At 45.8% G+C, this 59,909-nt stretch overlaps 2 protein-coding genes across 6 annotated transcripts; one reads left to right on the top strand and one right to left on the bottom strand.

The window, feature by feature from the left end:
- Positions 1-23,854: 23,854 nt before the first annotated feature.
- On the bottom strand, positions 23,855-46,102 carry LOC142499444 (uncharacterized). Of its 3 annotated transcripts, XM_075608800.1 has the most exons (10): positions 45,739-46,102; positions 42,427-42,475; positions 35,851-35,988; positions 35,298-35,365; positions 32,755-32,832; positions 32,363-32,412; positions 28,478-28,613; positions 28,302-28,388; positions 25,430-25,769; positions 23,855-24,370 (listed from the first exon to the last, which is right to left on the bottom strand). In XM_075608800.1, the coding sequence occupies exons 3-9, from the start codon at positions 35,972-35,974 to the stop codon at positions 25,455-25,457; spliced, it is 858 nt and encodes a 285-aa protein (XP_075464915.1). In that variant the 5' UTR covers positions 35,975-35,988; positions 42,427-42,475; positions 45,739-46,102; the 3' UTR covers positions 23,855-24,370; positions 25,430-25,454. The 3 variants fall into 3 exon arrangements, with proteins under 3 accessions (XP_075464915.1, XP_075464913.1, XP_075464914.1); XM_075608798.1 differs by lacking the exons at positions 42,427-42,475; positions 45,739-46,102 and adding an exon at positions 36,304-36,912; XM_075608799.1 differs by lacking the exons at positions 28,302-28,388; positions 42,427-42,475; positions 45,739-46,102 and adding an exon at positions 36,304-36,912.
- RTN2 (reticulon 2) lies at positions 38,009-58,358 on the top strand. 3 transcript variants are annotated; one of them, XM_075608801.1, is made up of 9 exons: positions 38,012-38,724; positions 40,578-40,628; positions 41,130-41,441; positions 51,616-51,823; positions 51,949-52,087; positions 54,792-54,861; positions 54,985-55,031; positions 55,589-55,647; positions 57,971-58,358. In XM_075608801.1, the coding sequence occupies exons 1-9, from the start codon at positions 38,694-38,696 to the stop codon at positions 58,002-58,004; spliced, it is 951 nt and encodes a 316-aa protein (XP_075464916.1). In that variant the 5' UTR covers positions 38,012-38,693; the 3' UTR covers positions 58,005-58,358. The 3 variants fall into 3 exon arrangements, with proteins under 3 accessions (XP_075464917.1, XP_075464918.1, XP_075464916.1); XM_075608802.1 differs by lacking the exons at positions 55,589-55,647; positions 57,971-58,358 and adding an exon at positions 55,459-55,582 and having other exon boundaries at positions 38,009-38,724; XM_075608803.1 differs by lacking the exon at positions 55,589-55,647 and having other exon boundaries at positions 38,010-38,724.
- Positions 58,359-59,909: the final 1,551 nt, after the last annotated feature.

Raw genomic sequence — 59,909 nt, 5'->3', positions numbered from 1 at the left:
TCAGTGTCAGTCACCCCCCCACCCCCAGTCAGTGTCAGTCACCCCCCCACCCCCAGTCAGTGTCAGTCACCCCCCACCCCCAGTCAGTGTCAGTCACCCCCCACCCCCAGTCAGTGTCAGTCACCCCCCACCCCCAGTCAGTGTCAGTCACCCCCCACCCCCAGTCAGTGTCAGTCACTCACCCACCAGTCACCCCTGCCCCACCCAGCAAACCACTCAACCAGCCAGTCACTCACCCAGCCTCTCTCTCTGTGTATCACCCACCCTCTGTGTGTGTCACCCACCGTTTCTCTCCTCTGTCTCCCCCACACTCTCTCTCCCCCCCACACACTCTCTCTCCCCCCCACACACTCTCTCTCCCCCCCACACTCTCTCTCTCCCCCCCACACTCTCTCTCTCCCCCCACACGCTCTCTCTCCCCCCCACATGCTCTCTCTCCCCCCCACACTCTCTCTCTCCCACACTCTCTCTCTCCCACACTCTCTCTCTCTCCCCACACTCTCTCTCTCTCTCCCCCACACTCTCTCTCTCTCTCCCCCACACTCTCTCTCCCTCTCTCCCCCACACTCTCTCTCCCTCTCTCCCCCACACTCTCTCCCTCTCTCCCCCACACTCTCTCTCCCTCTCTCCCCCACACACTCTCTCTCTCTCTCCCCCACACACTCTCTCTCTCTCCCCCACACTCTCTCTCTCCCCCACACTCTCTCTCTCCCCCCCACTCTCTCTCTCCCCCCCACACTCTCTCTCCCCCCCCCACACTCTCTCTCTCTCCCCCACACTCTCTCTCCCTCTCTCCCCCACACTCTCTCTCTCTCTCCCCCACACTCTCTCTCCCCCACACTCTCTCTCCCTCTCTCCCCCACACTCTCTCTCCCTCTCTCCCCCACACTCTCTCTCCCTCTCTCCCCCACACTCTCTCTCCCTCTCCCCAACACTCTCTCTCCCTCTCCCCAACACTCCCTCTCCCCCACACGCTCTCTCCCTCTTCCCCACACTCTCTCTCTCTCTCTCTCTCTCTCCCCCACACTCTCTCTCTCTCTCTCCCCCACACTCTCTCTCTCTGTCACTCCCACACTCTCTCTCTCTGTCACTCACACTCTGGATCTCTTATTTACCCTATATATCTTAACTGCCCTATACTACACCGAAATCTTAACTACCCTATACTGCTTTCTTCCAGATCTGGCTCAAGCTTCACACGGAAGACATCGGAACCCCCCCCCTAACCCAGAAGACAGGTAATGAACACCTCCCCAATGTATAACATTGCAGGAATGAGCGTACCTGGACATTGAAGGACTGCGGATCAGGTAAGATCCCAGGTGGGATTGCTGCTTTAGATATTGTGAAGCGGGGACATCCAGACACTGGTTAAGGGGTTCAGGAAACTAGTCATTCACACCTGGCTTTTATTTCTAGATCCGACATTTACACACACACATGTAACAAGGACTAATTGTAGTATAATGTAATACAATAAATACATTTATGTCAAAAACGAATGTTGTTCTGACTAGGAATTTATTAAATGTATTTTATTTATATATTTTATTTTAAAGCGGGGTTGGGGGCGGGACTAGGGGCGGGGGTTGGGGGCGGGGTTGGGGGCGGGACTAGGTGGCGAGTAGATTTTTTGGTTGGGCGAGTAGATTTTTGGGTGATTTGTCGAACACTGTGTATATATATATATATATATATATATATATATTACAGTGTTCGACAAACCTATACATTTGCTCGCCCCGGGCGAGTGGATTTAACCCCCGGGCGAGTAAATATTGGCCCAAGCAGCACACGTTTGGTACTAGGTGGCGAGTAGATTTTTTTGTGTGGCGAGTAGATTTTTGGGTGATTTGTCAACCACTATATATATATATATATATATATATATATATATATATATATACAAATGTAAATACAACTGTATGCTCATCTGCATGTCTTAGGCAGGTCTGCAACCCCGCCTTTCCCCATTATCACCCAGCACACAGCACTTCCACTACAGCAAGGGATTCTGGGAAATGACATGCAAATGAGCACATTATATATATATAGTTATACGTTACCGTTCCAAGGATTGGTAAACAAGAGACAGCACTCAATGTTGAAAATCAAAGTGTATTAGTGATAGCAAAAATACATTCAGAAACCCAACGTTTCGGTCCTACAGAATGGGACCTTCGTCAGGGGGATACAAAGGGAGAATGACACAGTTCACCACATATATATACATCAAACACTGAAAGTCAATTAACCAATCACTATCACCCAATTAAATTAACACAAGAAACCTGCAGCTCTGATGTCATGTGTTGATTAAGCTTACATAAGATACCTCCATACTGCTAATCACCCAGCTGTGTATTGCATCCATTGTCATGGTTACCAATGGGTCTGAGCTCTGATTGATATGTCAGGGGCAACTATATGACTATATATATATATATATATATATATATATATAACCCACATTTACATATAATAGAGACAATTAGATACACCTCAATATACTAATAGTATGTACTGTATACAGTAGTATGTGTTGGCGTGAGCACGTAACAAAGGAATGTGTAAGCATATGTTTATGTGGACTTTAATGCATTTCTTTTATTCATTCTTATCTGACTCATAAACACTTGGACTTTACCTGCATTTTAGACCAGCGGTGCACAAACTGGGGGGGCCCTGGATTTGTCTGGGGGGGGATGTGGGTGGTTGCAGAGGACCCGCGCTCTTCCACGAGGCATTTAAATTAAATGCCGGGCGATCATGTGAGGCCCTGCAACTCTAAAACTTACCTGGACTCTGCCGGCATCACTCGTGTCCATGGCAACGCAGCATCAAATGACACCGTGGGGTCAAATGGTCAAATGACGCTGTGAGTCACGTCACGTCACGTGATGTGACCCCGCGCCAGGTAAGGAGGGGGGGGGCTCAGAACAGAGAGGAGCAGACGGGGGGGGGGGGGGCGCAGCAAAAAAAAGTTTGCACTCCCCTGTTTTTGACATTTTGGATTTCTGTTTTCCATTTTAATTTTTGTCTTCATTTTTATTTGCTTTATTTTCTGTGTGCAACATATTTCTTCATTGTCCTTTTTGTTCTTAGTTTTATAGTCACAATATCTGTTATTCTTACAGCGGTATGCCATTCATTGTCATCTCTCCTTATTGAATTCAAACTCATTTGCGAGTTCTCCAATTCCATTTTCTACAGTATGTTTACTATTGCCTACCTGGAATTTATAACCTGGTAACACTTAAACCTCTAGTGTGTATCATACCGAATGTTGTGTCCTCACCTGTTTCCATAGCGCCCCATCCGAGCGCCCGGTGAACAGTATACTCACTATACCAGATTTGTTCTCGATTTCCTCTAAGCAGTGGGCTGCACATGAGAGGAGATGGCAAATAAGTAACTTGGAAATGGAACCTTCAGTATTCGACACAAGGAATTACATCTCCCAGATACAAAGCAGTGAAATATCAGCTACAGATATGTATGATGAATATCCAGAAGTTCTATTTTTTACATTGGAGAAGGTATTAAGAACGGAAATAAAACCCTGTTGTGACATGGTCTCATTGGACAATTATGTAACACACAATTGAATAGAAAAGGTCTGAGAGTCATCAAAAACCCTACTTTTGAGATTCAGGAGGTAGACTTTCAGACTAAGTGGGAGAATATTTTAAGCTAATTGCTCCATGAGCCTTATGAGATGAATTATTAAATATAGAGAAGAGAAGGCATGGACAATGGAAAAGGAAATTGAAGGAATACAAATTTAAATAGATCAAGTGGAAGTTAAAAGTAGCATTAGAGATCTAGATTGTAATATACAAACGAAGCTGGATAGACTAGAAGAACAAATCATTTTAAACAAACAAACAAAAAAATGCTATGGGATAAATCAGACTATGAAAATAAAAGACGGAGAGATTGGTCTAGATTAAAAACCATATATACTCTGTCTAGAAGACCACCAATAGCTCGCCCTACGCAACACTAAAGAATCTATACCAATACTGAGGATGACATCAATAAAGGGGAAGGATTCTATAAAAGGAACAAAGATGAATCTCATTTTAATCGTAATAATAATAATAATAATAAAATCAATTAAAATACTAGGTCTGAATATACAAACTACAAAAGGAGATAGCTGATTTTAACCAGTAATTCAGAACAATAACATAATGCTTAAGGAAACAGATCAAAGAAGCGAGCAAAGAAAAATAGTGTAAATAAACCAGTCAAGACACCTTTTTTAGAGAAGACACACAATTGGCAAGAAAGGTGACAAATCAGACTTTACCCCAGTGGAACAGAAAAAACCCCTGGAACCCCAATCGGAGGGAAAAAGGGAAGAATAGAACATGCAGAACACTAAAGCGCTTATTGCCATTGTGTTATAATATATCACATGTATTGTAAAACGCTATGTACCTGGATGGTGCTATATAAATAAAGATATTATTTATTTATAAATTGTTTTATCAGGAAGTAATACATTGAGAGTTACCTCTCGTTTTCAAGTATGTCCTGGGCATAGAGTTAAGATGACAAATAAAACATTGTTACAAATATATAGTTACATTAAGTGAACAGGGTATACATTATATACAAGACATTGCATGCACAGTTAGAGTTAATATATATTATAGATGTATGTAGCAGTTACAGACCAGATTAAAATGTGAGACATCCTTAGTTTTGAAAGAACTTAGGGTGGTGGTGGCTGTGAGAGTCTCCGGTAGATTGTTCCAATTTTGGGGCGCACGGTAAGAGGAGGAGCGGCCGGATACTTTGCTGAACCTTGAGACCATGAACAGTCTTTTGGAGTCAGATCTCAGATGATAAGTGCTGCATGTGGTAGGGGTAAGGAGCTTGTTCAGATAGGCGGGTAGCTTGCCCAGAATGTATTTGAAGGCAAGACAGGAGATAAACTTTGCGCCTAGACTCGAGTGATGACCAATCTAGTTCTTTGAGCATTTTGCAGTGATGTGTGTTGTAGTTGCATTGGAGAACAAAACGGCATATTGAATTGTAGAGGGTATCAAGTTTGCTAAGGTGGGTTTGAGGTGCCGTGCCATATACTATGTCCCCATAGTCGATAATTGGCATTAGCATCTGCTGTGCGATACGCTTTCTGACCAGGAGACTTAGGGAGGATTTGTTCCTGTAAAGTACACCTAGCTTGCCATAGTTTTTGGATGTCCGGGTATCTATGTGCATCCCAAATGTTAAGTGGGAGTCAAACCATATTCCCAAGTATTTAAAACTGGTAACAGGAGTTAGGGTGGTATTGGTTCTGATCTGGAGCTCAGTCATTGGAAGATTTAAAAATTTAGCCTGGGTCCGAAATACCATTGTTACAATCTTGTCAGTGTTTAAAAACAGTTTGTTTTGGGAAATCCAATTTTCAAGTCGCAAAAAGTCAGATTGAAGTATGTGTTCAAGGTCGGAGAGGCTAGGGCTGTGTGCATATAAGAATGTGTTATCTGCATACATGTGTACTGAAGCTCCCTTACAAGCTGTAGGAAGATCATTGATGAACACTGAGAAGAGTAGGGGCCCCAGAACAGAGTCTTGCGGGACACCACAGATGCTATCCAAGGGGTTGGAGTTAGAGCCTGAGATAGACACATGTTGGGATTTACCTGATAGGTAGAAATGAAACCAGTTTAAAGCATGTTCCCTATTCCAGAGCACTGGAGTTTGTTAAGCAAGATAACATGATCAACAGAATGAAAAGCCTTTGAAAAATCTAGGAATATTGCACCAGTGAGTTGTCCCAGTTCCATTCACCACTGGATTTCTTTGCAAACTTTTAGCAGGGTAGTTACCATGGAGTGTTTGGGGTGAAAGCCAGATTGGAATTGGCTAGAGAAATTTGTCTTGGTATAGTAATCGCTTAATTGGGAGTGAACAAATTTTTTCCATGACTTTGGATAGTATTTGAGAGATTGGAATGTAGTTTGTAGTGAGTTTGTAGTGAGGCGCTGATTCCCCTCGCCCAATTGGAAAACGGCAGCTCACGCATGCGCCTGTGACTAGGACACAGGCAAGTCCTGAACAGCAACACCGACTCCCTAACTGTACCGAAGTGGAAAAAAGGTAGTGCTTCACTTAAAGTACATTTTCGCTTTACATGCATGCTCTGGACCCATTGCGTACATTAATGCGGGTTATGCCTGTATTGATTGCATCAAGCTCCCATCCTTCCTCTTTGAAAAGAGGTCTACCATAGTTGCAGTTTCTTAGAGTGGTTAGAATTGTCAGTGACTGTGATGAAAGGAAAATGAAACGTAATACAGTAATATGGTTCAGAAAGTTTTAAAGAGGGGATACTCCAAAACAAAAATTGAGACGAGCATGCCCAAAGCTCTCACACAAGATAGATTGACACTTCTTAAGTTTAAAATCTCTGGAAAAAACTTAGACAGACTTCCCGTCTCAATCAAGTTCTCTAGCGTTACAAATGACTTTAGAAAAGCAATTAACAAACATTGGCCTATCATTGGAACCGACATAAGTCTAAGTAGCCATGTTACAAAAAGGCAATTGTTGCACCGCGACGCAATGCAAATTCGAGACCAAATCCAAATGAAAAAATATATCCAACAAGGTCTACCAACCACATCAAAGAAGGAATGTTATGGCTGCCATGGCTGCATTACTTGCCGCTCAGCACTGATAAAGGGGGACAGCTTCAGTATCCCCCCATTCAGGCAAAAGATACTATATAAAACATTACTTGACTTGTACTTCCCAATCTATTATTTATCTGCTCAAATGGCAGTGTGTACTACATCGGCACAACAGACCGTACGTGACGCCAAAGGATCAGAGCGCAAACCATAAGAAAAGCTTTTGAATGCAAAGAGGGTCCCGCCCAGGACGCAAAACATTTTTGAGAACCTGATCACTAACTCTGCACTTTACAGTACATGATTTCTAAACCTCTATCGTATATTGTATTCATTGAGTACTGGGACCTCACACCTTTTTAGTGAAATTAGATGGTCCCCATTGTCCCCTTGTGCCTGTACTGTATCGTTGTGCTTATATATATTGTATGATTTTACAGTTAGCTTCGGCTAAATAAACTCTGATATGTTAAACCTCTGTGTTCTGTCTGGCGATTCAAAGATTCTCGGTAGTTCGATCAACCCCGATCGTGACAATGGAGATAAACCAGGTAAAACGCCCACATAGATTTGGAGGTACCACAAAACTCCTCCTTCAAAGAGAAGCCACATGGATGTGTGAACTTGGCACATTGTCTCCAAGAGGTCTTAACAAGGACTTTTCATGTATGTGCTTTCTCTAAACACAGCATTGACACCGATACATGCTTTCCGGCTGGTACCCGGTGGCTTTCTCATTCTTGGTGAGTTATTCTAAGCGGTTTAGTGCAAAATAGCACCAAATCCCTGATGAAGGAAATCCCTGATGAAGTATCTTTTATGATACGAAACGCGTTGGATAGGAAATAGATTGTGTGCCTTTTTATCCATTTTTATTCTATGTTCATATTTTGCTATTTAGTAATAAATTGCCATTGATACTCCTTTTTGGTGCTATTTTGCACTTAACCACTTAGAAGACGAGGGGGAGCGCTGCAATACTCTATGCCCGCAGTCCTATTGTGAGTTTGTGAACCTTCCAATGTGAGACCACGTGACCGCCGAGAACCTCATACCGGGAGCAGGTGCTTTCCCTACCAATCGAGAGCGAATAACCGGGAGCGGGTGCATTCCCTATCCAGTACCACGTGGAATCAGATGTGGAGTGAACAAGCTGGTCTAAGTCACCTACTGCTGAGACGTGAGCTGCCTGCATTGAGGAGCTGAGAGCGGGTGCTTTCCCTATCAGCATTGCCTCTATCTACGACTACTACATTGTTGCCCTTTCAATGGCAACAGAACATTTACAGCATATAAGGAGCTTCTGGTAACTTTGTATCATTCTAATTGTATTGCTTAGTATTCTCAAGTGTATTTTCTCTACATGGCACTTATTTGTGCATTCTTTATCTCATTGATATTATAAATCTTTTATTATTGGAACATGTTCTTTGCGCTTGTAGTTTATCTTTAATCCAGGCATACATAATACCCGTACCTTCCTGGGGAGCAACTGGAGGGGCTCAATAGCTTCCATGATATTACGCTACCTTTCTACCAGTGCCAGGGAGGGTTTCCCGTTTATTACCACAACATGTGGAAAATACGTGTATATTTTTCCCATACACCATACCACAAAAATCTGTGTCAACTGAACTATAATGAGTGAGTGGAAAGAAAGAATCCCTTTAGTGTGGCACTAAGGAAAGTGCATCCTAATTAAAACTTCAATTTTATTGTAAACTGATTAAAATAGACTGTTTGGAGAAACCACATACATAGAACAAACAAACAAATAATAATTTAAAAGACGGAGAGGTGTGGTAGGGTATTTGATGGAGGTGTTATTATATATATATACCTCTTAAATCAAATCTTAATAAACCCTAAAGTATGGATGGTCTCTATACCAAAGGTAAGTATGAGTACTCACAGTGATAAGATATCTCTAAACCCCTGTGACCATTATAGTTGAATGGGGTAAAGGCAGTTGAATGTATTTGTCTGCTGGGTGAAAGGTAAGGCTGTATGCCGTAATGGCTGAAGTGAAGCAGCTACAAAACACCTTGAACAACAATATAAATTCGACCAGTCTATTGTAAGACCAGCACCACTCACTGCAGAGATAAGAGAGATCAACCCTGAGGTCTGAGTGCTTTTGCTGCCCACGGACGCAGTCTACGAAGCACTCAGACAGTGTAAAGCCCACACCTCATCGATGAGCCAGTTACGGTGAAACGTACGTAAGGTACGTCTGACATCACCATCACGTGACGTCGGCTCATCGGTGATGTGTGGGCCATTCACTGTCTGAGTGCTTCGTAGACAAATACATTCAACTGCCTTTACCCCATTCAACTATAATGGTCACAGGGGTTTAGAGATATCTTATCACTGTGAGTACTCATACTTACCTTTGGTATAGAGACCATCCATACTTTAGTGTTTATTAAGATTTGATTTAAGAGGTATATATATATAATAACACCTCCATCAAATACCCTACCACACCTCTCCGTCTTTTAAATTATTATTTGTTTGTTTGTTCTATGTATGTGGTTTCTCCAAGCAGTCTATTTTAACCAGTTTACAATAAAATTTAAGTTTTAATTAGGGTGCACTTTCCTTAGTGCCACACTAAAGGGATTCTTTCTTTCCACTCACTCATTATCAATCCATATCCTGTGAGCACCACCCTCCCAGTAACTGTTTGGATAATTTTCCCTCCCTTTGCTTGAGCAGAGTAATTTCTGCTACCTTCACCTGTATGCAGATCCCTTTATCTGTTATCAACTGAACTATACCCACATTCTGTTGTTTCATGCAACATAGGACAGTGGGCCCTAATATGTCCCTCCTCCCCACACTTTAAACATATAGGTGGACCGTTTCGGTCTTGAAATCCCCGCAGAATTTTGGGGTTTTTATCCTTATCCCAACCTTCTTCATTGTTCCAAACTTGGCTTTTTAAATTTGAGGTGGGCCGTGGGTTTTGTTTGTGCGAGGGACTGTGGAGTGTGACAACTCTCCGGTAGCCACAAATCATTCCACTGTGCCTACCATTGCATCGTAAGTGTCTCCTTGTCTCCTTGTCCCCCTCAATGTTATAGGTCTTGGGGCAGAGTGCAAATGAAGTGATCCAATAACAGTCCTATGATCCGGTTTAGGGAATAGGAGATCATAATATGCTTTTTGGGCTTCACCTAGTAGAAAGGCGTTATAATGCCAGCCCATTAGATGCGATACCTATGTTTGCGATCCCAGTGTTCACGGGTAGCTGTACGCGCAAAGGCCAGGCCTCAACATCATCTTGCGGTGTCATCTTGGTTGGCCCCGGACCAATCATAATTCTGCTGTACCCTTTGTGACCATAGTAGCCTGGGCCAGGTGTTGAACCACTTCCCTTGGCGCCTCTGTGATAATCCCAAACGGTGTTATCTCCTGCTGAATGGCATTACTTTGCAGGAGGGCCTGTATTACGTCCTCCATGCTGGTAGTAGCACCCCACACAGGATCCACTACTCGCAATTGGGAGTTCTGTCCATTTCAGAGGTTGTCCTAATCCCACTTCTTAAACCACTTGTGGCAGGAAGATCGTGGTCAGTGAGGAGGCAACACAATTCTTGCGCTATAATAATACTTTAAGGCAAAACAAATCATAAACCCAATAGACTACTCCGCGTTAGGGAGACTAACTAAAACTTATATAGTGCCTGACTAACCGACTGGTTAGCTCGGCTAATTTCTATTCCCAAAACAGGATTCAGAAGTAGGAGTTAGCTCCTTACCTTGAATCTCTATTACTTTCTGTTCAATGTGTGCGGTAACCTGTCTGCCTGTGTCTGCTCTCCTCTCCCCTCTCTCTCTCTGAGACAGTGAAAATGCTCTGCCTCTTCCCTTTTAACCAGGTCAGTCTGCTAAATAAGAGCACCTGCAGATTGCGTAGATAGAGGAGTTAACCCCCTCATAATGAAACGCATGCATACTGCAACTTTCTGATAACATACACATACTGTAGTGTGTGTGTGTGTGTGTGTGTGTGTGTGTGTGTGTGTGTGTGTGTGTGTGTGTGTGTGTGTGTGTGTGTGTGTGTCTGTGTGTGTGTGTGTGTGTGTGTCTGTGTGTGTCTGTGTGTGTGTGATAATAGGAAAACGCAGTCACTACTTACCTTCATGGGGTAGGGCAGCCGAACCAGGGATACCACCACAAAAAATTGCATCCATGCCAACACAAAGGTCCACTGCACTCTCCAGGTGTAAATGTAAAAATTATTTATTACATCCAACAGAATAACAAAAGTTACTATGTGCGATGTTTAGAACCACTCAGGGTCTTTGTCCAGCACCTACTGTAGTATCAACCCCACTATTTATAGTGAGTACAATCGTTTCATTGGCCAGAGAGTCACTAACTGTAAGTGGAATCAGGTGTATCAACTCTCACTGCTCTCTAATTCAATCTGCGATTAATGACTAACACCAGGAGCTGCAGCAGCAGCAGCCAACGGGAATATTTTTAAACCCCTGAGAATGTTCAAATACCACACAATAAGGGGACATATTGATCAGTGGAGAGCAGGCAAAATAGCCCAGAATAACTCATTTCCTTTTCATGTCACATTTTGCTAAATCAGCATTATACTGATCAAATAAAGTCAATATATACAAGGCTACATCATAAATCTAAACAATATATAACTCAAAGATGTTCTATCCTGACCGCATCCATTCATTGTTTATCATAGCTGGACTAAATATATCCGCAATTACAGGGTATAAATCCATTTTTCTGTTGTTACCTCATTCTCCTCGTACTCAATATCCACTTGTACATTATTGACAACATCAATTGACAAAAAATAGTGCTGTCACTGCACAATCTCCTCTGTATAATACTTCATCCCAGTCCTATACTTTCTATTACACTAGTATCTATCGGTAGCCCTGGTAAGAAATTGGGCTATAGTTCTTTCCTCCTTCTGGTATAAGCCCTGGTAAGGGCAGGCTGTCAGAAGTTATCATGGGTTTCCCCCACTTCAAGCACTGCTCTGAGTGGTGGAGGTAGGTCCCCTGACCCTGTGTCTAAGGCAAGAGACACAGGGGAGGGGGCCTGCTGAAATCATAAAGAGCAGTGCACATCCTATTTAGTGTGAGTCTGTTCAGAGAAGTCCAAGTCTTCAGTGTGAGTTTAGAGGGTGACACTGGCTGGTCCAGTGTGCCTGTTTTAGTGTACAGTTGGAGAAGGAGAAGCCAGCAGCCTCTGAGTAGAGCTGCTGGAATTATAGTAGTGAGGTGGACCAATGCCTCTCACCCTGTTTAGGGGGTGAGGGAAGAGCTAGCCCCACCCTGGGTGCCCTTGGCCTGGGGTGGTGGCAGGGGAAGATACCATCCTGAAGGAGAGCAGTCTGGGTGGAGTATACAACCTGTACCTGACTGGTGATCTTGCTGCTGTGAGAATAAAGAGCTGCTGCTGCTATTTAAAGAGACATTCGTGTGAGACTGGAATCTCTCATCCCTGTGTGGGAATACTCTCTATAAGGATTCCACCCCGCATTCCTGGGGCTTACTAGAGATGGAGGCGCTGCACCACTAGAAGAGAACGAAGGCATCCACCCCAGAAACCTGGTCCTGTCATCCCCCATACCATCGCGGGAGACTCAGGCCCTCCTGTTGCCAGCAGGTATGCACCACACTCAGACATGTAGCCAGACCCTAGTACAGAGTAGGGGGGGCTGATCTGCGATTGCCCCGGGGTCCATGGGCTACATATCCTTTTATATAGAGTTCAAAATATCTTCTTAAATTCCCTAAATGTAGGATCCACCAAATGATTTGCTCAATTTATTAATTTTTTTCATTTAATTTTTAATTTTTTTTAAAAAACATTCTCTCAAACCCATACTGCGTAGGGGTCCCTCCATGCTCTCATAATTCCATAAAGTCTCCTATGTTCCATGATATTATTGAAAGTATTACAGGGAGTCCTGTTGGTAAATACCTCTGTATCAGAACATATTCTTAAATCAGCACAAACACATATTCCACTGTAAGAGATTGTATTGTATGTTTCCCTTCCCCCTTTTTCTGATTTATTTATATAGCGCCATTAATGTACATAGCGCTTCAAAGTAGTAATACATGTGGTAATCAAATAAATAACAGATCATATAAATAACAGATCATGGGAATAAGTGCTTCAGACATAAAAGTAACATTAAGGAAAGTACGATGGGAGAGGTAGGATGAGATCCAGGATAGAGCTTTGTTCCGAATACCAAGAGTATGGAGAATATGAAGGAGAAGAGGGTGGTCCACGGTGTCAAATGCTGCAGAGAGGTCGAGTAATATGAGCAGAGTGTAATGACCTCTGTCTTTGGCAGCATGGAGGTCGTCAGTTATTTTAGAGAGGGCTGTTTCCGTGGAGTGAGCAGTGCGGAAGCCAGATTGTAGAGGGTCTAGGAGAGAATAGGTGTTGAGAAAATGGAGCAAGCGAGAGAATACAAGACGTTCAAGGAGTTTAGAGGCAAAAGGCAGGAGGGAGACAGGTCGATAGTTAGAAAGACAGGTAGGGTCAAGCTTGCTGTTTTTGAGTAATGGTATGACTGTTGCATGTTTGAAGGAGGATGGAAAGGTTCCAGAGCAGAGGGAGGAGTTAAAAATGTGTGTGAGCGGAGGGATTATAGTAGGAGCAAGAGGTTTTATGAGATGGGAGGGAATGGGGTCAAGAGGGTAAGTGGTAGAGGGAGAAGAGGCGATCAACAGCGACACATCCTCCTCTGAGACAGTGGAAACAGAGTCAAGGAAGGCAGGAGGAGAGTTAGGAAGAGGTGTAGGATGGGAGGAAGAAACAGAGGGGATGTTCTGACGTATGGATTCCACCTTTTCCTTAAAATAGTCAGCAAAGTCCTGAGCGGAGATGGAGGAAGGAGAGGCAGCTGAGGGTGGTTTGAGTAGAGTATCAAAGACAGAGAACAGTCGGCGTGGGTTAGACTTGTGCATGTTGATTAGTGAAGAAAAGTAGGCTTGTTTAGCTTGCGAGAGGGCAGAGTTGAAACAGGATAGCATAAATTTGTAGTGAAGGAAGTCTGCGAGAGTATGAGATTTCCTCCAGAGGCGTTCAGAGGAACGAGTGGAGGAACGCAGCATGCTCGTGTGGGAATTTAGCCAGGGTCTAAGGTTAGAAGGGCGAGGGTGGCAGAGAGAAAGCGGGGCATGTAGATCAAGAGAGGAGGACAAGGCAGAGTTGTAGTTCCTGACCAGGTTGTCAGGGTCTGTAGCAGAGCTGAGAGAGGAGAGGGAGGAGCGTAAAGTGGACTCAGAGTCAGGTAAGTGAATAGAGCGCAGGTTTCTGCAGAACCGGGGGGTAGATGGAGGTGGAGAAGGGGAGAAGCGAGATAGAGAGAATGAGATGAGGTGATGGTCAGAGAGAGGAAAAGGGGAAATTGAGAAATCAGAGAGAGAGAAGTTTTTAGTGAAAACCAGGTCTAAGTAGTGGCCATCCTTGTGGGTGCTGGCTGCAGTCCACTGTTGAAGGCCAAAAGAAGAGGTTAGAGAAAGAAAGCGGGAAGCCCAAGGGAGAGAGGGGTCATCAATGTGGCAATTGAAGTCCCCAAGGAGAAGAACAGGGGAGTCTGAGGAGAGGAAGAAAGAGAGCCAGGATTCAAAGGGAGAAAGGCAGAAGGGGGATGAGTAGAGGTAGGTGGGCGATAGATGACTGGTCACTGTAACAGGGGACTTATCCCTGTTCAGTAATGTTCCTTTAATCTAGCAGTGTGGTAGTTAATTACTAAACACCACCTGCCTGATTAGATTGTTTACAAAAAGCCTGCCTTTGAGACAGGAAGTGACTCTCCTTAGCTCTGACTGAGAGCTGACCTTTGGAGCTGACCGGTCTTGAGCTCTGCACAGCAGAGCTGATTTCAAGACACAGGGAAAACTACTACACCTGAAGCTGAACCAGGAAGTGAGAAGATTTTCCCTCCAAGAAACAGATAAGACTTTTATTCTTAAGATATCTTATATCTGCTTATTTTCATGCTATATGTTTTGGGGCTGCGAGACATGCTTAACTAATGGAGATGTGAACTAATTGCATAGGATTTCACTAGAAATACTCCCAAGTGAATGGAAGCTTTGTTCCCCCCCCTGTGTTTGGATAATTTCCTGATGAAAAGGAAAAGGCACAATAAAGCCTATTATAATTTCACATTATAACGACTCCAATTGTGTACCTCTGTGAACGTCCATCTACAGTCACAATAAGGACTGTCTATACCAACTAGATGAGAGCCCCATGCAGGTGCAGACAATATGAGATTAAGAATCCATAACATATGAAATTAACAAAAGCAAAAGAACATTTTAATACATAATATATTAAAAATAATCAATTATACAAAGTATACTTATTCATACTAAAAAAATCTGAATAATAGTAGTAAGAGAAACCACAGGGAATGAACAAAAACAATAATCAAATAAGCAGATACAGAGTGCATAGTATGTCAAAACTGCACCCAAGTCTATGCCTATATTTATATCCAGTGGAACAAGTGTTTTAACAACATGTATCCACTTTGTCTCTAATCTGGAAATTTATAGTATCCCCTCCTCTCCAGTTGTGGGGTAGTTTGTCAATTCCCACACAAAGAAGACTGCGGTTACCGGTTCCTTTATTGCTGTTAATGACAAGGGTTCCATGTAAAAATGGATTTCAGGCAAAAGGTGACACGGTGTGCTCATTTGCATGTCATTTCCCAGAATCCCTTGCTGCAGTGGAAGTCAGGGGAGTAAGGGCAGGATTTGACAGGAAGAAAGATGTCCGTGGTAGCTTCGGACAAGATGACATCAGTTCCTGTCAGCAGTCATCCAGGATGTTTCAGACAAATCCCTTATAGTATCCCCCCCTTCAGGGTCGAACTCCGGGGTGAACAGGTCCTGGTTTTTCTGGCTGACGACGGTGGAACGACTTGATCAGGGCTGGAGCATGAAGATCCTGAGAGTTCACCCAACTCCTCTCCTCAGGACCGTACCCCTTCCAATCAACCAGATACTGAATCGATCCTCTGGAGTTCCGAGAGTCAAGTATCTGCCGCACTTCGTATTCAATTTGACCTTTAACATTTACAGGAGGGGAAGGATCCTCAGAAAAGCGATTCCTCACCACAGGTTTCAGGTGGGACACATGGAAAGAGGTGGGAATTTTTAATGAGGGGAGCTCCAGTTAAAAAGTGACTTCATTGATTTTCCGGGTAATTTTCCGACCAATGAACCGTGGTCCGAGTTTAGCAGAAGGCTGCCATACCTTATCTCAGACGGGGTATGGGTGGGATGGCCTCCGGTGCTTATCCGCTGATCTTTTATCTCTCGGTAGGTAGAGAGCTCTCACACTTATGACTATAGCTAGGGTGACCACCCGTCCCCCTTTTGATGGGGAAAGTACCGGTTTTTCGAGAGCTGTCCTGGTTTCCTGTGTGTCCCGGAAATGTCCCGGGTTTTCCTCAATGTGTCCCCGTTTTGTTTTTTTTGTCGGCGGCGGTACGCGAGTAAGCTGCGGCGCGGAGGAGGAGACTGCAGCAGCCCGGCTGGTATTTTTTTTAATGCCAGGGGTTGGGCTTGTGTTACGTGGAAAATGGGTCTTGCTGATTGAATGCGGCCCGGCATTGTACAAAGTCCCGCCCCCCCGGCAGTTTCCTACCTTGTTGGCCAATACCCTGCGTCCCGGCATTAAGTCCCGCCCCCGGCATCATCCTTCACCAAGGCCCGGCATGTGGGAATAGATGGAAGGGTGCCGTGTGGGGGGGGGGGTGGCCAGGGTGCCTAGGGGCGGGGGCCAGGGTGCCTGGGGGCGGGGGCCAGAGTGCCTGGGGGCGGGGGGCAGGACCAGGGTGCCTTGGGGCGGGCTGCGGGGGGCAGGACCAGCGTGCCTGGGGGCGGGGTGCAGGACCAGGGTGCCTGGGGGTGGGGGCAGGACCAGGGTGCCTGGGGGCGGGGGGCAGGACCAGGGTGCCTGGGGGTGGGGTTTCCGCTTCCTGCGGCAGAGCACACGTGGTGTGTGTCTCTGCCCGCTCCTGGCTCCTCTGCGCCGTGTCTCCCCCCCTCTGCCCTCCCGGGGTGATATGAGGTGGGTTTTTGATCCGTTGCCTCCTGTCCTGGCGCTCTCTTCCCCTACGGTCCCCTTGGTGCGGGAGATGGGCGCGGGGTCGGGCAGTAGTGGCTGCGCGGTGTCCCCCCATTCTGCCCCGGGAACCCGTGGCTGCCCGCCGGGGGAGGGGGGGCAACAGTTTGTACCTTTGCGTCCCGGCGCTCCTATCCACCCCCCCCCCCCCTTGGTGTGGGAGATGGGCGCGGGGGTGGGTGCAGGGGGAGTCGGGGAGCCGCCTGCTCGTGGCTGCCTCTGTGTGTGTATGTGTGTTTACCAGTGTGTGTGTACCAGTGTGTATGTGTGTGTGTGTACCTGTGTGTGTGTGTGTGTGTGTACCAGTGTGTGTGTACCAGTGTGTGTGTACCAGTGTGTGTGTGTGTGTGTGTGTGTGTGTGTGTGTGTGTGTGTACCAGTGTGTGTGTGTGTGTGTGTGTGTGTGTGTGTGTGTGTGTGTGTGTGTGTGTGTGTGTGTGTGTGTGTGTGTGTACCAGTGTGCGTGTGTGTACCAGTGTGCGTGTGTGTACCAGTGTGTGTGTGTGTGTATGTACCAGTGTGTGTGTGTGTGTGTGTGTGTGTACCAGTGTGTGTGTGTGTGTGTGTGTGTGTGTGTGTGTGTGTGTGTGTGTACCAGTGTGTGTGTGTGTGTGTGTGTGTGTGTGTGTGTGTGTGTGTGTGTGTGTGTGTGTGTGTGTACCAGTGTGTGTGTGTGTGTGTACGTGTGTGTGTGTGTGTGTGTGTGTGTGTGTGTGTGTGTGTGTGTGTGTGTGTGTGTGTGTGTGTGTGTGTGTGTACCAGTGTGTGTGTGTGTGTGTGTGTGTGTGTGTGTGTGTACCAGTGTGTGTGTGTGTGTGTGTGTGTACCCGTGTGTGTGTGTGTGTGTGTACCCGTGTGTGTGTGTGTGTGTGTGTACCAGTGTGTGTGTGTGTGTGTACGTACGTACCAGTGTGTGTGTGTGTGTGTGTGTGTGTGTGTGTGTGTGTGTGTGTGTGTGTGTGTGTGTACCAGTGTGTGTGTGTGTGTGTGTGTGTGTGTGTGTGTGTACCAGTGTGTGTGCATACCTGTGTGTGTGTGTGTGTACGTACCAGTGTGTGTGTGTGTGTGTACCAGTGTGTGTGTGTACCTGTGTGTGTGTACCAGTGTGTGTGTGTGTGTGTGTGTGTGTGTGTGTGAGTGCGTGTGTGTGTGTGTGTGTGTGTGTACCAGTGTGTGTGTACCAGTCTGTGTGTGTACCAGTGTGTGTGTGTGTGTGTGTGTGTGTGTGTGTGTGTGTGTGTGTGTGTGTGTGTGTGTGTGTGTGTGTGTGTGTGTACCAGTGTGTGTGTGTGTGTGTGTGTGTGTGTGTGTGTGTGTGTGTGTGTGTGTGTACCAGTGTGTGTGTGTGTGTGTGTGTGTGTGTGTGTGTGTGTGTGTGTGTGTGTGTGTGTGTACCAGTGTGTGTGTGTGTGTGTGTGTGTGTGTGTGTGTGTGTGTGTGTGTGTGTACCAGTGTGTGTGTGTGTACCAGTGTGTGTGTGTACCTGTGTGTGTACCAGTGTGTGTGTGTGTGTGTGTGTGTGCGTACCAGTGTGTGTGTGTACCAGTGTGTGTGTGTGTGTGTGTGTGTGTACCAGTGTGTGTGTTTGTGTGTGTGTACCAGTTTGTGTGTGTGTACCAGTGTGTGTGTGTGTACCAGTGTGTGTGTGTACCAGTGTGTGTGTGTACCAGTGTGTGTGTGTGTGTGTGTACCAGTGTGTGTACCAGTGTGTGTGTGTGTGTGTGTGTGTACCAGTGTGTGTGTGTGTGTGTGTGTGTGTGTGTGTGTGTGTGTGTGTGTGTGTACCAGTGTGTGTGTGTGTGTGTGTGTGCGTACCAGTGTGTGTGTGTGTGTGTGTGTGTGTGTGTGTGTGTGTGTGTGTGTGTGTGTGTGTGTGTGTGTGTGTGTGTGTGTGTGTACCAGTGTGTGTGTGCGTGTATGTACCAGTGTGTGTGTGTGTGTGTACCTGTGTGTGTGTACCAGTGTGTGTGTGTGTGTGTGTGTGTGTGTGTGTGTGTGTGTGTGTGTGTGTGTGTGTGTGTGTGTACCAGTGTGTGTGTGTGTGTGTGTGTGTGTGTACCAGTGTGTGTGTGTGTGTGTACCAGTGTGTGTGTGTGTGTGTGTGTGTGTGTGTGTGTGTGTGTACCAGTGTGTGTGTGTGTGTGTGTGTGTGTGTGTGTGTGTGTGTGTGTGTGTGTGTGTGTACCAGTGTGTGTGTGTACCAGTGTGTGTGTGTGTGTGTGTGTGTGTACGTACGTACCAGTGTGTGTGTGTGTGTGTGTGTGTGTGTGTGTGTGTGTGTGTACCAGTGTGTGTGTGTGTATGTGTGTGTGTGTACCAGTGTGTGTGTGTGTGTGTGTGTGTACCAGTGTGTGTGTGTGTGTGTGTGTACCCGTGTGTGTGTGTGTACCAGTGTGTGTGTGTGTGTGTGTGTGTGTACGTACGTACCAGTGTGTGTGTGTGTGTGTGTGTGTGTGTGTACCAGTGTGTGTGTGTGTGTGTGTACCAGTGTGTGTGTGTGTGTGTGTGTGTGTACCAGTGTGTGTGTGTGTACCAGTGTGTGTGTGTACCTGTGTGTGTACCAGTGTGTGTGTGTGTGTGTGTGCGTACCAGTGTGTGTGTGTACCAGTGTGTGTGTGTGTGTGTGTGTGTGTGTGTGTGTGTGTGTGTGTGTGTACCAGTTTGTGTGTTTGTGTGTGTGTACCAGTTTGTGTGTGTGTACCAGTGTGTGTGTGTACCAGTGTGTGTGTGTACCAGTGTGTGTGTGTGTGTGTGTGTGTACCAGTGTGTGTGTGTGTGTACCAGTGTGTGTGTGTGTGTGTGTGTGTACCAGTGTGTGTGTGTGTGTGTGTGTGTGTGTGTGTGTGTGTGTGCGTACCAGTGTGTGTGTGTGTGTGTGTGTGTACCAGTGTGTGTGCATATCTGTGTGTGTGTGCGTGTACGTACCAGTGTGTGTGTGTGTGTGTGTACCAGTGTGTGTGTGTGTGTGTACCTGTGTGTGTGTACCAGTGTGTGTGTACCAGTGTGTGTGTACCAGTGTGTGTGTGTGTGTGTGTGTGTGTGTGTGTGTGTGTACCAGTGTGTGTGTGTGTGTACCAGTGTGTGTGTGTGTGTGTGTACCAGTGTGTGTGTGTGTGTGTGTGTGTGTGTACCAGTGTGTGTGTGTGTACCAGTGTGTGTGTGTGTGTGTGTGTACGTACGTACCAGTGTGTGTGTGTGTGTGTGTGTGTGTACCAGTGTGTGTGTGTGTGTGTACCAGTGTGTGTGTGTGTATGTGTGTGTGTGTACCAGTGTGTGTGTGTGTGTGTGTGTGTGTGTGTACCAGTGTGTGTGTGTGTGTGTACCAGTGTGTGTGTGTACCTGTGTGTGTACCAGTGTGTGTGTGTGTGTGTGTGTGCGTACCAGTGTGTGTGTGTACCAGTGTGTGCGTGTGTGTGTGTGTGTGTACCAGTGTGTGTGTGTACCAGTTTGTGTGTGTGTACCAGTGTGTGTGTGTGTGTGTGTACCAGTGTGTGTGTGTACCAGTGTGTGTGTGTACCAGTGTGTGTGTGTGTGTACCAGTGTGTGTGTGTGTGTGTACCAGTGTGTGTGTGTGTGTGCGTACCAGTGTGTGTGCGTGTGTGTGTGTGTACCAGTGTGTGTGTGTGTACCAGTGTGTGTGCATACCTGTGTGTGTGTGTGTGTACGTACCAGTGTGTGTGTGTGTGTGTACCAGTGTGTGTGTGTACCTGTGTGTGTGTACCAGTGTGTGTGTGTGTGTGTGTGTGTGTGTGTGAGTGCGTGTGTGTGTGTGTGTGTGTGTGTGTGTGTACCAGTGTGTGTGTACCAGTCTGTGTGTGTACCAGTGTGTGTGTGTGTGTGTGTGTGTGTGTGTGTGTGTGTGTGTGTGTGTGTGTGTGTGTGTACCAGTGTGTGTGTGTGTGTACCAGTGTGTGTGTGTGTGTGTGTGTGTGTGTGTGTGTGTGTGTGTGTGTGTGTGTGTGTGTGTGTGTGTGTGTGTGTGTGTCAGTGTGTGTGTGCCAGTGTGTGTGTGTACCAGTGTGTGTGTGTGTGTGTGTGTGTGTGTGTGTGTGTACTTGTGTGTGTACCAGTGTGTGTGTGTGTGTGTGTGTGTGTGTGTGTGTGTGTGTGTGTACCAGTGTGTGTGTACCAGTGTGTGTGTGTCTACCAGTGTGTGTGTGTGTGTGTGTGTGTGTGTGTGTGTGTGTGTGTGTGTGTGTGTGTGTGTGTGTGTGTGTGTGTGTGTGTGTGTACCAGTGTGTGTGTGTACCAGTGTGTGTGTGTACCAGTGTGTGTGTGTGTGTGTGTGTACCAGTGTGTGTGTGTACCAGTGTGTGTGTGTGTGTGTGTGTGTGTGTGTGTGTGTGTGTGTGTGTGTGTGTACCAGTGTGTGTGTGTGTACCAGTGTGTGTGTGTGTGTGTGCGTACCAGTGTGTGTGTGTACCTGTGTGTATGTACCTGTGTGTGTGTACCAGTGTGTGTATACCTCTGTGTGTGTGTGTGTGTGTGTACGTACCAGTGTGTGTGTGTGTGTACATACCAGTGTGTGTACCTGTGTGTGTGTACGTGTGTGTACCAGTGTGTGTGTGTGTACGTGTGTGTGTGTGTACCAGTGTGTGTGTCTGTGTGTGTATCTGTGTGTGTGTCTCCCTCACTCCCTCTCCGTCTCGCCCTCTCTCCCTGTCTCCCCCTCTCTCCCTCCCCGTCAGCCCCTCCCTCCCTCCCTGTCTCCCCCTCTCTCCCTCCCCCTCTCCCTCCCCCCTCCCTCCCCCTCTCTCCCTCCCCTTCCCTCCCCCTCTCTCCCTCCCTCCCCCTCTCTCCCTCCCTCCCCCTCTCTCCCTCCCTTCGCCTCCTTCCCCCTCCCCCTCTCTCCCTCCCTCCCCCTCTCTCCCTCCCTCCCCCTCTCTCCCTCCCTCCCTCCCCCTCTCCCTCCCTCCCCCTCTCTCCCCCACTCACCCTCCCCCCTCTCCCCCCTCCCCCTCTCTCTGTCCCCCTCTCTCCCTCCCTCCCCCTCTCTCCCTCCGTGTGTTTGTACCAGTGTGTGTGTATACCTGTGTGTGTGTGTGTACGTACCAGTGTGTGTGTGTGTACGTACCAGTGTGTGTGTGTGTGTGTGTGTGTGTGTGTGTGTGTGTTTACGTATCAGTGTGTGTGTGTGTGTGTGTACGTACCAGTGTGTGTACCAGTGTGTGTGTGTATGTGTGTGTGTGTGTGTGTACCAGTGTGTGTGTCTGTGTTTGTATCTGTGTGTGTGTGTCTCCCTCACTCCCTCTCCCTGTCCCGCCCTCTCTCCCCCTCCCCGTCTCCCCCTCCCCGTCTCCCCCTCTCCCTCCCCCTCTCTCTCCCCCCCCTCCCCTCCCACCCTCTCCCTTCCCTCCCCCTCCCCTCTTTCCCTCCCACCCCCTCTCCCTCCCCCTCTCTCCCTCCCTCCCTCTCCTTCCCCCTCTCTCCCTCCCTCCCCCTCTCTCCCTCCCCCTCTCTCCCTCCCTCCCCCTCTCTCCCTTCCTCCCCCTTTCTCCCTCCCTCTCCCTCCGTCACCCTCTCTCTGTCTGTCTCTCTCTCACCCTCTCTCTGTCTGTCTCTCTCACCCTCTCTCTGTCTGTCTCTCTCTCACCCTCTCTCTGTCTGTCTCTCTCTCACCCTCTCTCCCTCCCCCTCTCCGTCTCACCCTCTCCGTCTCACCCTCTCTGTCTGTCTCTCTCACCCTCTCTCTGTCTCTCTCTCACCCTCTCTCTGTCTCTCTCACCCTCTCTCCTTCCCCCTCTCCCCATCCATCTCACCCTCTCTCTGTCTGTCTCTCTCACCCTGTCTCTATCACCGTGTCTCTCACCCTGTCTCTCTCACCCTGTCTCTCCCACCCTCTCTCTCCATCTCTCACCCTCTCTCTCACCCTCTCCGTCTCTCTCACCCTCTCCCTGTCTCTCTCACCCTCTCTCTCTGTCTCTCTCACCCTCTCTCTGTCTCTCTCACCCTCTCTCTGTCTTTCTCACCCTCTCTCTCTGTCTCTCACCCTCCCTGTCTTATCTTAACTGTCGTATACCTACACCGAAGTAACCTACCCTTCTTTCTTCCAGATCTGACTCAAGTTTCACGCGGGAGACATCAGAAGACAGGTAGGGAACACCTCCCCTCCAGTATAGTACCTTGAGGGACTGCGGATCAGTTAAGATCCCAGGCGGGATTGCTGCTTTAGAAATTGTGAAGAGGGGGCATCCTGACACTGGTTAAGGGGTTCAGAATCATTCACATCTGGGTTTTTTTTGTTCGATTAGTGAGGTCAACACACACACACACACACACACAACTATGTAACAAGGACTAATGGTAGTAAAGTATAAGTGTACTACAATAAATAAACTGTTATGTAAAAAAAAAGAATGTCCCGGTTTTTCATTTTCAAAATCTGGTCACCCTAACTATAGCTGAGGCTGTGGCCTGAGTCCCTGTCAATAACTTACTGGGCCACACGTGACCTAGGGTCAGATGGCAGGAAGAATAGACACAGAATGGGTGATACAACTGGTTTACTTATACCTAACTGACTCTGGTACCTCGTGATTCTCTGATGAGGATCACTACACACAATATAGTTAATAATGAACCCCCCAAAACGCTGGGTGGGTGTGTGTCAGTGGTGCAGTAGCCTCCCACTCATGGGTATGTTGTCTTATGAAGGTGCCAGCACACCGTGGGAGCTCAATGTGTACTGAACCTGCTGCAGGCCTGTTCTTCGTAAAGGGTGCTTCGTACCACTGCTTTAATAGCCGTTGACTGTCCCCTCCAGTGCCGCTTAATCATAATTTGGAGAGGAAGCTGCCAGGGGGCAGTGTGAGTGTGTGTGAGCTCATCACAGGGGGCTACATATTATATATGTGTATACACATGTAACCCCCTCTGCCCGGCTCCCTAGGGAGGTTACATCGAGATGGTTGTGTGCAGACATCAGCAACGATTGACGTTGTCCCAGGGTGCTGTCTGTGGTCGCCTGGGCGGTGGAAAAGATGGGCGCAGAGAGATTTTATAGTACAACTTCAATCTTTATTCATGTTCCCATGTTTGGGAACACTGTAGTCACAGTTACATTTAGACTGACATGGTTATACTTTATTTCAGCCATACTGCTATCATTCTTGACGCATCTCTTCACTTGTTACTGCTCTGAGTTCATCTGTTGGACCGGGCTCCCCTTTTTAGCAATATCCTTATGGTCCCCTGCTGAGATCCTGGCCTATTCTGTGTAACGTTACAGTTACTTTACTGCCTTGTTCTGGAACTTCTACTCCCTCATGGGGTACGGAATACTGTGGATGGGGATCTGCTTGTAGGGCTGATCCCCCGACATCCTAGGGGCTTCTGTGCTTTGCACAGTGAGGCATGTATGTATTCCGTTGATTGTATTGTGGGATGTGCACGGATAGACTCTGCGGCCTATTCGATTGGCTGAGGGCCACCAGAATGGCGGAGCATCCTTGGTGGCGCAGTGCATAGTAGGAAGAGCCATTGCTGAGGAAGCGGAGTGAACCGCTGGAGAGAGCAGGGTGCTGGGATCGCAGGAATAGTAGGGAGCGGAGCCAGGAAGGGGGAGCCTGGAAGAGAGAGAATAGATGAGTGACATATGTTGGAACTCGTGTCAGACACAGTGGCGGATTTACAATTTTGCCGCCCTTAGGCCCATACCTTTTTGCCGCCCCTACATTTTTTGTCTCGCCCTCTCTTCAATACACACAGTGAGGCATGTATGTATTCCCGTTACTGGGACATGCTCTTCTTCTGTGGCCATACTATGGGATCCTAACTGATACTATACTTTGGGGTACATATCCCCTACCTCTGCTCCCTGAGGCTTCTCTCCTTCTGCCATGCTGGAACCTAACCTCCCAAAACTCCATGCTTCTTTTATACCTCCTGGTCGCAGCACCTCTGTGTCACCAAAAGGGTGGAGCTTAGCATCTACTGCTCACTATTAACCCTTTGTATTACACTAGTAAACCCACAAGGGGGAGGGGGGCTACACACATATAGCCAGACGTATATGTGTGAGTGTGTGTATGTGTGTATGTGTACAGACTGCCTCACCCATTTTGCATGAGATCCCCCAACACCTCCGGAGTTGGGGAGCCAGCGTCTGTGATGACTGTGTGCGTATGTATGTATGTATATACTGTATATGTGGGGGTTTTGGGCAGTGCAGGAGTTAGGCGCATGTTGTGTGCTGTTCAGACAGGTACAGATCTTATCTGCACAGCTCTCTGCTGCTCACTATACTCAGCACCGGTTTGTGGAGAGCTGGGATTTGTAAAGGATGCTGTGTGTAGAGCTGGGATTAGTACAGGATGCAGTGTGTGCAGAACAAAATAGGAATTAGCACAGTATACTTTGTGTGTAGAGCTCGAATTAGCACACTTTGTTGTGCACACAAAGTTCAAATTAGTACAGGAGACTGTGCATGCAGAGCTGGGATTAGCACAGGAGACTGTGCATGCAGAGCTGGGATTAGCACAGGACGCTGTGCATGCAGAGCTGGGATTAGTACAGGAGACTGTGCATGCAGAGCTGGGATTAGTACAGGAGACTGTGCCATGAGAGGAGCAAACCAGGAGTCAATAACCGCACACTTAATTCCCGCCCAGCAAAGTGATACTAACCCCTGAGGGCGGACTTCCGACGTCACTACGCGGGGGCCAGGCGAAGTATAACACCCTCGTACGGGGCAAGTACAAGGGAGCTCAGGTCCACCTCCTCCCCCACCCCGCGCCCGGCCCAGGTGGACAGGAGGCAACGCGCACGTTGATTGTATTGTGGGATGTGCACGGATAGACTCTGCGGCCTATTCGATTGGCTGAGGGCCACCAGAATGGCGGAGCATCCTTGGTGGCGCAGTGCATAGTAGGAAGAGCCATTGCTGAGGAAGCGGAGTGAACCGCTGGAGAGAGCAGGGTGCTGGGATCGCAGGAATAGTAGGGAGCGGAGCCAGGAAGGGGGAGCCTGGAAGAGAGAGAATAGATGAGTGACATATGTTGGAACTCGTGTCAGACACAGTGGCGGATTTACAATTTTGCCGCCCTTAGGCCCATACCTTTTTGCCGCCCCTACATTTTTTGTCTCGCCCTCTCCTCAATACACATATAGCCTGGCCTTCGGCAGCTATTGCTAATTCTGGGCCTTTCCTCTGTCAGTCCTGTTAGAACAGGCAGTGGAAAGGTTAATTCCTTCAGTTGGCCTGTTTGTGAGTTTCAGCTCTGAAGTATTGTAGCAATATTCAGGGGCGGGCCTAAGCAACCTTTGAGCATGTTAATCCAAAGGGTGGATATGGGTTGGAACACCCCTTGATGTGTGTGTGAGCCAATCGGTATCCAGCTTTGAGTTGTAATGATTCAAAGTTAGAGACACTCCCTGAGGATATTCAAATTGAGACATGTCTCCAAAAATATAGTATGTCAGTTAGTTAGTAGGCGTAGGAGAGAAGAGATTGAAGAGAGGGGACAGAGAATCGTTCTCCCCCTCTTGCCCCACCTGGGTAAGGAAGGGGGGGGGGGAGGTTAAGCTGCCATGAGCAGAAATGCAGAGAGCAAGATCAGGCCTATGATTACCTGCTGTATGCTGTGTATGCTGCTCTGAATAAAGAACCACAGAAAGAAGCTGCTGTGTGTGTGTATCACTGTTCCTGGTGTGAGGAGAATGGTGTGTCAGTGGGGGTCTCTCCTCTGGAGACCCCAGGGGATCCCTACTGGCTGGAGGCACTGCACCATCCAGAGAGAGCAAGGTAACCTGTTCCACACCACCTCCTGTCCCTGTCCTGGTTCTCCCCACAACACCGCGGAGCCCTCAGCCCTCCTGTTTACCAGCAGGTCACAGCACCCAGACCACTCAGTGACCAGAAGGAGTGTACCCCCAATCTCATGTCGGGTGGGGTACCATAGAAGGGTTACACACATAATACAGCCCTCTCCTCAATACACATAATACCGCCCTCTCCTCAATACACATAATACCGCCCTCTCCTCAATACACATAATACCGCCCTCTCCTCAATACACATAATACCGCCCTCTCCTCAATACACATAATACCGCCCTCTCCTCAATACACATAATACCGCCCTCTCCTCAATACACATAATACCGCCCTCTCATCAATACACATAATACCGCCCTCTCCTCAATATACATATAGCCATGCATAATGGTATATTACTTTCCTCTCTGTTGGCAGTAAGTCCTGGTAAGTACGGGTATGCCAGCAGTAGTTATGGAGGTTTTCCCTCACACCCTGGTGAGGTGCCCTATGTATGGAGGGGAGTGGCTGTATGCTCTTAGTCCCTGGATAGTGACATCAGGGATGCGCCTGCCTCCTGAAGTATATAAGGCACAACACAGTTAGTTACAGTGGGTTCTAGCAGCTGTGGAAAGTTGTTGGGAAGATGTATTTTCCTGCATACGGGATTGTAGGAACACTTTGTGACCCTAGTGAAGTAACTAGCGGTCCAGGTTGACCAATCGGCCTGTCTAAGCCACTCTGTGTCCAGGGACCTGGCACAGAGAGGATCTCCCTAGGAGAAGAGGGAATCCCACTTCAATTTGGGAGGGCGTACCTGGCGAAGGGACAGCACGGAGAGATGTGCGGCTAGAGCCGGCAGCTGCATGGGGCAGTCTGCTACATCACCGTCTACAATAAAGATGACCTTGTTAACGATTCCCCTCCCTGTGTGAGTGTGAGATTACTCAGCAGTGGATGGCACCACCAAGAAGGAGTTCCTCACCAGGACCATCTCCCTGCGGAAGCATAGATCCTGATGAGGTGGAGGCGCTGCACATGATGTAAGTTGAACTCGCACCCACTACCTCAGCTACCTGTCCTGCTGGAAATCCCCTAATAACATCAAGCGGGAGACTCAGGAGTCCTGTTGCCTATAGGTGCACCATCAAACACAAACATGTAATGGGGGTTGGTTGCTAGAGTACCCGGGCCAATGTGAGATTGGGGGGGGGGAAACCCGTTACATACATAATACATAATAGCCCAGCGCAGCCTCGGATGGAATCCTGTATACACATGACTTGTCAGTACGCCGGATTGCTGCTTTATTATATCCTCCCGTGCTAATGGGAGCTCCAGCACAGTGCTGAAGGAAGAAAAAAAAACACCCTCCATTTGCTCTGCGCCCGTGACACTGTAACGCCCCCCCACCCCCCTGCCCCGCCCGCTCTGTCGGATCATTCCGTCTGCTGGGGATGATCACACATCGCCCTGCAGACGGACGCGCGCACGCAGCATCGCAAAGCCCCCTGTGTGAACGTGGCCTCAGTCCCCCTCACCTCCCACCTAGTGGCACAGTAACATATAGAGTGACAAGGTGACACAGTGACTAGGAGGCTGGGGGACATGGTAACAGTCAGAATGACACAGTGACACAGACACAGTGACACAGGGTGATATAGTGACAGAGGCTGGATAATGACACAAGGTGACACAGTGATACAGAAACTGGGCGACACAGTGACAGACAGTGTGACACACCTGGCTGAGTGACAGTATCGGTGTCCCAGGCAGAGTGACAGCCATGAACTGGAGCAATCCCAGTGTGTCATTGTCGCCGGTTGAGACCTCCAGGAACGGGACAGAGAGACAGTCACACAGCACAGAACTAGTGTTACCCCGCACGCCCCACTCCCACATATTTGGTGACAGCTTACCTCCCAGGCTGTCTCCATGACCTCTGGCCCCTCAATGACCTCCTGCAGATCCCCTCTGGGCAAAGGACAGGAGCGTAGGAGGTGGGGCCAGGCAGGGGGCGGAGCCTCACAAAGCCAATTAGGGAGGAGCAGGATCCTGCAGGGCACAGTGTGGGTGTCACTGTATTATGTTGTGTAATGTTATTTGCAGTTGAGTAGGGATGTGTTCTATGCAGCTGAGTAGTGTTGTATAATGTGTGTAGCTAAGTGTTGCGCATAGCTGAGTAGTGTTGTATAGTGTGTGTAGCTAAGTGTTGCGCATAGCTGAGTAGTGTTGTATAATGTGTGTAGCTAAGTGTTGCGCATAGCTGAGTAGTGTTGTATAGTGTGTGTAGCTAAGTGTTGCGCATAGCTGAGCAGTGTTGTATAGTGTGTGTAGCTAAGTGTTGCGCATAGCTGAGTAGTGTTGTCTATTGTTCTGTGCAGCTGAGTAGTTGTGTGTTGTTGAGCAGTGTTGTGCATACGTGAGTAGTGTTGTGTGTAGTTGAGCACTGTTGTGTAGTGTTCTGTGCATCTGATTAGTGTTGTGTATAGTTGAGTAGTGCTGTGCGTAGTATAGTAGTGTTGGTTGTAGTATAGTAGTGTTGGTTGTAGTATAGCAGTGTTGGTTGTAGTATAGCAGTGTTGTTTACAGTTGAGCCGTGTTGTGCGTAGTTGAGCAGTGTTGTGTGCAGCTGAGCAGTGTTGTGTGCAGCTGAGCAGTGTTGTGTGCAGCTGAGCAGTGTTGTGCGTAGGTGAGGAGTGTTGTGCGTAAGTGAGCAGTGTTGTGCGTAGGTGAGGAGTGTTGTGCATAGGTGAGGATTGTTGGGAGTAGGTGAGCAGTGTTGTGCGTAGGTGAGCAGTGTTGTGCGTAGGTGAGGAGTGTTGTGCGTAGGTGAGGAGTGTTGTGCGTAGGTGAGCAGTGTTGTGCGTAGGTGAGGATTGTTGGGAGTAGGTGAGCGTGTTGTGCGTAGGTGAGCAGTGTTGTGTGTAGGTGAGCAGTGTTGTGCGTAGGTTACGAGTGTTGTGCGTAGGTGAGGATTGTTGGGAGTAGGTGAACAGTGTTGTGCGTAGGTGAGCAGTGTTGTGCGTAGGTGAGCAATGTTGTGCGTAGGTGAGGAGTGTTGTGCGTAGGTGAGGATTGTTGGGAGTAGGTGAGCAGTGTTGTGCGTAGGTGAGGAGTGTTGTGCGTAGGTGAGGATTGTTGGGAGTAGGTGAGCAGTGTTGTGCGTAGGTTACGAGTGTTGTGCGTAGGTGAGGATTGTTGGGAGTAGGTGAACAGTGTTGTGCGTAGGTGAACAGTGTTGAGTGTAGCTAAGGAGTTTTGAGTGTAGATGAGTGTTGTGCGTAGGTTACGAGTGTTGTGCGTAGGTGAGGAGTGTTGTGCGTAGGTGAGCAGTGTTGTGCGTAGGTGAGGAGTGTTGTGCGTAGGTGAGGAGTGTTGTGCGTAGGTGAGCAGTGTTGTGCGTAGGTGAGGATTGTTGGGAGTAGGTGAGCCGTGTTGTGCGTAGGTGAGCAGTGTTGTGCGTAGGTGAGCAGTGTTGTGCGTAGGTTACGAGTGTTGTGCGTAGGTGAGGATTGTTGGGAGTAGGTGAACAGTGTTGTGCGTAGGTGAGGAGTGTTGTGCGTAGGTGAGCAATGTTGTGCGTAGGTGAGGAGTGTTGTGCGTAGGTGAGGATTGTTGGGAGTAGGTGAGCAGTGTTGTGCGTAGGTGAGGAGTGTTGTGCGTAGGTGAGGATTGTTGGGAGTAGGTGAGCAGTGTTGTGCGTAGGTTACGAGTGTTGTGCGTAGGTGAGGATTGTTGGGAGTAGGTGAACAGTGTTGTGCGTAGGTGAACAGTGTTGAGTGTAGCTAAGGAGTTTTGAGTGTAGATGAGTGTTGTGCGTAGGTTACGAGTGTTGTGCGTAGGTGAGGAGTGTTGTGCGTAGGTGAGCAGTGTTGTGCGTAGGTGAGGAGTGTTGTGCGTAGGTGAGGAGTGTTGTGCGTAGGTGAGCAGTGTTGTGCGTAGGTGAGGATTGTTGGGAGTAGGTGAGCCGTGTTGTGCGTAGGTGAGCAGTGTTGTGCGTAGGTGAGCAGTGTTGTGCGTAGGTTACGAGTGTTGTGCGTAGGTGAGGATTGTTGGGAGTAGGTGAACAGTGTTGTGCGTAGGTGAGCAGTGTTGTGCGTAGGTGAGCAGTGTTGTGCGTAGGTTACGAGTGTTGTGCGTAGGTGAGGAGTGTTGTGCGTAGGTGAGGATTGTTGGGAGTAGGTGAGCCGTGTTGTGCGTAGGTGAGCAGTGTTGTGCGTAGGTGAGCAGTGTTGTGCGTAGGTTACGAGTGTTGTGCGTATGTGAGGATTGTTGGGAGTAGGTGAACAGTGTTGTGCGTAGGTGAACAGTGTTGAGTGTAGCTAAGGAGTTTTGAGTGTAGATGAGTGTTGTGCGTAGGTTACGAGTGTTGTGCGTAGGTGAGGAGTGTTGTGCGTAGGTGAGGATTGTTGGGAGTAGGTGAGCCGTGTTGTGCGTAGGTGAGCAGTGTTGTGCGTAGGTGAGCAGTGTTGTGCATAGGTTACGAGTGTTGTGCGTAGGTGAGGATTGTTGGGAGTAGGTGAACAGTGTTGTGCGTAGGTGAACAGTGTTGAGTGTAGCTAAGGAGTTTTGAGTGTAGATGAGTGTTGTGCGTAGGTTACGAGTGTTGTGCGTAGGTGAGGATTGTTGGGAGTAGGTGAGCAGTGTTGTGCGTAGGTGAGCAGTGTTGTGCGTAGGTGAGGATTGTTGGGAGTAGGTGAACAGTGTTGTGCGTAGGTTACGAGTGTTGTGCGTAGGTGAGGATTGTTGGGAGTAGGTGAGCAGTGTTGTGCGTAGGTTACGAGTGTTGTGCGTAGGTGAGGATTGTTGGGAGTAGGTGAACAGTGTTGTGCGTAGGTGAACAGTGTTGAGTGTAGCTAAGGAGTTTTGAGTGTAGATGAGTGTTGTGCGTAGGTTACGAGTGTTGTGCGTAGGTGAGGATTGTTGGGAGTAGGTGAGCAGTGTTGTGCGTAGGTGAGCAGTGTTGTGCGTAGGTGAGGATTGTTGGGAGTAGGTGAACAGTTTTGTGCGTAGGTTACGAGTGTTGTGCGTAGGTGAGGATTGTTGGGAGTAGGTGAGCAGTGTTGTGCGTAGGTTACGAGTGTTGTGCGTAGGTGAGGATTGTTGGGAGTAGGTGAACAGTGTTGTGCGTAGGTGAACAGTGTTGAGTGTAGCTAAGGAGTTTTGAGTGTAGATGAGTGTTGTGCGTAGGTTACGAGTGTTGTGCGTAGGTGAGGATTGTTGGGAGTAGGTGAGCAGTGTTGTGCGTAGGTGAGCAGTGTTGTGCGTAGGTGAGGATTGTTGGGAGTAGGTGAACAGTGTTGTGCGTAGGTTACGAGTGTTGTGCGTAGGTGAGGATTGTTGGGAGTAGGTGAGCAGTGTTGTGCGTAGGTTTACGAGTGTTGTGCGTAGGTGAGGATTGTTGGGAGTAGGTGAACAGTGTTGTGCGTAGGTGAACAGTGTTGAGTGTAGCTAAGGAGTTTTGAGTGTAGATGAGTGTTGTGCGTAGGTTACGGGTGTTGTGCGTAGGTGAGGATTGTTGGGAGTAGGTGAGCCGTGTTGTGCGTAGGTGAGCAGTGTTGTGTGTAGGTGAGCAGTGTTGTGCGTAGGTGAGGAGTGTTGTGCGTAGGTGAGGATTGTTGGGAGTAGGTGAACAGTGTTGTGCGTAGGTGAACAGTGTTGAGTGTAGCTAAGGAGTTTTGAGTGTAGATGAGTGTTGTGCGTAGGTTACGAGTGTTGTGCGTAGGTGAGGAGTGTTGTGTGCCATTGAGTAGTATTGTGTGTACAGTAGCTGTGTAGTGTTGTGTGGTGTTGTGTGTCACCTCTCATCCCCTGTCACATTCCCCAGTTCCTCTCTCAATTTTTCAGTCACCTGTAAATTAGAGATAGGAAAGGAGAGGGAAATAAAAAGAGACAAGGGATGGAGAGAGAGATGTAGGAAAGAGAGGAGAAGGAAGGGAGAGGAGGAGGGAAGGATACAAAGGGGTAGAGAGAGAGAGAGAGGGAGAACGAGGGAAGGATGGGGGAGGGATAGAGAGAGAGAAAAGGGGGCGAAGAGAGGAAGACGAGGATAGAGGAGGAGGGAGAGATAAAAATAAGGGGGAGAGAGGGAGTGGGAAAGGGAGAGACAGGGAAAAAGAGAAGGAGGCGATACGTAGGGAGACAAAGCTCAGTTGGCAAAAGAGACAACTCCCCACCCAAGAATCCTTGTCACCTCAATCACCGTTGCTCTCTCTCCATGAGACAGCCTGAATCCTGACACTCCCTCTCGTATCCAAACCCATGCGGCTTCCTTAGGAAACAAATGGCGTTGAACATTAAAGAGCTAGCGTTTTCCCAAGAGCTGGCAATCGGCACAAAACACCTAGAGACCCGTGATCAGAATATACATTAAAAAGGTGCATTTTAAGGTAAAAACATGTCATTTCGATTTCAAATTTGAATTGAAATTTTTTTTAAAATTTTTATGAATAGACATTTAAAAAAAATACTCAAATTTTTATGGAAAAATAACATATTTAATGTAAGAAAAATATGAATTTTGAACAAAAAGAAATAAAGTAAAAATAAAATAAAATAGTGGAGAAATAATGCATCATTTTATATAAACATTTTTTATGGAAATCTACATTTTAAAATGGTAAAAAAACAAACAAATAAATCTGAAGCTAAATTAATATAAAAATGATTCCAATTTTAATGAGAAAAATAATCACTTTTAAAAGAAAAATAACTTAAAGATAACAGAATTGAATGTATAAAAATGTGAATTTTTAATCAAAACTTTATGTAAATTTCAGTGAGAAAATAACATAATATATAATTATATAATAAATAATAATGTAGTTTTCCAAGAAAAATAAGGTACACATACTGTGTTATTTCATTTCTCTAATAAAAAATAATGTAGAAGCTGTAGAGAGATGCAGAGCACAGCAAGGAATAGCCAAAAAGTCGGGCAAAAATAAATGATAAAAAATCCAGGGCAACTCTACTATGAAGATCAATTTATTGCAAGCTCAAGCAAGATGGCGAAGCTAGATGAAACGCACCTACGCGTTTTGAGCCTAAGCACTTTATCAAGGTGTAAGGTACAACAGAAATCTCACACAAATTTATACATACCAGTTCACGCCATTAGAGATGAGAATTACGTAATCGGCAACCGCAACCCAACATTGAACCGCGCTGACGCGACGCCCATCCTTATTGGCCGAATGGATCATGTGATGGCATAATTCAATATAACAAACTTTAATAAGGTTTAAAAAAAACGAACAATTAACAAAATTGGACAAAATATTAAAAACATGTTCGTTTTTTTAAAACCTTATTAAAGTTTGTTATGTTGAATTATGCCATCACATGATCCATTCGGCCAATGAGGATGGGCGTCGCGTCAGTGCGACTCAATGTTGGCTCGCGCTTGCCGATGACGTCACTCATCTCTGTAATGGCGCGAACTGGTATGTATAAATTTGTGTGAGATTTCTGTTGTACCTTACACCTTGATAAAGTGCTTAGGCTCAAAACGCGTAGGTGCGTTTCATCTAGCTTCAACATCTTGCTTGAGCTTGCAATAAATTGATCTTCATACAAGAGTTGCCCTGGATTTTTTATCATTTATTTTTGCCCGATTTTTTTGGCTATTCCTTGCTGTGCTCTGCATCTCTCTACAGCTTCTACATTATTTTTGATTATGGATTATAGATTACGGATCTTTTCAACTACAGACTACACGCCTTGGATGTCTTGGAATGATGCAACAAATTGACAGGTAATAGACTGAACTATCTGCACTGCCTTGTCATTATATGAACTTTATACTGCTACACTAGATTGGGAAGAAATTACTGTGTTTAATTTATTTTTTTAATTCTTTATTTATTATCCACTTTTTATATAACGGTAAACATACAACACAATATAATACACTACAAAACCATACATTGAAATACAATACAACATAAACATTACAGTATATTATATATATATATATATATATATATATATATATATATATATATATATATATATATATATATAGATTACTGTGTTTTATTTTGTGGGTAGTCAAGTGGACACCACTAGACACAGACCCATCTTTGTGTTATACTACATATATTACATATTGTACATTCATAAAACATCCAGGAATTTAAGACATTTCATATGAAATAAAAAGAAGAATTTTCTTCTATAGAGCCACATGTGATTCATTTGAGCACCATTTCCTATATCAAATAAAAAATAATGTAGAAAGAATAGAAATTTGAATGAAACAAAATCATTTCATTTCAAATATTACATTAAAATAATGGAAAGATAATAAAAATGTTTAATTTAAAAAAAATGGGGAAAAAATAAAACTGCAAATGCAATTTTTTAATTCAAGGATTTCTTATGTATTTATATACAAATTATAACAAAAACAACTCACAATTTTTCACATAAAAGTAATTTAAGCAAAGTAAAACACATGAGATTTCAAAATTCACATTTTTTGTACAGATTAGCAAAGCTCAAATATATATTTTCTGCAAAAAATAACAGATCCCAACATTTTAACGTTTAAAAATATTATTTTTACTTAAAAAAACAAAAAACAGTTTTTCTTGCAGAAACATAATTAAATTCATAAGATTTTTCTTATTTTCATGTCAAAAAGTACATTTTTGGGTTCAAATCGGTCAAAATCCTGTCATTGTAAAATTACATTTGGACTCCCTGACCTTTGACCTGACCCTTGCTCCTCACCCACAGTTCCTGTGTTTGGGACCCATTGCCCTTGCTCGGAACTTGCAGCTCCAGGAGGATGCGGAGACCTAGGGGAGGGGGGGGGAGACCAGAGTTCATACGGGGTTGAGACAGAGATCGGGGGCCAAGAAGAGTTATGTGAAGGAGTTCTGGGGTTGTAGTGGTGGTAGGTGAGTCTCAGGCAGAGGTCAGGGGAGACGTAAGTAGGGTCATGGTGTAGAGGTCAAAGGAGGTAACACACTAGTCACAAGGGTGATGAGAGGTCACACTTTAAATCAGTTGTCATGTAAAGATCACTTGAGGTCTTGTGGAGGTTAGATAAGGTGACAGTGAGGTCATGTTGGTCATAAGGTAACACTGATGTCAAGTAAGGTCAGATGAAGTCATGAGAAGTCAGATATGTTCAAGGGGGCTAGATACGTTGATGACAGGTCAAATTAAATAAGCTACGGCCAGAAGAGGTCATGGACGGTCAGATAAGGTAGTGAAAGGTTACGAGGTCATGAGAGGTCAGATGAAGTCATGTAAGGTTATGGAAAATCCCAGGACTCACCGTGCCGCTGTCCCTCTGCCACCAGGCTCCCCACACTGAGCTCGGATAGGTCCTTGAGTTCTCCCCCTCCCGGAGGGATCCCAAGAATCAGTCCCCCGCACCCTAACACAGACACCTCATGCATCCTCTGTGCAACCTCTAGTTGAAAGACACGAAGAAATTACAGACGGAGCAGTGACTACGCTGTATGTGTGATCAGTACAGAAATGGCAACGAAGGCTACAGAGCCGGATAGAGGTGCAGTGACAGAGAAGTGTGTGTGGGATCAGTACAGGAATAGCAGAGTTAGCTGTGCGGCAGAATGAAGGTTTGGTGACAGTGCTAAATGTTTGTGTGAGGGGTCAGTACAGGGATAGCAGAGGTAGCTGTAGGGCAGATTGAAGGTTTGAGGACAGAGCTAAGTGCGTGTGTGTGTGTGTGCGGTCAGTCCTGGAATAGAGAGTTCCTAATCACCTGTCAGATTCCCAGAGTGTAGTGCAGGGATGTAGCAGAGCGCGTGGCGCTGGTACCAAGTGACCTGTGGGGGTGGCTCATAAGCGCGCACGACCATCACACATGCTACAACAGCGAGAGTCACACAGCATCCCCAGAACAGCCGCAGCAGCCAGCGACGCACAGACACCCAGCGCTGGGCCTCACACTGCACCCTCTGCGCACACAGAATAGGCTGTGACTCCATCTCTTTCTCTCTCTCTTCCCCCTTCCTCTCTCTCGCTCTCTCCCTCTTCCCCCCTGCCTCTCCCTCTTCTCTCTCTGTCTTTCTCCCTCTTTCGATCTTATATACAGTTTCAGCGGGAGCATGTCTCATGCGCCCGTTATCTGCTGTGCATAAGGTAACAGAGAGGTGTGAAGCACGAGAGAAAGGTGGGGCGCCAGAGAGGGCGAGGGCGGAGGGAAAGAGCTGGACTGTTATTTTATATTTATATATATCTACTATATATTTTGGAAACCTGTTTGCCAGCTAACTATGCATTTGGACACCTCTTAAGATATTGTTACCAAATTGTGCATGATGGTTTCTGAGACCAAGGAGCCGGTTTTTGTCTGTGTTTGGATACAAAGTACAAATGACATCACAAATTACATCATCAATGACATAACTGATGATATCACGTATGACATCACAAATGACATGTTCCCATCACACAAGCCTCAAACTACCACTTAGTCTTGGTCACTCTGAAAATCCAATTTGCAACATTAGCAAAAATACAGGCGCAGCCAAAGTTCTTCCAGAGAGCGAGGTCATTGTTTGGAACGAGAGTACAATGTCTCACAAACACGCATTGGAGACTCTCGATCTAAGGCCGCGATTATAGTTGTGGCATGCGTGCGCGTGACTGAGCGCGTGACTGAGCGCGTGACCGAGCGCGTGATGTCACGCGGGCCTGTTGCTCGCGCGAAACACGCACTGAGGCTGGAGGGGATAGGGAGACGATGGGGAGGCGTGGCGGATGCGTCACCAGGCTGGTTTGCCCTCATTGGTTGAACCGATCACGTGATGCGGCTGTGGTGCGAAAAAAAACAAACTCATTTGTATTTTCAAAAATCGCCCGCGCGGCCTGCAGGGCTTGTGTGCTCGTGCGCACTGTGGGCGGTATCATTGTGGCACACACATCTGTACTCGTGTCTGCGATGTCGTGCGCACTGTGGGCGGTATCATTGTGGCACACACATCTGTACTCGTGTCTGCGATGTCGCGCCCGCACGCAGCCACTATAATCTCGGCCTAACATTACAGGACCTCGGAGGCAATGAAACTATAATGGGTGGAGTTGTTGTTTTAGCAGGAATTTCGCATTAACAAACAAAACAAATGTAATTATCCATCTATAAATGTCAGCATTGTTTGGTTTCTTAGAATTCCCGAGCAACGCCGGGTACTTTCAGCTGGTGTGTGTGTGTGTGTGTGTGTGTGTGTGTGTGTGTGTGTGTGTGGGTGTGTGTGTGTATATGGAGAGAGCGGCAGGCATGACATACAGTATAACATGATCATGTAACCTTCTCGCACTGTGCTACAAAGTGACACGGAGTCTTTATTGAGTCACTGATATACAACACCTCTCTCTCTCTCTCTCTCTCTCTCTCTCTCTCTCTCTCTCTCTCTCTCTCTCTCTCTCTCTCTCTCTCTCTCTCTCTCTCTCTCTCTCTCTCTCTCTCTCACACTCTTTCTTCCTCTCGCTCCTGCCCTCTCTCTTTCTCCTTCTCCCCTCTCTACCTCACCCTCCCTCACCCTTCTATGTAGCTCTCTCCTCTATCTCTTCATTTCATTCCTTTTTCTTCCCCTCTGGCCCTCTCCCTCCTGCACGTTGTCTCTTTCTCCTTCCCTCTCTGTCTCTCTTCCTCCCTATCTATTCCCCTCTATCTCTCTTCCTCATTCTCCCTTCTCTTTCTTTTCCTCCCTCTGTACCTATTTATCCCCTCCTCTCTCTCCTCCTACCCCTCTCCTGCCCCTCTACACCTCTCTAGCCCTGTCTCTCCCTCTCTCCTTCCCTCTCTATCCCCCTCTATCCCCGCGCACACCATCTCTCTCTTTCCCTCTCTACCCCCTCCCCCTCTATTTCTCTCTCCCACCCTCAACCTCCTCTCTCCCTTTCTCCCTCCCTCCCCTTCTCCTTTGTCTTTCTCTTGCTCCTCCCTTCTCGTTCTTTCTCTCTCTCCCTTTCTCCCTCTCCCTCCCTCCCTGCGCTCTCTGTGTGTTATTGTGTGTGTGTTTATTGTGTGTATGTGTGTTATTGTGTGTGTCAGTGTTATCTCAACGATGAGATGATAGGGGCCCCAGGTGTGTGTGTGTGTGTTGTGTTGTTGTGTGTCTGTATGGGTGTCACAAGCAGGCAGCGGATATGGGACACGTCCTGTCATTCACACACTGCAGTAAGTGTCACCTACTGTGTCATTGTGTCACTGTGTGTCACCTGTTGTGTCACTATGTGTATCTTCTGTTATGCATCTCCCACTGTGTCTTCTTGTGTCACTGTGTGGGTGTAATGTGCATGTCACTTTGTGTGAGTAATTGTGTGTCACTGTCACAGTGTGTCACTGTACGTATCTTTGTATATATAAATGTCTGTGTGTATATGTGTTGATCATTGTGTATATGCGTGTATAATTGTGTATATGTTTGTATTAGAGTCTGTGTGTGTCTGTGTGTATCACTGTACTGTATAAACATGTGTGTATCACTGTACATGTCTGTGTATCATTGTGTATATATGCAGGATATCACTATATGTCTGTGTATCATTGTGTATATATGTATATACGTGTGTATTAGAGTCTGTGTGTGTATCATTGTGTATATTTGTATGTATCATTGTGTATGTGTCTCATTGGTTATATTTATGTATCATTGTGTGTGTGTATCATTGTGTATGTGTGTATCCTTTTTTTTAATGTTTGTATCAGTTTGTATATAATATATATATATATATATATATATATATATATATATATATATATATATATATATATATATTATTATATGTGTGTGTGTGTGTGTGTGTATTGTGTATGTGTGTGTATCATTGTGTACAGTATATGTATATGTGTGTATATTATATATATTTGTGTGTGTATATGTATATATGTGTGTGTATCATTGTGTATATGTGCGTATATCATTGTGAATGTTTGTTTATTATTCTGTATGTGTATGCATGATTATGCATATAATTGTGTATAAGTGTGTATCATTATGTGTGTGTGTTATTGTGTATGTGTCTATGTGTGTATCATTTTGTGTAAGTATGTATCATTGTGTACAGTATGTGTCTATAATTGTTAATGTGCGTTTCATTGCGTATATGTGTGTATTCCGTGTATGTGTGTACATCATTTTGTATATGTGTGTGTTTGTGTGTGTATCACTGTGTATATGTGAGTGTGTATCACTGTGTATATGTGTGTGTATATCACTGTGTTTATATCTGTGTACCATTGTGTGTGTATCACTGTGTATATGTGTGAATCACTGTGTATATGTGTGTGTATCATTGTGTATATGTATCATTGTATATATGTGTGTGAATCATTGTGTATATACGTGTGTGTGTACCATTGTGCATGTGTGTATCACTTTGTATATGTATGCTTGTAGTATCACTGTGTGTATATATGTCTATGTCACTATGTATATATGTGTGTATCACTGTGTATATATGTGTGTGTACCATTGTGTAAATACATGTATCATTGTCCATGTGTGTGTATCACTGTGTAGATTTGTATGGATACTGTATGTCTCTCTCTCTATATATATATATATATATACACATTTTTACACCGGATGTACACCTCTATGTAGGGGCCACCGGGGAACCAGACTTGCGCAACTAGGGCCTCACCAACCCCCCCCCCCCCTTCCTGGAAAAGAGCGGCGCATTTGGTACAGGTTGGGGGGTTGGGGGGGGGGGGGGTTGCACCATCACCTGAAGCCTGTTCATGGGGGATGTAAGTGGAGCCTTGTGGATAAAGGGGACCGGACCCCAGAATTCATCTGGCCCCCTTCCTCTGTAGATCCGGTCCTCCTGTCAACGCTCCCGCCCCGGTGGTAGGGGGAGGGGGAGAACCAGGGCTTGTAGCGGTGTCCCATTCCGATCCTGTCTAAGTATATACTCCCAATGTATACCTCTACGTATATACAGTGACCGTCTCTCTTTCTCTCTCTATATATACCCCTAACCTATACCCCCTGGTATACCCACTCACTGTCTATCTTTGTCCCACAGAGGATGCTCCATCTACAGCATCAAGCACCCCAGACTCCTGCCCCCCTGATGGTATATACACCTGCTGTCTGTATATAGATATGTACACACCGACTGCCTGTATATAGATATATACACACATATATCCAAGCTGCATGTATATAAATTTATAACGATATATATAATGTACACTGACTACATGTATATAGATATATACACATAAACATACACCAACTGTTTCTCAATGTATAAACACACACTACAAATATATATATATATATACAGTGGTCGACAAATCACCAAAAAATCTACTCGCTAAACAAAAAAAATCTACTCGCCACCTAGTACCACACATGTGCTGCTTGGGCCAATAGGAGGTCGCCACGATGTTAAATCCACTCGCCCGGGGCGTGCAAATGTATAGGTTTGTCGAACACTGTATATATATATATATATATATATATATATACACACACACACACACACACACACACACACACACACACACACACACACACACACACACACACACACGTATTCTATTCATGTACACAGTGACTCCTCTCACCCCAGGTGACCTCGATGACCTTGCGGTGCCTTCCTCGGATGACCTTTGGCCCATACTGTCCACAAAGGAGCTGACCTTCTCTTACATCACCATTGGGAGCTCTGCATCCATGCCCCGCCCCTCACCCAGGGGGGGGATCAGAAGGGGTCGGGGCCAAGGCAGGAGACATGCCCTCCAGAGGGATGGACCGGGGGAGGAGCTGCGGGAGGCAGCGTACATCCTATTGGAGGAAGTCGGACATGTGATGCAGGACTCGAGTCCTGAGGAGACGGAGCCTGAAGAGAAGCCCCGCCTCAGAGGAGCAGAAAGCAAAGCGTGTAAGATTACCTCCCCTGCTGTGTGTGCATGCGGACGCATGCGTATATATTTGTGTGTATATATTACCCAACGCAATCCGCTCTGGAAATATCATTGGATAGTGAAACCGTTGTAAAGTGAGTCCCATGTTAATCAGGCGTCGGAAAACGGCCCATATATTTATGTGTGTGTGTGTGTGTGTGTGTATGTATGTATATATATGAGCATGTATATATACTGTGTATATATATATATGTGTGTGTGTGTGTGTGTGTGTGTGTGTGTGTGTGCGCATATAAATATATAGGCTATGTCTGCGCATGCACATATATATATATATATATATATATATATATACATATACATATATATATATATATATATATATATATATATATATATATATGTGTGTGTACTTGTGAGTATATACTGTATATATTTGTGAATGTGTGTATATATATATAAATATAAAGATGATATACATTTAAAATGAATTAAAATATAGTTGAATATAACTCATTTAACCATTAAGGGTGAGAATAAATTGTGTCCCTGCCAAGGTTACTAATTGTGTCCCCTATAATATATATGGGTATGAGTGTGTGAGAATACAGGGGGAGTCTGTGTGTGCGTGTGCGTGAACCACTGATAGAAATGTGTACACTCTGAGAGATATAATCAGAGGGTAAACATAAGCACAAAAGAACTGTTATACAGGCATACCCCGCTTTAAGGACACTCACTTTAAGTACACTCGCGAGTAAGTACATGTTCGCCCAATAGGCAAATGGCAGCTCACGCATGCGCATGTCAGCACGTCCTGAACAGCAATACCGGCTCCCTACCTGTACCGAAGCTGTGCGCAAGCAGGGAGACTATAGAGCCTGTTACAAATGCGTTATTTACATCAGTTATCCACGTATAGGATGATTGCAGTACAGCACATGCATCGATAAGTGGGGAAAAGGTAGTGCTTCACTTTAAGTACATTTTCGCTTTACATACATGCTCCGGTCCCATTGCGTACGTTAATGCGGGGTATGCCTGCAGTTATCTGTAAGGAAAAGAAATGTCAAAGTGAAAATAGATACAATATTTATTTTCAAAGTATATATATTGTCAACGTGGCTGATGTAGTTTAAAAAAGGGATGCTTGTTTCTTCTGCCCCAAACAATAGGGTAATACATATATGTGTGTGCGTATATATAAATATATGTGTGTGCGTGTGTGTGTGTGTGTGTGTGTGTATACTTTACATATGTGTGTTTATTTGTGTGTGTATATATATACATGTATGTGTGTGTTCGTGTGTGTATATATATATATATATATATATATATCTTATACTATATTAGTGAAAGCACTGTATGTTTGCCTGCCTGCCTGCATGCATGCATGCATGCCAGGCTGCCTGCCTGGATGTCCGGTGTCCCTAGGGGAAATCTCATTGGTCCCTTGGTCCGCCCCCGCACACCTCTCATTGGCCTGAGGCGGAGTGACGGGCCAAAGGACACACACACACAGGGACACACACACACAGGGACACACACTCTCCCCCGTCAGTTGGACCGCAGCTCACCTTCCACCCCCCCCCCTCCTCTCCCGGTGCCCCTCCTCTCCCGGTGCCCCTCACTCTCCCGGTGCCCCTCACTCTCTCCCCCCTCCCCACCTCACCCAAATCCCCACGCTCCGCAACATCCCCAGCCGCACCATCACCCTCACCGTGCGCCGCGGAGGAAGCGCGGCCCTGCTGCTCACCAGCAAACTCCAGGCTCTTCCCCCCTCACGGCGCGGCCCTCCTGCTCTCCCCCTCACGTGCGCCGCTACCGGAGAGGGGAAGCGTCGCGGGACTCCCCATCACGTGCGCCGCTACTGGAGAGGGGAAGCGTCGCGGGACTCCCCATCACGTGCGCCGATACCGGAGAGGGGAAGCGTCGCGGGACTCCCCATCACGTGCGCCGCTACTGGAGAGGGGAAGCGGCGCGGGACTCCCCATCACGTGCGCCGATACCGGAGAGGGGAAGCGTCGCGGGACTCCCCATCACGTGCGCCGCTACTGGAGAGGGGAAGCGGCGCGGGACTCCCCATCACGTGCGCCGCTACCGGAGAGGGGAAGCGCGGCGCGGGACTCCCCCTCACGTGCGCCGCTACCGGAGAGGGGAAGCGCGGCGCGGGACTCCCCCTCACGTGCGCCGCTACCGGAGAGGGGAAGCGCGGCGCGGGACTCCCCATCACGTGTGACGCTACCGGAGAGGGGAAGCGCGGCGCGGGACACCTGCCACTCTTGCCCCCCCCCAGCTTCCCGAACTCACCTCCTGCCCCAGCCAGATGCCACGGGGTCAAGGTAAGTCACACACCGTCTCCCACCCACGCACTGTCACCCAGTCACCCACACACCCACCCAGTCACTTTCACCCACTCAGTCACCCACTCAGTCACTCACTCAGTCACCCACTCAGTCACTCACTCAGTCACCCACCCACTCAGTCACCCACCCACTCAGTCACCCACCCACTCAGTAACCCACCCACCCACTCACTTAGTCACCCAAAAAATCACTTAGTCACCCACCCACTCACTCAGTCACCCACCCACTCAGTCACCCACCCACTCACTCAGTCACCCACCCACTCACTCAGTCACCCACTCAGTCACCCACCCACACACCCACCCAGTCACCCACTCAGTCACCCACACACCCACCCAGTCACCCACCCAGTCACTTTCACCCAGTCACCCACTTTCACTCAGTCACCCACCCACTCAGTCACCCACTCACTCAGTCACCCACTCACTCAGTCACCCACTCAGTCACCCACCCACACACCCACCCAGTCACCCACCCAGTCACTTTCACCCAGTCACCCACTTTCACCCAGTCACCCACCCACTCAGTCACCCACCCACTCAGTCACCCACTCAGTTACCCACCCATTCAGTCACCCAGTCACCCATTCAGTCAGTCACCCATTCAGTCAGTCACCCAGTCACCCACCCATTCAGTCAGTCAGTCACCCACTCACCCACCCAGTCACCCACTCACCCACCCAGTCAGTCACCCACTCACCCACCCAGTCAGTCACCCACTCACCCACCCAGTCAGTCACCCACTCACCCACCCAGTCAGTCACCCACTCACCCACCCAGTCAGTCACCCACTCACCCACCCAGTCACCCACTCACCCACCCAGTCAGTCACTCACCCACCCAGTCAGTCACCCACCCACCCAGTCACCCATTCACCCACCCAGTCAGTCTCCCACTCACCCACCCAGTCAGTCTCCCACTCACCCACCCAGTCAGTCTCCCACTCACCCACCCACCGACCCAACTCACCCACCCAACCACCGACCCAAAGTCACCCACTGACCCAAAGTCACCCACCCACTGACCCAAAGTCAAACCGACCCAAAGTCACCCACCCACCGACCCAAAGTCACACACCCACCGACCCAAAGTCACACACCCACCGACCCAAAGTCAAACCGACCCAAAGTCACCCACCCACCGACCCAAAGTCACCCACCCACCGACCCAAAGTCAAACCGACCCAAAGTCACCCACCCACTCAGTCACCCACCCACTCAGTCAAGTGTCACACACCCACCCAGTCACCCACACACTCAGTGAACTCAGTCACCCACCTAGCTGTCAAGGGGGAAGGGGGGAAGCCTAACCCTGTCGTACGCCCCCCCAAAATTATATCCCGGGCAACGCCGGGTCTCTCAGCTAGTATATATATATATATATAACTTTTTGGGTGTGTGTACATGTGTGTGCGCGTGCATGCTTGCATATATACTTTACATGTGTGTGTTTATGTGTGTGTGTGTATATATGTGTATATATATATATATATATATATATATATATATATTTATATTTATGTATGCATGTATGTATGTGTGTGTATGTAGTATATAAAAATATTACTTGTGAGCACATTTCCATGTCTTAGACAGGTCTGCAACCTTGCCTTTCACCATTATCACCTAGCATACAGTGCTTCCACTGCAGCAAGGGATTCAGGGAAATTACATGCAAATGAGCACACAGAGCCACCTTTTGTCATAAATCCATTATTACACGGAATCCTTAAGCCAATGCTCGCTGTTTTAAACACAGCTTTTAAACATAGCCTGGGATGAGATGCAAAGCCAGTGAACCCACTGTGCATACTTTTTGGACTTGTGTATATATGTGTGCATGAATTTATGTGTGAGTGTAATTATATCTACAGACAGAATATGTGTGTACAGTATAAATCTGAAGGTGTCATTGGCTGGCTATATATAGCTGTCTCGCTCTCTCCTCACCCTCTCTTCTTCTGTGACACACGGGAGCTGGTCAGAGAGTCAGCTTCTGGTTACCCAGGACTAGAAATAAGAGACAAGTTACTGGTGACTAGTTGCCGGATAAAACGGGAGAGAGAGAGACCATGAAGAAAGCAGGTGAGAAAGAGAGAGGGAGAGAAACGGGGAGAGAGAAAGAGGGAGAAATGGAGCGAGGGAGGAAGGGTGTTGGAGGGCGTGGAATAGAGAGAGAATGGGGGGGGGGTGTGATGAAGGGGTAGAGAGAAGGGGGGAAGGGAGTGAAAGAGAGGAAGAATGAAAGTGGGATATAGGGCGAGAGGGACAGAGAGAGAAAAGTAGGGTGAGAGAGAGAGAGTGAGAGGGACACATGCAGCTGTCAGTAAACTGAGACAGCCCCCCCCCCTCACACACCCAAAATAACCCCAGTGTCTCTACGAGAGAGCACATTGTCTGTGTGTGTGTACATACACATACATAAATATACACACACTACATGTGTATACTGAGAAATATACCTACCATTATTGTCTGTTTACAAACAACATAATCCGCCGTGCGGTACAATGCGGTCGGAAGACAATAACAGTAAAGTATCAACATTAGCATGCACTGGTACAGTAGCTCCCATGAGCTTACAATCTATAAGGAAGGGTGGAAACATATGCTTCAGGTGAACAAGTGTGGTGTGTTTCTGAAAGCTGCTTGCTTTGAAGCTGGTAGCTGGGATGTTCGGCCCTTTTTATAGCAGATGCTCAGTATTATTGTAGAGGCAGGAGGTAAAAAATGTAGGGCAGGAGTGGTCAACTCCAGTCCTCAAGTGCCACCACCAGGTCAGGTTTTCAGGATATCCCTGCCTCAGCACAGGTGACTGAGCCACTGATTGAGCCACTTGTGCTGAAGCAGGGATCTCCTGCAAACCTGACTTATTGGTGGCCCTTGAGTACTGGAGTGGGCCACCACTGGTTTAGGATATCAAGAGGAAAGCTTCCTAGAAGAAGTGAGTTGTCAGGTCGTGTTTAAATGTGTTCAGGGTGGGGGAAAGTCTAAATGTCCTGAGGCACGGAATTCCATAGGTGTGGCTCAGCCCAGCAGAAGTCTTAAGGGTGGGAGTGGGAGGAGGTGATTATGGGCAGAGCGAAGAGGGCATTGGGGAGAAATCTTTTAAAATCACCATCCCCCTGTTTGATAATATACGTAATATATGACTTGTCTATAGGGAAATATTTGGAGATGAGTTCTGAGATGTACTGTATAGTATGGTAGGCTAGCAGAGTTCTGTATGTGAGGACGATGTTATTGGTAACCAGTGTAGGGAGATAATGAGGGAGTGCATAGGATTTTATTGAACTCTGGGGTAAGAAAGGGGCAGATTCTGGCAATATTGAGGAGGTGGAAGCGGCATGATTTGGTGAGGGACTGTACAGTATGTGGGTGATGAAGGAGAGGGAGGAATCGCAGATGACTCCTAAGCATCGGGCTTGGGGTATTGGAGCTAAGGCACCGTTATTAATGTTTATAGTAAATATCAGTGTAGGGATGGAATTGGTGGGCGAGAAGATAAGAAGTTCTATTTAGGATAAACTGAGTTCAAGGCCTTGGTGGAACATGCAGCAGGACATAGCAGAGAGAAAATAAAAGAGACACTGCCATCTACTGCACTTTTTCGCTCACCTGCTGTCTCTGAAAGTCTCCCATCATACCACTTAGTTTGTAAGCTCTCCGGGGCAGGGATTTCCTTTCCTATTTTGTCTGATTTAGTTTGTTGCACTTATTGTATTATAATCCCCTGCATTGCATTGTCTCTGTTGTAAAGCTCTGAATACACAGTGGGTGCTATATAAATAAAGACATACATACAAAGATATACAATGAGTCACTTGGTTCCAGAGGGAGCGAAAGAGGTTTGAAAGGACAGCTAGACTGGGTATCATCGGCATAAAGATAATAAATTAGTTTTGTCTTTCAAATAGACTGCTAAATCTTGGGCACTAAAGACAGGGGGACGAGCTGGTGGGGGTGGGCAAGGAAGAGAATTAATAGTGGAGAAAAGATGTTGAGGACCGGAAAATAGACGAGATAAAAGAGTTGAGAAATATTGGTCTGGCCAGTGACAGGGCAGCATTGTAGAAAGAGAACCCATTTGTAACAGGAACCCCTTCTTCAGTGTGGGAGCCATTGTGGCAGAACCCGAGTGTGCTAGAGTGCCAGAATGGGGGCCTAAGGGGATGAGGACTACAAGTGGTAGCAGGAGCAGCTTGGTCTAAGGCCGTGATTATACCAAGTGCTGCACCTCAGGAGCGCTATTCTGTGACGTCACCCAGCGCTGCCGGAGAGCAGCATCTTGATTATACCGGGGAGGGAGCACAGAAGAAGCTTGGAGGCGTGGCCGTGAGCGGTTCGCCCTCATTGGCTGAACCGTTCACGTGACACGGCCGTCATCAGAAAAAAAACTAATTTGCCAGTCTCTTCCCCAGCCGACCGCTTTGCAGTACGGCGCGCTGCGACCGTCGCCAGCGGTGTGAGCACTTTCATTGGATTTATGCTACTAGTTGGGGAGGTAAGAAGATACTGTTTTGGGCAGATGTTGGTAGCTCTGGGCAGGACAAATTACATAAGGGAGAGACGAGGGGGACTAGAGAGTTGGTGAATTGGACGGGCTGTGTGTAAAGTGTGTGAGGGGGTAGGACTAGTGGGGGTTGCAGGAGGTAGAGTGAGGATAAAAGGGGAGGTTGTGATCAGAGGGAGTTTGGGGTATGTTAGAAGAGCCAGAGATAGAGCAGAGACAAGAGAATACAAGGTCAGCTGAGTTTCCAGCTCTACGAGTGGAAAAGTTGGTGCACTGAGAGCGACCAAATAGGAAGTTAGTGAGAGTGCAGTAGGTGATCAGTACAGTTAGGTCCGGAAATAATTGGACACTGACACAATTTTCATAATTTTGGCTCTGTACGCCACAACAAGGGATTTGAAATGAAACAACCGAGATGCAATAGAAGTGCAGACTTTCAGCTTTAATTCAAGGGTTTGAACAAAAATATCGTATGAAACGTTTAGGAATTGCAACCATTTTCATACACAATCCCCTTAGTTCAGGGGCTCAAATGTAATTGGACAAATTAGCACAAACATAAATACATTTTTTATTTTTAATACTTTGTCGAGAATCCTTTGCAGGCAATGACTGCTTGAAGTCTGGAACGCATTGACATCACCAAACGCTGGGTTTCCTCCTTTGTGATGCTTTGCCAGGCCTTTACTGCAGCTTTCGTCAGTTTTTTGTTCGTGGGTCTTTCTGCCTTACGTTTTGTCTTCAGCAAGTGAAATGCATGCTCGATCGGGTTGAGATCAGGTGATTGATTCGGCCATTGCAGAATATTCCGCTTATTTGCCTTAAAAAAACTCCTGGTTGCTTTCGCAGTATGTTTTGAGTCATTGTCCATCTGTAAAGTTAAGCGCCATCCAATCAACTTCGCTGAATTTGGCTGAATGTGAGCAGAAAATATATCCCTATACTCTTGAGAATTCATCCGGCTGCTTCTGTCTTCTGTCACATCCTCCATAAACAGTAGTGACATAGTGCCATTGTAAGCCATGCATGCCCATGCCATCACACTGTCTCCACCGTGTTTTACAGATGATGTGGTATGCTTCGGTTCATGAGCCGTTCCAAGCCTTCTCCATACTTTTTTCTTCCCATCATTCTGGTACAGGTTGATCTTAGTTTCATCTGTCCAAAGAATGCTGTTCCAGAACTGGGCTGGCTTTTTTAGATATTGTTTGGCAAAGTCTAATCTGGCCTTTCTATTCTTGGGGCTTATGAATGGTTTGCACCTTGTGGTGAACCCTTTGTATTTGCTTTCGTGAAGTCTTCTCTTTATGGTAGACTTGAATAATGATATGCCTATCTCCTGGAGAGTGTTCTTCACTTGGCTGGATGTTGTGAAGGGGTTTTTCTTTACCATGAAAAGGACCCTACGATCATCCACCACTGTTGTCTTCCGTGGACGTCCAGGCCTTTTTGTGTTGCAGAGCTCACCAGTGCGTTCTTTTTTTCTCAGAATGTACCAAACTGTTGATTTGGCCACTCCTAATGTTCCTGCTATCTCTCTGATGGACTTTCTTTTTTTTTGCAGCCTAAGGATGCCCTGTTTCACTTGCATTGAAAGTTCCTTTGACCGCATGTTGTGGGTTCACAGCAACAGCTTCCAAATGTGAATGCCAAACCTGGAATAAACTCCAGACCTTTTACCTGCTTAATTGATGCTGAAATAACGAAGGAATAGCCCACACCTGTTCATGAAACAGCTTTTGAGTCAATTGTCCAATTACTTTTGGTCCCTTGAAAAAGAGGGGGCTACATACTAAAGAGATGTAATTCCTAAATCCTTCCTCCAATTTGTATGTGAATACCCTCAAATTAAAGCTGATAGTCTGCACTTTAAGCCCATATTCATTATTTAACTGTAACTTGAATTGATTTTGGTACACAGCCGAAATAACAAAACTTGTATCAGTGTCCAATTATTTCCGGACCTAACTGTATGTTATAATCTCCTAAAATGATTGTAGGGATGTTAAGAGGGCCCATGGGGGCCAACTATGATCATATCTATCTATACACACACACACTATATATATATATATAAATGTAAATACAACTGTATGCTCATCTGCATGTCTTAGGCAGGTCTGCAACCCCGCCTTTCCCCATCATCACCCAGCACACAGCACTTCCACTGCAGCAAGGGATTCTGGGAAATGACATGCAAATGAGCACACAGTGCCACTTTTTGCTTCAAAAACCATTTTTAACATGGTTCCCTATAGGCTTAAGCTTGCTGCATGGTCACAGCTTTGAGCACAGCCAGGGTTAAGGTGCATACCCAAAAACCCACCCATAGACAGCTGTTTCGACCTATATGGGTCTCATCAGTGTGGGGTTGATTAACTGGGTATGCAAAGAAGCTAAAGGATAGGCCAACCATATATATATATTCTTCAGTATTAGGTGATACCTTTTTTATTGGACTAACAATTTATGTCATAGGACAAACTTTCGAGAGTTCTCCTCTCTTCTTCAGGTCAAGCAATACCTGAAGAAGAGAGGAGAACTCTCGAAAGCTTGTCCTATGACAAATTGTTAGTCCAATAAAAAAGGTATCACCTAATACTGAAGAACTCATTTATTCTGCACTATCGCAACTGGACTAACACGGCTATTTTCTGCTATATATATATATATATATATATATATATATATATATATATATATATATATATATATATATTATATTGACACTTTACTATTATATATATATATATATATATCTTTTTATATACTCTATCTCTTCACTATATATATATATATATATATATATATATATATATATATATATATATATATATATACACCCACATACCATCACACACCCTTTCTCTCTCTCTCTGTGTATATATATATATTCATAGCTTCTCTTGTGAATATTTTATGTACTTCAACTGAGTAAATTAATCCTCTCTCTCTCTCTCTCTCTCTCTCTCTCTCTCTCTCTCTCTCTCTCTCTCTCTCTCTCTCTCTCTCTCTCCCTCTCTCTTTATCCCTCCATATCTCTTCCCCTCTATCTCTCTCCCCTGCCCCTTCTCTCTCTCCCTGTCACCCCTCTCTCTTTCTCTCCCCCCAACCCCCAATTCTCTCGCCATCTTTCATCTCCCTCTAACTCCTTCCTGTTTCTATCCGTTTCTTTTTCTCTCGCTCTTTCCCTTTCTCTCATCTCCTCTCGTTATCCTTTTCTCTGCCCTTTCTCTCCTAATTCTCTTCCTCTCTTCTTTCTTCTCTCTAACCCTCTCCACCCCTTGCCCCCTCCCTGTTTCTCTCTCTCACAGTTACAGACCTCCTGTATTGGAGGGACACTACTCTCTCAGCAGGCGGTCTCACGTCGCTCACGCTCTCTCTGCTCTGCCTGTCTCAGTTCAGTGTGATCAGCGTAGTGTCTTACGGATGTCTCATCCTCCTCAGTGCGACGGTCATTCTGCAAGTGTACTCTCAGCTCCTGTGCGCTCTGCATAGAGGAGACGGAATCAACCCCTTCCAGTAAATAGCAGAGCGGTGTAGTATTATAGTGTGTCTGCCGACAGTATGCACCGGGTGTAAGAGTGTGAGAATGGTGTAGTGGTGTGGTGTAGCAGAGTAGAGTAATAGTGTGTATCTCCCTGCAGGATGTACCTGGACGCTGACCTCACACTTTCCGCACAGCAGGTGGAGGACTGCTCGGCCTGCGTTCTTTCCTTCTGCTGCTCCACACTCTGCACACTCAGGCGTCTCTTCCTGGTGGAGGATCTGAGGGAGTCACTCAAGGTGACACAACAACTACAAAACTACACAATGTGACACTACTACACTCAATGTGATGCTACTAGACACAATGTGACAACTACATAATGGGACTTGAACTGTCATACCGATGATCCCTCAGTCTCCTGGGCATCTCTCTTTAACTTCATCCTTTGGCCTCCACCAAAGGACCAATTCCAGAACCCACAAGGATGGTCACTACATAGAAAACGGTTCCCTCTCTGATATAACTGTCTTCCCCCTTCCGCTCTCTGACCATCACCTCCTATTATTCACCACCACTCATTTCTGTCACCCCCCATCTACCTGTTCTACTCGCTACTCTCAAGACCTTTGCTGCATTGACCACTCTGCACTGGCATCTACCCTGAACTCTAACCTCTCTTCTCTCTCTTCTTCCTCTGAACCTGACAATGTTTTCAACTCTTACAACTCTACCCTCCCCTCTTCTCTTGATCTATATGCCCCTTCTCTGCTCCGGCACACAGGTCCCGCTAACCCACGACCATGACTTAATTCACAAATACACTACGGACACACGTGCACTCGCTCTTCTGAATGCCTATGGTGGAAATCTCATACTCGGGCTGATTTTCTACACTATAACTTTCTCCTCTCCTGTTTTAACTCTGCTCTCTCTAAACAACACAACCAAACAACACAACCAAACAACACAACTGCTCCTCGCTCATCAACACTCACAAATCCAGTCCATGCCGTCTTTTCTCTGTCTTTACCTCTCTCCTCCGACCTTCCCACACTTCCCATCCTTCCCTCACTTCTCCTCAAGCCTTTGCCGATCTCTTTAAAGGTAAGGTGGATGCTATCCACAATGAGATTCCTTATGTCCCTTCCCTCTCCTCTCTGCTTCTACCTAGACCTCCTTCCTCCAGTCTTGACTCCTTCTCTCCTGTTACAGAGTTGGAAGTTTCTAACCTGATTTTCTCTTCTCCCTCTACCACATGCCCTCTTGATCCCATTACCTCACAACTTATCAGAACTCTTACTTCTGTCTTATTCCCCACTCTCATCCACATCTTTAGTTCCGCCATGTTCTCTGGCACTTTCCCCTCCTCGTTTAAGCAGGCACTGGTCACATCTACTCTCAAATACACCCTAGACGCTACTTGCCTTACTAACTACTGTACTGTATCCCTCCTACCGTTGTCCTCCAAACTGTTAGAATGTCTTGTGTTCTCCCGTATGTTCAACTTTTTCATTAGCATGCCCTCGTGGACCCTTTACAATCGGACTTTCGTACAGCTCACTAAACAGAGACGGTGCTCACTAACATTTTCCCCTACTTATCCCATGCGATCTCACTGCTGCCTTCGATACTGTTGATCACTCTCTTCTCCTTCATATTCTAAACTCTCTTGCTATCCGTAACCAAGCCCTGTCCTTGTTCTCCTCATACGTCTCCCATCACACATTGTCTGTCTCTGTTGCTAACATGTCTTTGTCTTCTGTTGATCTGTCTGTTGGTGGTTCTTAGGGCTCTGTTCTGGGACCTCTCCTTTTCTCTCTCTATACACTATCACTTGGTGACCTCATCAACACTTTTGGCCTTAGGTATCATCTCTATGCAGATGATACACAGATATATCTATCCACCCCGACCCTCACTCCTGAAATCCAGCCCAAGTCTGGGATTGCCTCCTGGCTATATCCTTGTGGATGGTGCTCTGCCGCCTTAAACTTAATATGTCTAAAACTGAGCCCCTCATATGTCCCCCCAAACCTGGCCTAATATCCTCCTTTCCATCACAGCAAACAGTACTACCACTTACCCTGTCGCCAAAGCGCGTTGCCCAGAAGTGACATTTGACTCGTCCCTTTCCTTCACCATTCACATTAACGCTATGGCTAAAATGTGTCGCTTCTTCCTTCATAACATTGCCAAGATCCTCCCTTTCCTCTGTCTATCTTCTGCTAAATCTCTAATGGATGCCCTTATCCTCTCCCGACTGGATTATTGTAACATACTACGAACCGGCCTCCCTGCCTCACAACTTTCTCCTTTGCAATCCATCCAAAAATCTGCTGCTTGAATAATTTCATTCTCGCCCAGTCTCTGCTCATCTCCTCCTTAAATCCCTCTCCTGGCTTGACCTCAAATTTCGGATTACCTACAAAGTCCTCATTACCTTTTACGGTTCTCCACTCATCTGCTTCTGCACTCTACAAATAACTGTCTCCTTTCCACTGCTTTCACCTCTGCTTCTCTCTCTCAACTCAAACCTTTTCCCCTCACTGCCCCTTACCTGTGGATCTCCATCACACTCGGTATATGCCAAGCACCCGCTCCCCCCACCTTTAAGACAAACCTTAAAACTTGCCTCTTAAATGAAGCATTTCAATAGCCTGGACTCGTGGCTCTTGTCCCACAACCACAATTGCTCCAACCAGCCATTGAAGCCAAGCACAGCCATCTACTGCACTTACTCCTTCACCTGCTGTCTCTGTCAGTCTCACAACACAACACTTAGATTGTAAGCTCTTCAGGGAAGGGATGCCCTTTCCTAGTGTCTGATCTTGCTTGTTGCACTTATTATAGTTTCCTGTACAATGTTGTTGTTGTCTCTTTTGTAAAGTTCGGAGTACTCTGTGGGCGCTAAATAAATAAAGATATACATACAATGTGATAACTGCACACAATGTGACAATATACCCTGACCCCATAGCTGCTCCTCTCTCCTCCCTCCAGTTCCTGCTCCTGCTTTATCTCCTCACATACGTTGGAGCCACATTCAACGGTCTTACTCTGCTACTCCTGGGTAAGAGTGCTGGCTTCAGAGCCAGACTGGTGTAGTAATGCAGTGCAGCAGAGCTGGGAAGTAGGGTTGTGTATTAGATTGGTGTAGAAGTGTGGTGTGCTGAGAACTCTTTCTGCCTTTCAGGTGTAATTGGAGCCTTCACAGTTCCAGTCCTGTACAAACAGCATGAGGTAAGTGCAAATCATCCATCTGCAGAGCATCTCACCCCCTGCAAAGCAACCCTTGCAGAGCATCTCACCCCCTTTAAAGCATCCTCTGCACAGCATCTTATGCCTGCAGAACATCTCAAACTCTAGAACCTCTCGCCCTCTGGTGTCTCACCTCCTGCAGAGCGTCTCACATTCTGAAGAGCATCTCACACGCTGCAGACCATCTACCTCCTACAGAGCACTTTACCGCCTCCACAGTGTTGCACCCCCTTCAGAGCATGTAACCCCCTCAGGACATCTCCCCGCCAAACACATCTAACTCCCTGCAGAGCATTTTTACCCTGCACAGCTTCCCACCCCCTGCAGATTGCCTGGGGCAGAACTACCATGTGTGCAGCAGGTGCAAGTCTCCGGGCCCCCCTTCTATGTTCCTCCTCTGCCCCTGCAGATCATCTCATCCCACCGCAGCACAACTCACATCTTTATGAGCAGCACACCCTCACAGTATGTCTCACCCCTATAGAGCATCTCGCCCCCCTGCAGATCGTCACTCCATTAACTCCTCCCTTCCCCTACAGGGGCAAGTTGACTATTATGTGTCTTTCGTGACCAATCAGCTGAGAGAGATTAGAAAAAAGTGAGTCCCTCATTAGCAATATTCATTACTAGGTGTTTAATATAAATTCATCTTAATTAATACAACTTTTGATAATTAAAATATGAATTATTTCAGCTAATTATACACCTTTTAATAATAATTAAAAACAATTATAATGCCAGTTTAAGATATGTATATTCATTCATTTTAATACATATGATTAATTATTATAAATATGGTGTCAATTTAATATATATTATTCATAACAATATGTCATATGCTATTCCTTAATATTTTGCAATTTTAATATATATACTAAATCCTTAATATATTGCTATTCTAATACATCAGTAATATTTTGTTTACATCTTGCCATTTAAATAGATACCAATAATTTCTATTTCAATAAATATTGTTTACAAATATTATTGTGTGTTATTTTTTAATATTTATGAGCAATAGGGAGACAGAACCGCACACAAAAAATCCATTGGGTTTTGGAAAAATGCGTGTCTGGCAAAACCACCTGTGTTTATATATATATATATATATATATATATATATATATATATATATATATATATATATATATATATATATACACACACACACACACACACATACAGGAGAATGTGTGCGGCTGACTCGTAAATCAGCACATCATTTGCTGCAAAAATATAGACTTTTTAATGTACAGTGTAGAAAAATAGCACTTTTGCTATGTCTCAGACAGGTCTGCAACCAGGGATTCTGGGTAATGACATGCAAATGAGCACAGTGTGTCACTCTTTACTTCTTATCCATTTTAACAGGGAACCCTATAAAGATGTCATTACCCAGAATCCCTGGCTGCAGTGGAAGCACTGTATGTTAAGCGATAATGGGGAAATACAGGATTGCAGACCTGTTTGGGACATGTGACTGTGCTCTCAAGTGGTATATTTATTCACTGTTCGCTGTACGCTGTACGGTCACTTATTTTTACCCACCATAACTATTTTTAATGTCAGGCTTTTTGATGAAACTAAGTGGAACAAAAGGAAGAGCTAGCAATTCAGGGCAGCAGCCCTTTCGTCAGATCAACCCTCATGGATGATTATGAGTAGAATAACATAATTTAATAATATAATACAATAATATGAATACTATAATTAAATCATACCATAAGACATTAATAAAAATATAAGAAATATAATACAATAATAACATGATATAATATAATAATATGGTACAGTATAATATATAAAACAATGTAATACAAAAATACTAATATACAGTATATTACAATAATAATCACTTTATATCATATAAATATAATATTACATAATATATATAGCCAGTGGTCGACAAATCACCAAAAAATCTACTCGCCACACAAAAAAATCTACTCGCCACCTAGTACCACGTGTGCTGCTTGGGCCAATAGGAGCTCGCCACGATGTTAAATCCACTCGCCCGGGGCGAGCAAATGTATAGGTTTGTCGAACACTGTATATAGCCATATAACAAATATAATATAATACAATATTGATACAAACGGCTAAAATACAATTCAATAATAGTATATATACCATAATAACATAATACATATATAATAATAGAGAATAATAATATATTTAATATAATAATGCCTTTTATAATAGCAAGCAAAGACGGGAGGGTAGCCATGTTGGTCCTTTCTTCCACGTAGTAACAAAGGAGGGAGAGGAAGTAGGTGATACCTGATGAAGGACCCTGAGAGGTTGGAAAGCTTGGAACATATCAAGTACTTGTTGGTCCAATAAAGGTCTCCAAACATGTACTTCCTCTCCCTCCTTTTGTATATTATAGGGAAGTGTGTGCTGTAGTTTCTTCTTCCAGCCACTAGATGTCGACACCTCCTTGTGTAATTCAACACATTCATGGGTTATTGAATAAGAAAATATTATTGACTGCGCAATTAACATTTGCCAACATTTCATTCGTTTTTGTAATTATTAATGCCCTAATAATGGTAATTATATTTTCATACTAACAATAATACTAAATAAATAATAATAAAACAACATTTAAATAGTGATTACTAAAATAAGAGGAAGTCTAAGAAAATAACAATAATAAAGTGAACATTAATATTAATCATATTAATAATAGTACTAATAATATAGTTAACATTAATAGTTATAATTAATAATACAATTTGTACTGTATTACCATATATAATTAAATATATATATATTTATTTATTTATAAAATGTTTTACCAGGAAGTATTACATTGAGAGTTACCTCTCGTTTTCAAGTATGTCATATTAATTGTGAAATATGATCAGATTTATATTATTAGTACTAATGTGAATTAATATTTTTCCTTATTTTGACAGAATTCTGGCACGATCGGCAGTCAAAGAAGACTAATTGATAATTAATTAGCACAGGCTCTGACCCGCACACCTTTGTAAACGCCTTACCAACAGTATTAAAAATGGCAAACCCTAGCCCATTTTCATGCTACCAGAAGCAATGCACTGCAGGGGCAGAATTACTTGCCATTTTTCCGGAGAAATATTTTCCCTGCTATTTTAATTAATATTATAAATTAAGATTAAATTATAATAGTATTGATTAATTAAAGGAGTAATTCCGCCTACACATTTTTGTTTCTGCTAAGTTCCCTTTACGAACAATAATCTTGCCAGTTTTCTGGGAAACTTCAATGTATGTATTTCTGATCTAGATGTTTTTCCGATAATAAATCTTTTTTGATTTTAATACTTCTGGTTTGAGATATATTTGTATTATATGTATGATACCGTAACATGTCGGCAAAACAAAATCTTGCCTCTTTTACGGTAACGCTACTAATAAGTAGATGTAATTATTATTATTTTAGGGTTCATATTTTTTATTTGCCATTGAAAAAATCTTGACGTTTTTCCAGGAGGATATTTTTCTTCCATAGGGGTAAAACAAAATATTTTGCTGCTGTTCCGGAAAAAATATCCTACTGTGGTATAGCAGCGAAACAAAATCTTTATATTTTTTGGGGGTAATGCGATTAATAATTATTGGAATTATTTTCAAATTAATATTTTAGGTTTCCCATTAAAACAAAATCTCTCTTGTTTTTCTGGGCAAATAAAACCGTTTTTCATGGCGGGCAAAACAAAATCTCACTGTTTTTTCTGATAACGCTATTAATAATTATTTTTAGTTATGATTATTTCTAATTAATATTTTTATTTGCCTCCCGTTTTTCCTGGAGAATATTATGTCGCCAACACCTATAAAGACAAAATAAACACTATTCTAAAGTGTCATCGCCACAGACCTGCACTCTACAACTCCCACAACATCGCACCCCACCTACCCTCAACTCCACCCAAGAAGTCTTCCACCTTCTAGCTTCCTCCTCCCCTACCACCTGTCCCTTTGATCCCATTCCTGATAAGCTATTCCGCTCACACTTATCCTCTATCATTGCTATCATAATCCACCTCTTCAACCTCGCCCTTACCATCGGCAACTTTCCTTCTTTCTTTACGTTGGCCCTTATTACACCTGTCCTGACGCGGTATTGTCTCAGTTTAGGCAGCTATCTCAGTTCACTCTTTTGCATCCCAACTGCTGGATCATATCGTATACATGTTGGACGTCCTCTCCTCAAACTCCCTCCTGGATTCTCTGTCATTTAGATTCAAGTTAAACCGCTCCATAGAGACAGCTCTCGCTGAAGTTACCAATGATCCTCTCCCAAGGACATCACTCCTTGCTAACTTTATGGAGAGTTGTTTGAGTCTTATGGTATACATCCCAATAAGCATACTGCAGTGACGGCCTATATGAGACTGGCAAGACAATGTCTCTGGATATGTTTAGGACACTAGTGCAGAGGTATGACCAGGGAGACATATATTGGGGAAAATAAACTTTGGCTTTTATTCAGCCCGTAGCTTTGAACAATTCCGTTTTAAGGGAGCACACAAAACAGCCTATCTCCCTGTAGAGGCTAACTCACTCTCTCAGTCCCTATCTGCAGGGCTGGGAGGATAGGCCTCTTACCAGCCTCTGACTCAAAGTCCAAAGAGGTACCTGTTATCAGGGTCTCTTTCCCTCAGGCCGGGTGTGGGTTGGTGTCCGTGGAGGGAAACCTCTGGTGGGTTACAGTGACCGCTGTGTCCTGGAATAGAGGTGCTGGTTCCCTGCGATCCGTCACTGTAAGCATACACCTTCCATGTGCTATTGAGATTTGTTCCTGGGAATCACTTCTAGCAGCCCAGGCCCTCTGTGCTTAAGAGCCCTATGCAGTTAGTGCAGCAAAAC

The sequence above is a fragment of the Ascaphus truei genome, chromosome 7 (genome assembly GCF_040206685.1).
Source record: "Ascaphus truei isolate aAscTru1 chromosome 7, aAscTru1.hap1, whole genome shotgun sequence".
Classification (NCBI taxonomy): Eukaryota; Metazoa; Chordata; class Amphibia; order Anura; family Ascaphidae; genus Ascaphus; species Ascaphus truei.
Note: the sequence above shows the minus strand (reverse complement) of the source record. Positions and strands in the feature narration are given on the sequence as shown.

What these genes read in the sequence shown, in the direction of transcription:
- RTN2 (XM_075608801.1), top strand. Translation starts at nt 38,694, where the DNA reads ATGGGACACGTCCTGTCATTCACACACTGCA. An exon ending in ATCTGAGGGAGTCACTCAAG is followed by an intron (nt 52,088 to 54,791) that starts GTGACACAACAA and finishes TCCTCCCTCCAG; the next exon opens with TTCCTGCTCCTGCTTTATCT. An exon ending in TCCTGTACAAACAGCATGAG is followed by an intron (nt 55,032 to 55,588) that starts GTAAGTGCAAAT and finishes CTTCCCCTACAG; the next exon opens with GGGCAAGTTGACTATTATGT.
- LOC142499444 (XM_075608798.1), bottom strand. Translation starts at nt 36,658, where the DNA reads ATGAGACATGCTCCCGCTGAAACTGTATATAAGATCGAAAGAGGGAGA. An exon ending in ACACTCTGGGAATCTGACAG is followed by an intron (nt 35,989 to 36,303) that starts GTGATTAGGAAC and finishes TCTTTCAACTAG; the next exon opens with AGGTTGCACAGAGGATGCAT. An exon ending in TCATGGAGACAGCCTGGGAG is followed by an intron (nt 28,389 to 28,477) that starts GTAAGCTGTCAC and finishes CCGTTCCTGGAG; the next exon opens with GTCTCAACCGGCGACAATGA.